The 72,089-nt window shown below is 37.9% G+C and overlaps 1 long non-coding RNA gene and 1 pseudogene across 2 annotated transcripts; one reads left to right on the top strand and one right to left on the bottom strand.

The window, feature by feature from the left end:
• The first annotated feature begins 5,081 nt into the window (after positions 1–5,081).
• Nlrp4a-ps2 (NLR family, pyrin domain containing 4A, pseudogene 2) lies at positions 5,082–6,798 on the top strand (annotated as a pseudogene).
• An 11,097-nt stretch (positions 6,799–17,895) lies between these two features.
• LOC108351768 (uncharacterized) lies at positions 17,896–50,704 on the bottom strand. Of its 2 annotated transcripts, XR_005488378.2 has the most exons (7): positions 50,547–50,704; positions 36,191–36,323; positions 28,734–28,858; positions 26,152–26,215; positions 25,715–25,875; positions 24,977–25,155; positions 17,896–18,068 (listed from the first exon to the last, which is right to left on the bottom strand). It is a non-coding gene; the product is annotated as an uncharacterized LOC108351768 (long non-coding RNA). The 2 variants fall into 2 exon arrangements; XR_001839501.3 differs by lacking the exon at positions 28,734–28,858 and having other exon boundaries at positions 17,902–18,068; positions 50,547–50,702.
• Positions 50,705–72,089: the final 21,385 nt, after the last annotated feature.

Genomic DNA, 72,089 nt, shown 5'->3' with positions numbered 1-72,089 from the left:
AGGCCTATTTAGCTACCTAATGGACTTTTATCATGGCAATGATATTGAACACATTCTGTTATTGTTTTTATCTTTTGTATGTGTATATATAAGCTGTGGCACATATGTGATGGTCAAAGGGCAATTAGAATGTCAGTCCTTACCTTCTACCTTGCGTGAGTCAAGGTACATTTGTTACTGGTACTACATATGCAAGAATTCACTATCTACTTCCAATGTTCCCAATGCTGGGATTATAGTCAAATACACTATAATTGATTTTATGTGCATTATAGGGATTCAAATTTAGGACCTGTCGTTATACAGCAAGTTGCTAAACAATTAAGCCATTTCTTCACCCTGAAGGAAAGGTCACCCAGAGACTGCCCCCACCTAGAGATCCATCCCATCTGAGACACTAAACCCAGACACTATTGCTTATTCCAAGAAGTGCTTGCTGACAGGAGCCTGGTATGGCTGTTACCTGAGAGGTTCTACCAGCACCTGACATTCAGATGTTCACAGCCAACCTTTAGACTGAGCTCATAGACCCCCAATGAAAGAGGTAGAAGGACTGAAGGAGCAGAAGGGAATTGAAACCCAATAGAAAGAACAGTATCAACTAACTGAACCACCCAGAGTACCCAGAGATTAATTCCTGTAAAATTTCAAACAATATATTTTGATCATAATAACTTCCCTTCTCCAACACTTCCCAGATTCTACCCAACCAAATTCACTCTGTTCCCCCACCCCTGTGGTGTGTGTGTGTGTGTGTGTGTGTGTGTGTGTGTGTGTGTGTGTGTGTGTGTGCAGATGCTTATGGATTTCTGTTTCTTTCTGTCTTTCCTTTCTTTTGTATCCAGTTTACATTGGACAACTACTCTTGGATATAGGACATGCTCTGTAGTTTTGTTGATATATCAGAGTTCAAAGCATTAAAGAAACTAACTCTGCCTTTCCCAGCAGTTAGCAAATGCCAGTAGCCTCTCAGCTCACTGTAGGACTGCATGCTCCCACCCTATGCCATGCTAGTATTTTAACTTGAGCTTATACAGGGTCTTCTAGATTTGGTCACAATCATTGTGACTTCATATTTATATCTTCTGTCATATCAGAAAAAATGAGTTTCTTGACATCTTCCACTACGTATAACTCTTATTCTTTTCATCCCCTCTTCCAAGAAATTCAAGAACTTTAAGGGAAGAGATATGATATAGATGTCTACTCTACGGATGAACATTCTGAAGCCTCATATTCTCCATGGACTGACAAGTTGTGAGGTTTTGTATTAAATGGCATCTACTTCCAGAAGAAGCTTCACTGCTGAGGGTTGAGAGATGTTTTGATTAATGTGTATATTGATAAGTCATTAGAGTCCATTCAGTCCTATGTTACCTTAGCAGAATAATAACAGTAGGCCTCAATCTTAAGGTCCGGGTAAGTTCAGATGGCAGAGGGTGAAGAGGGCAGAATGGGGTTCTGGAGCCTGTGTCTGGAGGATATGATAGCAAATGTTTAAAGTTGATGATCAGTGCAATTGAACACTAAAACTAATTTAGTCTTGAAAAGGTATTGATGTTGCTTGTCTCTCTAAATTTTAATTTTTTAAATATTTTATATGGGGTAAATCTAATATTAAGTAAAGCCATTTTGTTATTCTACAACTGATGTTATGAATATAAAAATAGTAATTATTTATAGCTCAATCATAAACTGAAATATGCAAAATGGTATTTCTTTCAAAAAACTGTGGATGGATCTGTTAATTCAGCTGTTACATAGCTTTAAAAACAAAATAATAAAAAGGATGTATTAAGAATAAAATAAAATACTTAGTCTTTGAGACACTCATATTTATAAAGGACACTATTTTGTCTTCCTTAATAAGCCAACATTATAACCTCATGGCAGCATTTGTTCTAAGACAGAATCATTTCTGAGAGAAAGGAAGCTCTCAGTCTAGAATCATAGAAATTCTATCGGGCAATTATGGCATTATATAACAAATGCCATGATGAATTATGCACAGTGAACTCATTGTTACGCTGAATGCTATTTGCTTCAAGAATAGTGAACACACTTTGTTTGATTCAAATACTGAGTGTAGGACATGGCTGGTGAAGGTTAGGTGGTATCCTGGGACCCACAGGGGAAAAGTCAACCTTAACAACCTCTAAAGCATTCTTTTCTTTTTTTTTCTTCTGTGTTTTATAAGCCATAAATTATTATCCTCTCAAGTTGAAATTTTGCAAATTGAAGCCAACACCTAGATCTAGCTTCTATCCTAAACATGGATGCATTTCTCTTCCTAATGCTTTAAACCAGAACCAGAGCTGAAAGCAGATCAATCCAGAAGTATGTTAAAGAGTTTATGTTTCATTAATATTTAACATCATGTAAGTATTCTGAAAAGACACCACACATTAATAATTTGACAAAGGGCAGAAAATAGAATCTTATAAATGAACTTTTTCAATCCATTCTGATGTATTTTTACTAATTACTATTTTACTTCTTTTTTCTTTATTTAACTTCCAATTATTTCCATAAATAATATCGTATAAAGATACTTACTGCATACCTAAGATATTTTGAAATTCTCTTTAATTTTCTCTATTTCCAAATGTAGAAAGCTCATCTTCTTGTGTTCAGCTGACCATTTACTAAACAATAAAGCACAGTTTAAGAAATGCTGTGTAATTGTGAATCTGGATCTGAAGAAATCTATATGTTCTTTCTACAGATTTTTAGAGTTTTATTCTTTTGGACTGTTATTCTCTGGGAAACCTTATGAAGTGGAGGAAAAAATCTTATAAAAGGAATAAACCCAAGCTTCCAGGTCCGGTCTCAACTCTCATCACAGTCAACAGCCACTGCTAGCCTTGGTAGCCTTCTAGAGTATCTTAGCCCCAGGAGAGCCTCCAGTTCAACACATCCCAGACAATATCACATGAAAGTAAAGATTATGCAGCTGAGCCAAAATCTCAAATAATTCATAAATAATATGAAACAATGCCTTGTTTTTATACCTGTAAGCTTTGGACTAATTTGTTGAACAAGAGAACAGAACAAAGAAGTGTTTGCTTTCCGAGTTTGAGCTACCCATGCGTAAGTCATCTGTCTACTGATGCTTTGCACATGTGCCCTCAGATTCATCTGAAATTTGCATAAATTATCTTTGGAAACTACATATTTTTAGGGCACATTGTCTCATTGGTTGGTCTGCTGTCCATGATTTCACCATACTACTTTTTAACTCATAATACCTAATACAATTTAAGTGCTGTATTAAGGAAGTAATGACAAGAAAACGTCTACATTCAGTATAAATAACACACCCATACCTCCTTCTTCTAGTCCTCCTTTTCCTGTTGGTATCTCTCTTTCTTGTCACCTCCCACCCCTACTCTTTTTATATCACATGTGTTCAGCTGCCTTCCCTGTACCTCTTCCCTTAAATCCTCTTTTTTTCTGTCTTATGGTCCTCTTGGCTTTGCTAAGCATTTATTCCCATTTCACTACACACATTTAACATTCACACCTATTTACTCTTGAATTCTACCAGATTTTCAGGGAAAGTCTAACCTCCATCCCCCTCAAATTGTATTGAAATACAGAAAAAAAAATAAACCCGCCAAACTGATTCTTCAAAACAAATTCAACCCTGATACCAAACAGGTAAAACACACAACAAGACCCAGAATAACTAGAGAACTATATATCTTATGAACATAGATGCAAAAATCCCCAGCTAAATGCATGCCAATCAAAAGAGAAAACACATTAAGAAGATCACTAGATCAGGAACAAGTTACTTTCCTGTCAGGAGAAAAGGTTGGTTCAACATAAACCTATTAACAAATGTGATGCACCATTTAAAAATCTTAAAGGTAGAAATCACAATATAATTTCTGTAGAAAATACATTTGACAAAGGTCAACATGTCTTTGTGAAAAATAGTATCAAGAATTCAGGAATTGATGGGACATACCTGAGTAATATAAAGGCTACACTTATCAAACTTAAAACTAGCATCATCCTAAGTGAGGGATAACTGCGACCATTTCTTTTAAAATCTAGAATAAGACAAAGGTTCACACTCTCCATGCATATTTAGTCTATTGTTCAAAGTCTTAGAGTCTTAAGATAAAAACACTATAAATGTAATAAAATTATAAACTAAGAAAAAATAACATCCCTGTTTACAAATGGCCTTCCAGGCTTTATAATCATAAAGACACAAATTACTTTGGAATCTGATAAGCAGTTTTGGTCAGAAAATAAGATTCAAAATCAACATACACAGGTTAATGATTTTCTTTAGAAACATAAAGATGAGTACATCTATACATTTCACATACTGACTAGGGTGGTCTTCATGGCTCTTTAGCAAATAAAAGATTGCAGCACAGACTTCTTGGGCAGATGGGTGGAGGAATATGTAAGAATTTTCAGATTCCCTGATCTTTCCAAGCATTCCAGTGTCCAGCAGTGTGGGGATGTCAGAGTCCATGATCCCATTCTGTCTGAGATCCTCCTCACTAAATACAAATGTGTTAGTCCACACGCCCTCTGCAGCTAGAAAACACAACCCCTGCAGCTGGTCTTGGCTTTTCTTACTTGGATATTGGGCATTTTGGGGAATGAACAGATTGAAGATATAGGTAGTATACAGGGAGGTGATATGTCGACAGAGAGAGATTGGGTCTTTTCCCTTCTCTATCTCATTTTTAAGACAATTAGCTACCATGCAGCACACCATAGGGGCCGAACATACATTGAACAGCTGCTCATTTTCTCTCACCAAACTGAAGACTTTCTGGGCTCTGTTCATATCTTGGAACAAGTTGTGGAAACATGACTTAATATTGCTCTCATTGAATCCTGCTACTGTTCTCACACTTGTATACTTAATCCTGTTCTCCATTTTCTCAAATGTCTCTGGAGTAATGGAGATAATGAGAGAGAATTCAGGAAGCATCTTTCTCATGAGCAAACGGCTCAGTACTACAGTCACGGGCTGCATCTCTATGCAATTTCCACACAGCTTTGATTCACATTAACACAAATCCCATTCCGTACCTTCTAAACTGTCAATGATGATCAAAACACAGTGGACCTTTCTAGGCTGTTTCATCTTCAGCCTTTTACATGAATTGGAACAGAAAAAACTAGATGCATTCTTTGGCCACCAGTTGTCCCGGGAAATAAAACATCAGTTCTATCAGTGCTTGGAAACCATAAGAGGCAATGAAGAGCTTCAAGAACAGATAGATGGCATGAAGCTGTTTTATTGTCTGAGATGGAGGATGAAGCCTTCTTAGTACAAGCAATGAACTGTATGGAACAGATTAACTTTGTGGCTAAAGATTATTCTGATATTATTGTTGCTGCCTACTGCTTAAAACACTGTTCTACCCTGAAGAAAGTATCCTTTTCAACCCAAAATATCCTGAATGAAGAACAGGAATACAGCTATATGGAAAAGCTTCTCACCTACTGGAATCAAATGTGTTCCATATTCATAAGCAATAAGGACATCCAGGAACTCTAAATTAAACAAACTTGTCTCAGTGAGCCAGCCTTTTCCATCTTTTATAATCATGGGAAGCACCGCAGCGGCACCATTAAAATACTTAAGGCAAATGTGGTGCCCTTTTTATGGGAAAAGCACCTATTCTTTCAGTTTATTCAGAACCACAATTTACAATGTTTGGACTTCAGATTCACTTGCCTCTCCCCCACTAATGTAAAACTGTTGTGTGATTTCTTGAACCAGGCAGAATGCAACGTAGAAAAACTGGTGGTAAAACAGTGTAACTTTCAGGTAAATGACTGTCAGAACTTTGCCTTTGTCCTGATGAACAGCAAGACCTTGAAAATTCTTGGCATGCAACAACTTGGACAAAGGGATGTACTCACTCTAAGGCTTTGGGCCATCCAAACTATATTCTGGAGAACTTAGTGTTGGACAACTGTTCCCTCAGTGAGCAATGTTGGGACTACCTTGCTGATGCTCTTCGGCAGAACAAAATTCTGGGCCATCTAGATAGCAGCAATAATGACCTGAAGGATAAAGGATTGAAGATTCCCTGTAAGGCTCTGACTCTACCAAACTGTTCTGAAGTCACTACGTATGACACATTGTCTCATCACCTCTAGTGGCTGCCAGGACCTGGCTGAAGTCTTAAGGAATAACCAGGATCAGAAGGGCCTACAAATTTCAAATAATAAGCTAGAAGATGCTTGTGTGAAGCTGCTGTATGATGCTATAAAACATCCCAACTGCCACTTAGTGGATCTTGGGTTGGCAGCCTGTGAGATAACTGGTGCCAGTAGTGAGGACCTTTCTTCTGTTTTTCTCCAGTCTAATACCCTGTGTAGTGTCAACCTGTGTGGGAATGCCTTCAAAATTAGTAGCTTGGCTCTCTTTCCACAGCTCTGTAACAGCAAAAGTTTTCCCTTCATGCATTTGGACTGCATATTAATGACTTTAATAATCTCAGGCATTTCTGGTTTGTGAGAAAAAGAAAAATCACTTCTTATGCACCAGAAGCAGTGTGTAAGCAGAAGCCGAAAACAAGGGTGGAAATTCTGAGGAAGAACATAAACCATGGGTCTATTCTGTCTGCAAATATCTTCCAAAAGAAGAGGAAAATCTTTATTTTGTTCTGTTGTATAAAAAAATTACAGGTCGCTAATGTTCCAATGAGATATGATTTCTTTTTACCCCATTCTGATGTGTTTTGCAAGATAGATGTGACTTTTGCTTTGCACTATAGTTTCAGACAGACCATTCAAAGACAATCATGCTAAAAATGACTACCTTGTAATGACATTTTTCCCACATTGGTTTCTTAAGCACCCAACAATATGTTAAGTATTCTTAAGTAGTGCTTTGGAATCTCTTAACAGGAGTTTTGCTTTTTGTTGGATTAGTGGAACCTTATAGTAGGTCCAGGGAGTAATGTTACTCTAGAAGATTGTTGGGGAAATTTTAATTGGCTATGCATGAAAATCCCTTACTTAAGGGATAACAAAAATTGTTGATGTTTTGTTTTGTATTAAAGAGTAACTTAGCATTAAAACAAACAAACAAAGGTTAATGATTTTATATGCACCAATAACAAATTTGCAAGAAAAGAAATTGGGAAATATAATCCATCTGTGATGTTTGAAAGATAAAAATAAAACTTGTGAGAACAAATAACCATTGTTAAGCAATGAAGTAAACAATCTCTATTAAGAATGTATTAAAATTATGCAAAAAGTAGAATTTTTAGGTGCTAGGAAACTTCTGAAATTGTACATGTACTTCGTGAAGATGGTCATACAACCAGAAGTAATAAACAAAGTTGGTACAACCCAAATAAAAGTTCTAATGTGCTTCTTCACAAAACTATAAAAAACAACCCAACAATAACATTGCATCTAAAAGAGGATGACTAGTCAAAGCATCTGCAAGCTGCAAAAATGCAGCAGCCAGAAGAAACATAGTATCTGACCTTAAATTATACCTAAAAGTCACCATGATAAAGAGCATGAACCTGGAACAAAAAAAAAAAAAGATATGCAGATTAATAGCAGAGGACACAGAGGGATACTGGCAAAACAGAAAAGCCACCTGCAGAAGAATGAGTTAGATGTGTGTCTCTCACCTTTCGTGTATTAACACACACAGACACAGACACACACACACAAACAAACTGGACCGAAGACTCTAACTTAAAAGTATAAACAATAAAAATGTTGAAAGAAAATACAGGGAAACACATCATGATACATATTATACACAAAATTTTCTGAGAAAAATCTCCACTATTTCTAATGCTTGAAATTAATTTGTGTCTTTATGATGTTGCTGTATGAAGCAATTTTTTAAAGGAGATTTTAAAATTTTGTCACAATTGCATACGGTTTCATGAACATAAAGACAGAGATTCTGTTCTTATATGTATTTTGGTGATAATTTTATAATACTGAGTATTTTAAAGGGTTAGAAACTTACAATAACATTTTATAAATGCAGTCATTAACTGTCAAAGACAATTCCCCTTCACTATATAAGAATTATTTTATATTCCAAGAAGCCCACGTCTCCATTTGGAGAGGAGCTACTGGTGTTCATTCAGTGCTAATGCTGATGCCAATACACTTTAAGCAGAACTAATAGAAATGTCAATATTCTCTTCACTGAATTCATATAGAAGCATAAAAATAAAATAATTTGAGGCAACATTAATGAAATGTAGTTAGGCGACCTTTTAGAACCATAAAAAAATAGTAGTCAATGCAGACATGTGTCAAACAAGTCTTAATGCTGCTCTGTTTGAGTAAAGGTTAATGAGCTTCATGATTTGAATATTATGCAGCCCTCTTCAGAATCTGAAGACGGAGTGCATGTACTTTAGTTAAATAATTCTTATATTGATTTTTCAAGCAAATATATATTACTTGTATGCATGCTTATGAATATAGATATAATAAGCATATAAGAGACAAATATATCACATGAAAATTTTTTTATAAATTTCACTATTGAAAAAAGATGTGGTACAGCTACTGTCTTTCTAATGATAAAATTATTTTCAAAATACTCTATTCTTTGTAATACATTACAGCAGAAATTACAAAATTATAGATTATTTTCATCTAATGATTTTACCAGACATGTTCTTACTCAAAAATTTTTTTTAGTAGTCAACTCTAAATCTTCTCTAACTTAAACCTCTTTTAGCAGTTTTTAGTGAACTAATTTAGCATTGAAGTGAACCGTATTCGAAGCGTGAGAAAAGATATTCCAGAGAACCAATACAAAGCCAACTGATCCTGTAAGGGTTGTTTCTACACTTGTTCCTACACCTCAAGGAAAAGGTGCTGCTTCTCTCTTCCTAGTGTGTGAAAGAATTGCTGCATGGCCATTGGGTAATGAGTCTATGCATGACAGTTTGCTCTATTCAGTCTCCACTTCCTGTTCTGCATATTCACTTTCCTGTGGGTACCATATCAATTAGAGTTTTCTTGTTAGGGGCTTCATAATGCCCAGTTCAGTGTCTCTATAATAGTTTGTTGTAACTCTAGTATAGGGGGTCATTAAGAGGCTTAACTCATTAAGTAGGGAAAAATAATCTCAGCAGTTACACCCTCAACAGACATAGTCAAGGCTAATCCAAGTGTTTTCACAATTTAGTAATTGCTTTCATTCCTAATTCCTAATATAAATTTCCCTAGACCTTCTCACACCATTTACCTTCATCTTCTTGTGTAAATAAATCTATGTTTATATATGAATCATGATTTGTAGGTACCCAATTAAAAACATATTACAAACATATTTTACAAAGTTGTATTTCACTATTTTATCATAATATTTACTCAGTATAAACATATATTTAAATTACACCATAGTGCCCATTTAACCAAAATGCAGTAAGTAAAAGTCCATTGATATTTACTCGAACAATGATGGCAGTCTCTCTCAGCAGTTATAATGAATAATTTGACCTCAATTGATAACATTTTGCCTTTAATGGCCTTTCTAGTCCTTGTCGAGAAAAGGGATCGCAAACCTAAAGAGTGTCACCTGCTTAATGGATTTATTCTTCACTCTACATATTTTTACCTTGGAACACTGGATATGTTATGCTGCTTTGTAAATAATGTGCTGTGTCTTTGCATAATAATCTCACATGGATAGCTCACAACTGGTTTGCTCAGTCTGATGTAAGTAGAATATTGTTGATACAGGATTTTGTTTGTTTTATGTTTTTATTATCTCCTGAAGGCAGCTAATTCTTATTTTTATTCATCAACAAATACCTTTAAATATTTTTATATTAAGAATTGTATTGCTTCCTATTTATAACAGGTTTGATTAATAGGCAATTATTTCAAACAATCACCATAGCAATGGAGCTATTAGTAATTGAGTCAGAAAGGGATTAGTGTCTGCCTTCGTTTTATAAATTCAGTTATAATTCCTAAATTTTATAGAATTTATTTTGATTTTATTCCTTCTCCTCTCCTATCTCCTCCAAGATTAACCCATTACTTGCCTAATTCTGTTCTTTCCCCTTTAAGAAAAACAGAAGCGTGACAAATAAAAAGCATTTGTAAACAACAACAAAAACATAAAGTCTATTTGGATTGTCTAACTACCCGTGGGCATTGGACCTATGCTGGGGTGTAGCTGATGTACCCGAGGGTCACTCCACTGAAGAAAATTGGTTCTCCATTTCCCAGGTATCGATTGTGTTGTGGTTTGAATGAGAATGTCCACCAACTGTTTGAGAAGGGTTAGAAAGATTACTAGCGTGGCCTGGTTGGAGTAGATATGGTCTTGTCACTAGGTGAGGGCTTAGAGGTTTCAAAATCCCACTGTCTCTTGCTGCCTGCTCCCCATGGTCTCAGCCATTCCTCCAGCACCATGCCTGTCAGCTTTCTGCCATAATCATGACAGACTAACTCTCTCACACTGTAAGCAGGCCAGCCCCCAATCCAATGCTTTGTCTTATAAGAGTTGCTACTTATGGTGTCTCTTCACAGCAATAGAACAGTAAATGAGGCAGATTGAAAACAGTTCTTTGATAAGACATTCCCTTCCCCACAACTGAGATTTCCTGTGATTTGAACTTGTGCAAATCTTGTGTGTGCTGTCATAGCCTCTGTGAATTTATATGTATCTCAGTCCTGTGGTTTGTAGATAACACTGTTTCCTCAGAGTCATCCACCACCTCTTGCTCTTACAATTTTTCCACCTCCAAATTCTATATAAATCCCTGAGACTTGAAGGGAGAAGTGAGATAAAGACTTTCCATTTAGGACTGCGTACACTAAAGTCTCCCACACTCTGCACATGTGATCCTATTGTGGGTTTTGGGTTCATTACTCTGTACTGCAAGAACCAGCATCCCAGAGGGACTTTTTAAAAGAAAAGATATCTTTCTAATTTTTTAATAAGACATTTCATATCTTTTCTTCAATTTTATTTCTATAAACAAGAGTTGAATTTAAGATATATGCATGACATACTGTAGCATATTAAGATAACCAGACCCACTGTTAACTATCAATCAGTTTGTTGTAAATTTTGAGTAATTTTTTCAATTAGAATATTAAAGTTTTTTTTAACTGTACCCCTGCCCCTTGCCCTCCACTGGTCTTAAAGCTCGTGAGATGAAGAAAGCATACATTCCAGCAAGAATGTTAAAGATACACCTGACTTTGGTTTTTTGGTTTTGGTTTTTGGATGTTTTATATATTTACATTTCAAATGCTGTACCCTTTCCTGGTTTTTCCTGAAATACCCTATCCCATTCTCCCATCCCTTGCTTCTGTAAGGGTACTCAGCCACTCACCTACCTACTCCTGCCTCCCTACCCTGTCATTCCCCTACACTGGGGCATTGAGCCTTCCTAGGACCAAGGGCCCTCCTCCCATTCATGCCCAACAAGGCCATCCTCTGCTACATATGGAGCCATGGGCCTCTATGTGTACTCTTTGGTTGGTGCTTTAGTACCTGGAAGCTCTGGGGAGTCTGAGTGGTTGATATTGTTGTTCTTCCTATGAGTTGCAAACTCTTTCAGCTGTGTCAGTCCTTTCTCTGACTCCTCCATTGGAGACCCAATTCTCAGTCCAATGGTTGGCTGCAAGCATCTGCCTGTGTATTTGCTAGGTTCTGGCAGAGCCTCTTAGGAGACAGCTATATCAGGTTCCTGTCAGCAAGTACTTCTTGGCATCTTCAATAGTGTTTGGGTTTGGTGACTGTATATGGGATGGATCACCAGGTGGGGCAGTCTCTGAAAGGACTTTCCTTCAGTCTCTACTCCACACATTGTCTCCATATTTCCTCCCTTGAATATTTTGTTCCCCCTCCTAAAAAGGAGTAAAGCATCCACTCATGCTTTGGTCTTCCTTCTTCTTGAGCTTCACGTGATCTGTGAATTGTATCTTGGGTATTCAGAGCTTTTGGGCTAATATCCACTTGTCGGTGAGTACATATGCCTAGCAGTGCATAAAGATACTCCTTCTAAGATTCTAAGTTCAGCTAAGAGTCTGAGCACATAACGATAAGACAACTTTCTTTGCAAGTTAAATGAGTACAGCCTGCTGTAAAACTTCACTTTTACTTCATTGTGGATTATTTAAAAAGTTTGTAAGTGTAAATTAGGTTTGGGATAACTTCACCTCAATCATGCTTGTTAAACACCAAAGGAACATTAGCAGTAAGTAGGTTTCTTTTGTTTCTCAGGTATAAATAGAAACAATATAAAAATATAACACCATTGGTGTTTCTATTAACCAACAAAATAGCCTTTCCTTTCAAAAATTAATTATCTGGATGTTTCATATATTTTTATTTTTTTTTATTTTTTTTTAATTTCTATATATATTTTTTTTATTAACTTGAGTATTTCTTAAATACATTTCAAGTGGTATTCCCTTTCCCGGTATCCGGGCAAACATCCCCCTCCCCCCTCCCCTTCCTTATGGGTGTTCCCCTCCCAACCCTCCCCCCATTGCCGCCCTCCCCCCACCAGTCTAGTTCACTGGGGGTTCAGTCTTAGCAGGACCCAGGGCTTCCCCTTCCACTGGTGCTCTTACTAGGATATTCATTGCTACCTATGAGGTCAGAGTCCAGGGTCAGTCCATGTATAGTCTTTGGGTAGGGGCTTAGTCCCTGGAAGCTCTGGTTGCTTGGCATTGTTGTACATATGGGGTCTCGAACCCCTTCAAGCTCTTCCAGTTCTTTCTCTGATTCCTTCAACGGGGGTCCTATTCTCAGTTCAGTGGTTTGCTGCTGGCATTCGCCTCTGTATTTGCTGTATTCTGGCTGTGTCTCTTAGGAGCGATCTACATCCGGCTCCTGTCGGTCTGCACTTCTTTGCTTCATCCATCTTGTCTAATTGGGTGGCTATATATGTATGGGCCACATGTGGGGCAGACTCTGAATGGGTGTTCCTTCAGTCTCTGTTTTAATCTTTGCCTCTCTCTTCCCTGCCAAGGGTATTCTTGTTCCCCTTTTAAAGAAGGAGTGAATAGTCAAACTTCTTAGAAAGTCTTTTTGCCTCCATTTATGGAGAGCCCCATGCCATCAGGGTATCAGTCATATTGCCATAATTTCTTGTAATTGTAGAGTATAAAACTTAAAATACTTTCTTATATAGCATGCATGTACAAAAAGTAATCTCTTGCATTTATGCAAGAGAACAAATAGAACAAAGTAATGAACAAATACAGTAATCTGTGTTTTGTTGCCCAACTTACAGGTCTACTGTAGTTGAGAAGCTAACACTGAATCGTTTAGTGATAAAAGTAGAAACGAATGGAGTATTAGTTACTTCTCTCACTACTGTAACTGAATACAAGTCAAAAACAGATTGAAGTAAAAAAGTATTTATGTAGCTCATAGGCTCATCGAGCTCTACACATAGTCTCTAAGTCTCATATACCTGGAGAGTACATCACAGTGTGTGGCTGAGGTCCTGTTGGTAGAGAATCATGAAGACAAAGAGCAAGAACACTTCTAGAGATAAGATACCACCAACAACACGACAAAGGTTCAAACTCCACGACAACTAAATTTATAATGCAAATCAAGTATCACATCTCGTTGAATTTATCTGATAAGTCACTTTTTCCTCTTTATTTTATGTGTATGGTATGTGATGCATGTGTGTATTTTGGAGTGAGTGTACATGCACTTGATACAACATGCACAAAGACAAGCAAAGTTTTCTTTCCCAATGTGGACACTGTCATTCTGTCTTATTAATAGTGTCCTTTGCCTTGAAGAAGCTTTTCAGTTTCATGAGGTCCCATTTATCAATTGTTGATTTTAGAACCTGAGTCACTGATATTCTATTCATGAGGTTGTCTCATATACCAATGAGTTCAAGGCTATTCCCCAATTTTTGTCCTATTATATTTACTGTATATGGTTTAATGTTGAGGTCTTTGATCTATTTGAACTTGAGTTTTGTGCAGAGTGATAGATATAGATCTATTTACATTATTCTATATGCAGACATCCAATTAGCAAGCACCATTTACTGAAGATGCTTTCTTTCTGATATTGTAGGATTTCAGCTTGTCAAAAATCAAGTGTATAAAGGTGTATGGGTTAATTTCAAGGTCTTTGATCCAATTCCATTGATCAAACAAGAGCCTACAGATTGGGAAACAAGCTTCACCATCCCTACATCTGATCGAGGGATAATATCCAAAATAAATGAACAACTCAAGAAATTAGACACCAACAACTCAAATAATCCAATTAAAAATTGGGTACAGAAGCAAAAAGAATTCTCAGCCGAAGAATCTCTAATGGCCTGAGACAGTTGGATAATGTAACAGAACCCCATTATGGCACCGCTGCTGTCTTTCTTTTTTGAATTATTGACTATTTTATTTATTTACATTTCAAATGTTATCTCATTTCCCAGTTTCCCCTCCACAGTCTTCAGAGTTTAGAAGAAATAGGCTTCATTTCAGTACTGCAGACAGATCAACAACAAAATAATGCCTAAACTGCCCAAATTCTCAATAAAGAAAAAGTATAAGAAAACATAATACAAATAGTGAGAGAGCAGAAACCCTCCATAAACACTCCTTAAATAACCAAAGGAAGTTATTGAGTCAATTTCACTTAAAAATAATGTAAAATCGAAACTATGAATATTAATTAATTAGAAAATTCAGAAACTAAGTAGAAATGCTGAAATTCTCCCGAGGGGTTGGAGTGTAGATTTAACATTGTAGATGAAAGAGTCCATGAACTTGAAAAATGCATTGACAGATTGTGCATAGAAGAATTGAAGAAAAACAATAATAGCCTAAAGACTTGTGGAAATGTGGAACAGTATTAAACATAAACATGTATGCAGAATATCAGAATTAGTGGAGATGAGAAAGGATTTTGTAACATTATAACGATTTGAAAGTAAAACGGTTTTTCTTTGGAGTAGGAAGAACAACATCAAATGCTGATGGGGATTCTTCCATAGGCAAGGAGATGCTTTACTTGATTATTGAGATTCTTCCATAAGTAAACCCACTTTATTATATTCTTAAGATAGAAGATTTTTATCTCTAATTTATATATCAACAAATCTATATTTAAAAGAAGATAAACGTAGAAGAATAATTAATCAAGACTCAACAAATTAGGTTATAAAGGTATTAATTTATCTTCAGGTAGAATTTTCCCTACTAGAATAAGTATTTTCCTTAGTTAAAAATCTTGCAAAATACCAGAAAGTCCCAGATGCCAGGAAAGCAAGAGCCTTCCAGGACCCCATGGGGGTGACATTAGCTGAAATACCCTACAAATGGGAGGGAGAACCTGTTGAGACCATATCCAGAGGTTAGGCATAGCCACCTGGTTGAGAGATATGGGCCACCCACCCATTTGAAAAATTTTAACCCAGAATTGCCCTTGTCTAAAGGAAATAAACAAAGAGTAGAGCAGAGACTGAAGGAAAGGCCATCCAGAGACTGCCCCACCCTGGGATCCATCCCACATGGATTCACCAAACCCAGACACTATTGCTGATGCCAAGAAGTGTTTGCTGACAGGAGCCTGATATAATGGTTTCCTGAGAGGCTATCCCAGATCCTTACAAATACCAAAGCAGATTCTCAACACCAACCATTGGACTGATCATAATGGAGGAGTTAGGGGAAGAACTGAAAGAGCGGACAGAGCCTTATATGGCATCAGTGGGAGGGGAGGCCCTTGGTCCTGTGAAAGCTTGTTGCACCAGTGTAGAGGAATGCTTGGGTGGTGAGGCAGAAGTGGGTGGATGGGTGGGAGAGTACCCTTATAGAAGCAGGGTAAGGAGGAATGGGATAGAGAATTTGCAGAGAAGAAACGGAAATGAAATGTAAATAAAATATCCAATTAAAAAAATTAAAAGTCTTGCAAAATACACAGATTGTTAAATAATGGGAAACAACTTTTTCAGGTAGTTGATTATTAGATTACCATACAATATAATATAATATCCTTTTCCTATGCATAAGAAATTAAATTTCATTTCAATAAGTGTTCTAGATAACAACTTATATAAAATAATACTTTGAATGGATTGACATTGGTCTTCCATATAGTAACAGGATAATTTCTTCCCTTCAAAAGATATGTTGGCTGCATTTCTTATATAAGTGAGATCAGAGCAAGAGAGTATGTATTCATTGCATGGCCTCACTGATACATATGCTTAGACTATTATTTAATTGCACATTTTATATATTTCCCTTACTTCTGCCTGTTCTATTAAAATTTTCTTTTAATTTCTTTTAATTTTTCTCCGTTACTGAACTATACAGTTGTTGTGGTCTTAGATCCTTAAATGAAGTTGTTTAACTATTCTGATTAATATTATATCCCTTTCTCTACTGCTCTTCCTGTTGTCTACTTTAGCTAACCACTTTTGACCCTCTTAGAGCTCCTGCCTATCTATATCTATTATCTAAAAACTAACTCACATGCCTCCTACTACAAAGAACAAATGTCTTCCTATTTAAAAATAAGCATAATAGGGCAAGACATTTGGCAAAGAGCTGAGGTGTTAGCCCTTCGACTCCTGTAATATAGCCTCTAGAACTACAAGAGAACAAACTTCCTCTAAGAATGTTTAGGGAAAAGACAGGGGAAAGAAACTGATTAGAGAATAAAGAGTTCTAGGAAAGAAGGAAAAAAATAAGGAAGCAAGATGGCACACAAGGAGGAAAGAAAGGAGAGAATAGCTTTGGGGTCTTATCATTACATAATTAACAAACAGTATTCTAATTTACTTTCTGATTAATACACAACTTAAAAATTATGTCTATATACTAAATACTAATATTTCTAACATTTCTATTTGTGTTAATGTTCATTTTAATTATTTTTAATTATGCCTATGTATGTGGGGGGGGGGGGTTGGTGTTATCTGACTATGCGTGTAGATATTGGCAAAGCATAAGGCACTGGATTCCCCTGGAGTTAGAACCAATAGGCTCTTGTCAACCACCAGCCCCCAGAGTGAGTGCTGTGAGTCAAAAATCAGTCTTCTACAAGAGCATTCTATGTTCTTAACTACTGAAACATCTCTCAACCCCAACTTCTTCACCATTGTTTCTATTTCTAAGACCACAATATTGGTCTAATTAAGTGTCCTTCATACATGACTGTTGAGTGAAAAAAGAAAATAGCAGCATTCCACACTACACCTGCAGGGCACCACTGGGCCTGGCCTGTTCTTATCTCAGCAGACTCTGACTAGGAGCTCTTCTGATATCTCTCCACTGAACTGGCTAAGTTCCCATGGCTATTAGCTGCCACTCCAGCCCCATGCATCCAAATTCACAGGGCTAGCTGGGGTGAACTTTTCACAAAACCAAGCTTTGCTGTGGTACCCTTCTTTCTGGAACCCAGCTGAGTGGCACTGTGAGGGAAAACACCACACAAACTTAGTTTAGAATAAACCAGTAACAATCACACAACCATTGGGCTCAGCAACTCACAACCTCATTTGTAAACCATTCTAAATTAAATCCTCAGCGGATCTGCCCAGTGAACCAGGACTTACCCTACCTACATTTTTGGCCTCCACCTGTGCCTGTACAAAAGCCAGTCATTTTTTTTCTGTCTCCCCTCTTCTGCTCTCCAACCCGGAAGCACCGCCTACTCCTCACCCAGTGATTGGCCCCCTGAAATCTTTATTCATTAGGGGAAGGTTCTGCCACACATGACGTATTCAGTAAAACACAATTTTACTGCTAACTCCAGTTAAGTTTTAAAAATCATTAACCTTTTCTAACTATGTTTAAGATTTATTTGAATTTTTTTGACAGGAAGAATTTAGTCAAGAGATTTATTTAGTTTAAGAAGTTAAAAAAAATAAATTGTAGTCCTTAGAAATAGTAAAGCAGACTAACCTTGGAATAGGCTATAACAACCACTTCCACATTGTGAGTTTTAAACACACTTACATAAATATTTATGGGGTAGATTAATAACCGTAAGGGCCAAATTACCTCCTTTTCCTTCCTAAATCGTGGATGGCTGCATCTTCCTTTTAGGGTACTTTTTTCATGGACACCTAGAAAAGGCCACAACAGAGATCAATTCCACAATGCAAATGATATTATAATGAATGCAGGACTTTAAGGATAGAGAACCTTGGGTATTTTAAATTTTGGGAAAATGAGGAAGTTGCTAGCACCTCAGATCCCTCAGAGTGGGAAAGACCTAGCTGCAATTTCAGGGCAAAAGCACAAAGTGCTTAGCTGTCAGGATACGTAGCTCCCATGATTCAACTGCATTTTCTTGGTCCCTCACATACAACTCCCTGACTACCCGCATGGGAATCTACCAAGCTCTGTTCATAATTTTTCTTGATTACCTCTTATCTGAGTCCTTGCCTACCCCTCACAAAACCAGAGAATGCACCAAATTGTCAGGAAGTTTCCATCTCATTTATGATCCTTAAAGATTTTTCTCTATGCAAAGCAATTTTCTAAATACTTTATCAAAAGTAATTCTTTGGCAGACCAAAAAAAATGTATCTTTATAACCCAGAAAATTTATGCATAAAATTGGTGATTTTCAAGATAAAACCATGGAGATTTGACACCTTTGGAAGTCTCAGTTTCTTCTTAGTATTGTTGACATATTTGCTGGAAACTTTTGGCTCAGAGGAATTTTGTTTGTCCAAAGCTCTAGAGCTCATATTTCAAGAGTTTGAGCCTCAGCCACAGGAGACCCAGCAGAATTGGCTTAGTAATTTAACTTAATCTGTTCAAAACTCAGGACAGTTTTTGAAGGCAAAGATAGCCATTTTAACTAATATGCAGCACTGGGAAGAATGTATAAGGGGAGCCAATGACTCTAAGTGTGCTTTAGGGCGCTAGCATTGCAACCATCCTGAGAAAAATAAGATAGCCTAAAGAGAAATGCTTGCACCCTTCCCTTGGACCATAAGAACCTTTGAATAATGGTCTCCAAGGAATTGGAACTTTCCCAAGTACCCCATGTTAAGGGAAGGGAAGCTCTGTTTTATCAGAGGAAGAACTTGCCTCCGAGGTATTTGCTTTATCAAACTACCTTGCACAGAAATTGGAGCCTACCCAAGGAGATATTGGATTACACCTTGCCCAGTAATGGTTAATTATACACACCTCATCCCTTCTACTTAAATCTAAAGTTTATATTATTATCTCAAAGACAGACTTAATGATCACTGTATCCTCCGTGTACCCACACTGAATGAACGTTTCTCTACTTCGTAGTTTTATTTGACCCTTTAATGGTGGATTGGGCAGGAGTGACAGAGTCTTCTTTTTCAGGATACTAAGTCCCATGCTCATACCCTAAATCTATGATAACAATTCTAGGTTTACTAAAGGAAGAAATAGAACAAAACAAAATATGGTACACATAAGTAAGCATACTTGAGCAATATATGGCCTTGGCAGATCATTTTCTCAGCTCTTATTCTGAAAGGCAACTTGAAAGAGTTCTCACAGGCATGCCCAGAAGTTTATAGACAGAATGATTCTAAATCCAATCAAGGTGACAATCAACAGAACGATTACCAATTTAACCTCCTAAGAACTTGACTCTCAAAAAGATTTATACTAAGACATACTTCCTCATAGATTCATGATCATCTAATAATATAAAATATAACACATTAAACCCAAGTTCTAATATTCCCTCAATCTAGAAATTCTCTTACAGAAATACTCAAATTTATTTCTACGGTGTTTTAAAATCCCATCAAGTATACAATCAATATTGGGTGTCAAAAATGAGTAATATATTCCTCAATGCAAGACAGGGAGCCAAATAAAATCCTTTGCCCTAAGTTGCTGCTGTCAGATATTTTATTGCAACAACAGCAAACGTGACTAGTACAAAGCATAGGTCCCAGGCCATGGGGCTATTTCTGTGGTCAAACTGGTGGTGTGCATTTAGGATTTTAGAATTATTTCATGTGAGGAAGAAATTGGAATTGTGAGCTGGAAAGACCCTAGCATGCTAAACAGAGAATGTGACGTACCTTCCTGGTGGAAACTTATAACTCAGAATGCATAGGGATACATACAGAATGCATACATTAAGGAACCAATTAGAGAAATATTCAAAGAGGAACAAGGCTGTATAAAGACTGGACTAGTAATGTTTGTTAAGACATCTGGCAAAGAATTTAGCTGCATTCTGTTCATGTCCAAAGAACATGAATGAGGCAATAAACTAATTTGTTTGGGAAATTTCAAAATAGGGTAGCACTCAAGCTATGGCGTGGTAACTGCATATTGCTCTCATCCAGTTCTGTAATGAGAAATGCAGAGGGAATTGTGGAGCGGTACGCTATGATTATACAGTTAGGAAAGGAAATGGATGAGATCGAATTTGACCTCACAAACATGGTGGGATTGAAATCAGCTAAGATTGTAAAAGTGCTTAGGACCATTAAAGAGAAACTTCATGTTCTGGATGAGAGAATGGAAAAGAGGTCCTGCAGACAAGACCCCACCCACCAGAAATTCCATCTCATGAAAATGTAGAGTCATTTGAAAGGAAGGAACTTAAACTGAGGCAGATGGTAAAAGGGTTCCATACTAAAGAAGCATCTCAGAGCATAATGGTTCCTCTAGGGTCCACACACAAAAACAGGTATATCTGTGATACAATTGGGTAGGCTCTGTCACAAGTTGTCATTTAACTTAGCAGTGTCACCCACAGGGTTCTTATTTTTCAGGCATGAAAGGTATGATTAAGAGGGTCACTGGGTCTTGAACCATGGTTCCAGACTGGTGCCCAGGCCAGGGCGTGGCAGAATGAGAATCCATGCAAAGAGGCACTGAGAAACTATAGGTTGAAGCTGGGAAGTTAAAGCCCACATTGCAGTAGAGACCCCAGGACACTGAAGAATCACAAGATATCTGCCTAGGAAAACTGAACTCAGCAAAGTTGTGCTGGTCTTAGAAAGAAGCTATGTGTGACACAGATGGCAGATCTGGAGTAGCAGAGCCATCAAAGCGTTTAGTGTCCCAGATAATTCAATCCAGATTTCCAGATACTGAACATGGATCTGAAGTATTTAGTGTGTTTTTCCTGACATAAAAATATACAAAATGAGTTTGAGTATAGGAGGGCTCATTTGGGTTGAAAGTTCAAAGGTATGGTCTGGAATGGTGGAGAAGGCACAGCATTAGTGTAAGTGTGAGACGGCTTGTCACAGTGTATCTGCCATCAGGAAGCAAAGTGTAGTAAGCAGTGGTGCTTAGCTCACTTTTACATTTTTTATTTAGTCGTGAGACTGACTCCAACAGGTTCATTTTCATTCCAAACTCTCCTGCTGTGTTCACATCCTTCCCTTTTTGAATGGAAGTGTTCACTCCATTCCAACTGTATATTTGAAAGTGTTGTTTCTTTAATGTCATAGAAACTCATAGTTAAATCATTGTCTCAATTCCCCCCCCCAAAAAAATTGAACTTTGGGACTTTCAATATTAGCAAAGTTTTTAGATTAGTTTAATTGGGATTAGAATATCCACCCAAATTAGAGTCAGCACAAATCCCAAAGAGGCTGGCTCAAAACTAAATAAAAATGAAAGAGTGACCCAGGTAGCATTATTCATCACTCTTTGTTTCGTGGTGGCAGGTACACTGTGACAAGCACCTAAAATTAAAGCTAACATGGCTTCTCTGTGAACTCTAAACCCAAATAAGCCCTTCTATACTTACACTCATTTTGAACATTGTATGTTACATTCACTGCCAAGCAGACATACTCAACATCAAAAAAAGTGCACAACCACAGAGGACTAGACAGTAAAAATTCAAAACAAACCACAAAGCCATAAGAAAAAAATCCCAGTACTAACCCCTTTTCTCATGGCAATAACTGCTGGTAATAGAGAAAAATTCTAGTTTTCACACAATTTCTGGTGGAATACAGAAGAAACTACCATTTATGGGGGAAATAATCTTTGTTTTGTTAAAACCTTATATGATAATTTAATTCTATTCTGAATTAGGCTTCTAACAGAAATGAAACTTAACCATCAGACAAATCCTCTCTGCTTGATAAAATCGGACATAGCTACTATAAGATTCTACCTTTAAAAGTCATGGAAAATATAAATTGTATGTGGAATAAACACTAACTACAAATATATGATATCAGAAAATCAGTTGATATAATTCTTTTGATGCTTTTCGACACATGACTATAGTAACAGATAAGACTCCAGATTTGAAAATAATATATAATCAAAATTTTTTTCAAAATAAAATCTTTTGAAATGCAAACAGATGATTTGAAGTCTCAGGTCTGGGATAATACAATAAAAAACAAAAACATCTGTGTGTTCTTCCCTAAGGAGAAATATGGTAAATAAATTTTAAAAATGAGACTCTTTACAAGGTCTCAAATTGAAAAGAATGACCATGCCAATAAGTAGTAAAAACACAAAAAACATGAACTCAGAAAACAGTTTTTATGTTCCCATGTTAGGTTACCACTTTCTGATCTGACAGAGTTTAGTCAGTCCTCCAGGATGTTTACTCAGGAGAAATGGAAGCTGATGTTAAAAAGCAAATCTAAAATTATCAAAAGTCCAAGTACAGGTAATAGGTGGACAATTTATGACTTGTAGATTTTGCCAAAAAGCAAGAATTAAAAAAAATACAGCCAATGAGCTAGATGGATTTCAAAACAAGTATTTTGAGTAAATACAGCTAATAATAAAGTCCACACTGCATAATTTTATTCATATAAAATTTTCAGGAAGTAAAAATCATTGAAGAGTGACAGAAACCAGATCATGGAAAATACAGGGAAGAATCAGACCCAGGAATAACGCAGTCAAGGCATTTCACTTTCTCAAAGAAGAGGAAGTGAGCACTGATTGGGTTCCTGTGTGGTTTATCAGTTTGAAAAGGCAGGAATTGTGCCAAGCAGATGCTGGTATCAGTTTCTAATGGCTGTCATGGCCACATTATTGTCTGATCCATTAGACTTTATTCATCAAATATGAACTACCAGCAAGTCACAATGAACTCCATGGTACTGAAATAACAATTCTTGGACCAAATAAATGACTGCACAGCCAGAGGAGGGGGTGGGGGGTGGAGTTTAAATAAGGACTGTGTGGAGAATGCACCCCTGCCGAGACAAAGGGCGCTTCATCTTGTAGAAATCAAGGCTTGAAAAGATGGATAGCTGACCTCATCTTGTAGATAAGGGAGAAATGATTGTTGCATAAAATTATAAAGATAAATATTCTGTATTTGTATAAAGGCAGAAATGATAAACAGTACTTATATCTGTTAATTAAACAGTGCAAAAATTTTTATGTTCCAGTTCAGGGTCATTTCCAGTAAGTCAAATTAAAAACGATAAAGTTGCGGGTCACTACAACTAAATTGACCTTAAAGGGTTATCATCCTTCCTTTGTTATAAAGGTCTCTTCACCTACAAGGTTGCTACATAGGATGCTGGATAGCCATGGAAGTCCCACACGTGGGCTGCCCTCCAGTATGCTGTTCATTGAGCTTTCCCATCTTCTCACTGAATAAAACTCCAGTGTGCTATTGCTAACAGTGCTCTGTGGGGTTCCTTCCTGCCCCTCAGTGTGCACTTGGTCAGACCTTTCCAATTCCTGTGCTCATGCACAGGGAAGTCAGTGACTCACGCTGTTAAGAATATTTTTGCTGTGGGAAGAATTCAGTTTCTCCTGTGCAACTACAATACTGAGGAGCTGTTGAGTGACACACACTGTGTAGTATTAACCATTGCCTCCTTTCCTCCACAACTCTGTGGTTTTAACGAGAGAAGGTTGACTCTCTTTGCAATTTACTTTACCCTTTAAAAATCATTTTATTCAATAACGTCTTCATTTTCCATCATGCCAGGCAGAAAATAGTTGGATTAATATGATAAATAAATACTACAGGTTTCGATATTTTGGTTTTGATATTTATAATAAAAACATGACATTGCATGTTGTTTAAAATGAACACAAACCAAGTTATTTGAAAATTATAAAATAGCTATTTCAACATGGCATAGGAAATATGTTTTAATAAATTCTCTAAAGCTTATAATAATTAGTAAAATTTCAAGGACATATTAATTAGTTGAATAAGACAGACTGAGATTTGTATGAATTTTATTGTCATCTATACTATTTTATTCATATATAATTAATAATAATGACTAGCATAATATATAACAATATAATAAATTATATATACCATAATATACTAAATAATATTTAAAGTAAATTCAGATAAAATAGCATATGTTGTGACTATGAATATTGTTATCCTTACAATGGCATAAAATGCAAGCTGAAATGACATAGTATATTGCCTTCTTTAAGAGTAGTTTAATTCTGTTTCCCCAGTATAAACATGGACTAAAGAGTGAAAGTCCTCCTTTTCTATGTGCTATATACAGATATGTAGAGTCTCCCAGGGAAATCATTTTCCATTAAATACTTACTGTACAGTGGCGCTATTCTAATATCTAATGTATGTAGCAATTATCTCTGTGTATCATAGGTTCTTCTACTTTCATTTTGACGTGTTTTATTTCAACTTTATTGACTTTTATTTCATATGCTTTTGCTGTTTTGTGATTTAGAGAGGTGTTTTGATTCTACATACTTATTAGGGAACAAACTGTTAACAGAAGTGATCAGTAGCGTCTGTGACAGACGGACACTCAATTGGAGAGCACTGTACTTTGCAAGTATAACTTCAAAATAAATCATATCTGAAGTCTTTGTATGTGGATTTGAAAAATCATTTTGAACCAGTAATATTCATAGTATTCCTTTTAATACATGGCCATGTCTGTGAGCTTCATCATCAGGGTACCTTACTGTTGCTGTAAAATTAGAAAAGGTTTCTTTTATCCCACACTAGTTCCAGCACCGTAGTACCACATGGCATATGTGGGATCCTTTCATCTCAGTCAATGAAGCATCTCACCTGCTAAGCTCCATCCCATATCACACTGCCAATGGCCACTCTCTGAGTCCGGCAACAATCTCTCTACTTGTCCAGTTCTCAAGGCAGGTTGCTACCATGCCAGACATACACATCCCAATTCCATGGTGGGCCCAGTGTCCTGCCACCACACACTCTCTTGAACTCAATTAAATCACCACCTGAAAGAACACACAAAACAGTAACCTCTGATCAAATTGATAAGATATAATTGCCCATCTAGATAATATGTAGTTTGTTTGCTCATCTAGACACACAAAATCCTATACACATCCATTCCTTATGAATAGTCATAGCAACCTGTAAATGTGCAGAGAGAAATCTTAACATCCGTTTCCATGTTCACCTCTACTGTTCTTCCCCTCCTGGTCTATAAAATGGTTACTTAGTCTATAAAATGTTGCTTGCATGTGTGTTTGCATGGCTGATAATGAGTTATTCAATAAGAAATCAGTGTGACTTTCTTCCCCTGAGAAAACTTTCCCCTACTCTCAGCATTTCCTAGCTGACTCTGGTACTTTGAATAGGTTAGAGACATCCGGGTTTTTTCCCTGTCTGCGTTAGTGTGCTTACTGTTGTTGTCTTTGTTTATCTCATATGTTTAGAGAGTCATGGTGACTGGTGAGACTTTATTGATTGATGCATCTTCTGATACTGCTAAGAAACACAGTCTCACAGAAAAATTCTTAGTTCTCTTTTTATAATTTTCTACACCGTTACCTCATTAATCCCTGAGCTTCATATGCAGAAGTTGTATGTTGATGTATCCACTATGACTGCGTTCCACATCTCTGCATTTTCATGTCTAGACTGAAATGGTTACTGCAAGGGCTGTCTGCTTTGGAGGGGAATAGCGTCCAATGGTTACAGCCATATCCACACTATGTCAATGACACAAATTTTAAATGAGAAAAAAATCAATTATGTTAATTCAAACTGTTTGTTTTCAGTATAGAGAGTTTGAAAGGTTATTCACTGAGATGGAAAATCCTGTATGAAATGCATTACTGTGGTCTCTTTTCATTATGAGGAGAGTTCAGAGTTTATCAGAATGTGGATCCATCAGGCACTTTTTTCCCTAGCTGACAGACAGCAGGACCTGTTTGTCACAGGAGACCCCTTAAAGGAAAAGGGGGGAGGGAAGTCTCAAGACTCACATGTATTGGAAGAGGTCTCGTGTCCAACCCCAATGAAACAGGAGTCAGGGGTCCAGGTTCTAGCCTGAAGAAGAGGACAGAAAATTCTCTGGACCTGAAAATTTTAAAAGTCACTGACTTCTTCCAAATCTGTGCATTAAATGGCTATTTTGGGGATGTAGTCTATGCAGGCAACTATTTTGCAAAACTGTTTATTAAAGAAGACCTTTTCATCAGTCTAATTTGTTATTATTTTTTCCAACAATCAGACTTTGTAAATACTGCTGATCATACAATAGAAATAGTTTTGAACTAAAATAAACACTCTTCCAGATGGCCTTACTGTCTTAATAAATTACACACAGCAGCAAGGAGGAACACACCTTAAATTGCCTATGATACACACACACAATTTACAATCGGAATCAAGCATGCTGTATTATTCTGCAAGCAGGAATGAAATGTATGTTTTTAAATTTTTTTAAAATTTAGACTGAAATTAAACTGCAAGCTTTTTACCAGCATATTACTTAATAAAAATAATTCCAGTTATCAGCATGAGCTCTTTCTTGTGTGTGTTCTTCATCAGAATTTTGAAGTATTTAAAATTTCATCAACTTCTTAACACAGCTTTTTGAAGCAATCCCTGATTATAAACCATTTTAAGGGAGTTTTTCATATTTATACTGTTATGTTCTTAAGACCCGGTAGAATTCTCTAATGACTATATTGTGCATGTTGATTACAGACACATTTCAATTTCTGAAGTTCCCAGAAAATTGCAGTTCCTGAAAGCAGCCAGCATTGGAACCCATTAGTGTTATCTATTCAACAGTGAGGAGGATACTTGAAAATCATCCACATCTTGCTCTTGTCAGTATGTCTTTATTTTTTGGCATTGTGAGATTGCCCCAACTCATATGCCATTCTTTCACTCTCAGAGTCACAATGAACCATTTAGAAAGGAATCTTGGTCCCTTTCTTTGGAGTGTAGTTTTAGGTACCAAGATAAACAGGAAGTGAGTGCTGGGTGTACTATTTTGTTACTGTCAATGAGTAGTCCTGGAAAGAAACTGTATACAAAGACTGACTAGAAATGTTGTGCTGCCCAGGCTGGCCTTGAACTCCTGATCCTCCTGCCTCTGCCTCCTTCAGCAAATCCTACCAGAGAAGGACCCATGGTTCCAGCCAAACATGTAGCAGAGGATGGCACTGTCTGGCATCAATAGAAGAACACCATGGTCTGTGAATGTTTGTTTTGCCCAATGTAGGAAAATGCCAGGGTGTTGAGGTGGAGTAGGTGAGCAGGAAGGGGAGCATTCTTATAGGAGCAGGGAGAGGGGAATGGAGAGGGGATGGGAGAGGGGATAACATATGAAATGTAAATAAATAAAATATCCAATAAAAAGGAAGAGGGGAATAAATGACTTTAGCTTTGAAAAAAGAAAGGAAGGAAGGAAGGAAGGAAGGAAAGGAGGAAGAAAGAAAGAAAGAGAGAAAGAAAGAAAATGCTGTGCTGTAGAGAGGTTGGACTATTGCTGATCCAGAGGATAAATTCTGACCTCTAAGTAGTTTTGACCTCCTGAATAACCATTCCTTGCTTACCTCTGTGTCAGAACTAACACTCTGTGACCAAGAGTTAAAAAATATTTTGGAATCTATTTGCAATCCCTAGATTTCCCCAACCCAAACTAACAGTCTCACAGGATTGTGACTGAGGGCTATACAAAAGTTTCCCCTGACTTCCCCTCTATTGTGTTTACAAATGCTCTGTAGACATCATGACTTCTCTGTGACATTTTTGCTTGGTAAATGTATAAAATTTCCTAAGATTGCTGGCTCTTTGGAACATGACATTTAGGCTAACCCAAATCTTTGTTCCTAGGCCATGGTCACTAGAATATGGCTCCAGAATAAATAACTTTTATTTCCTTTAAGGTGAGAACTATATTCTTTTTTGTATCAATGCCATCATGATTTCCTTTTTCTGAAAGGTCTCAAATAACAGATATATGAATATATGCCAATCCGTGTGTCTGCATATATTGAAATGCATCCATTTGTGTTTACATTAAGATCAGCATGGGTCCCTACTGATGTCTCCAATCTAATGTATTATCACATGGTTCATTTAAGGCTTCCCCATGCTTGGCCTTACCTCCCTACTTTAACAGTGAGAAACCTAGTTTTTGCCATCTGCCAGCTATTTACTTAATTGCTCAGTTTCAGTTCTCTAATAGATTCAAGGAAAGTGAATTTTTCTTTTGTCTTTTTCAGTTTTCAAGTGGCTTCTTATAAAGAAGAAAGGCTAACTTGTACAAACTTACATGCTGCCATCAGAATTACTGTAAAAATATTTCATATTTTAGGCCCATAAGTCCATAAAAGACTTCCAGAAGCAGGCCACTTGGATTACTAAGGTCTCCAGCTCTTCTATTCTGATATCCTAAACCATGTCCTTTGTTTTGTCTTTGTTGTACTTTCCAGAGCATTTCCTCTCCCATCCTGTTCACCTAGTAACACACACAGCAGAGTTACCGAGTCAGCAATAGTCTAGAAACATGGCAGCCTAGTAGACAGCTACCTCACAAGAATTATCTTACAGGAGGATTGCAGGAAATGATGTGAAATGTCAGTGACCTCAGAGGCCCAGGAGAGCTGAGAAAAATCATCACAGGAAGGCTGACTTGCTCATAACATCTGCAGGCAGGCAGGATCCAGGAGGCTCCTGACAAGAAGGTCAACATACCAACCTCAGTCAGTCTTCAAACCTCGGAGACTGCAGTGGAGCAGATCACCAGATGGTACTTTCTACCCTAAAAGTTCCCTTGTCTGCCCTACAACATACTTAAGCCCCCTGAGCCTGACAGTCTCTACTCCCACAGAGAGATCTTTGCTGTTCATTGTTCAAATAAAAGACAATGTGCTTGTGCCAGTGTCCTCTCTTAAAGCACCCACCCATACATATGCAGGCACACACACTGTTACACACACATTCATACATACAAGAAACCTATTGAACTAGTGAAAAATTCAAGGAAACAAGAAGATAGGAAGACAATAATGTACAATAGTGTACAATAATCAGTTATGTTTCCTTTAACTAAGATGCAATAATTTAGAGAGGAAATCAAGAAAATAATTATAAAAGCATGAAAAGATCAAATTGAGAATTAAGCAAGTGGGAAAATATCAGACAGGGGAAAAAACCACCAAACATTCCTAACAGTGAAGAGGTAAAATCACATCAGCATCCTACTGCATTGGGTTAGAAACTGACAGATAGAACAGAAATGCAAACCCTCTACAACCTCAGTGCATTTTTTCCAAAAGCAATCCTCTCATATAGCACTTTACTCTGAATTGAAACATTTGCTTCCGGAGGGAGAGAGAGGCTCGGGAAGCAAATAAAAAGCCACATGTCTAGGGAACAAACTTGGAAGATCCTTGATGGCCTCTCCCCAGGAGTATAAAAAGGCATAAAGGAGGAGAGGCTGCTCAGAAGCACTGTGAAAAGATGAGCAGTTCCAACTCACTTACATGCAGGCTGTTATATATCTCCAGTTCCCAATTTTGTGAGTCATCATTCGTGTGAGTTTAAGCTTCTGCAGCTATCGTTCAATCATCCCTACTCCTTGTATCCTTTGATATGCCTTCGAATGGCCCCAATAACAACTCAACAGCTCACCAAGTTGGCCTTTCATATAATCATTGTATTGTTCTGTCGTGGTTTTCTTTCTTGAGGACAATAGACATTTGTGTGTGTGTATGTTGTGTCTCCCTCGGAAAATTTCTGATGCTTAAATATAAAACCATGATAATAAATTATGTATACTTGATAAAAATCAATGCCTAGATATGGTGGGATTCCTGAAGACTCAACAATGAAAATTGAACAACCCACTTTTAAAAAATAGTCAAATTACTTAAACTGAAACATCTCCACAGAAGATATATGAATGGCCAAAAAAAACTCCACACAAAAAAGTAAAGATGACTCAGCTTACTAATTGTCCTAATCAGGGTTTTTATTCCTCCACAAAATATCATGACCAAGAAACAAGAGCCAAGGCCTACCAGCCCAGGGGTGGCACCACCCACAGTGGGCCCTCCCACCCTTGATCACTAATTGAGAAAATGCCTTACAGCTGAATCTCAAGGGAGGCTTGTTTCTCTATGTTAACTCCAGCTTATGTCAGGTTGACACACAAAACCAGCCAGTACACTGGGAAAATCCCAAAATTGAGAGCACTAGACATGAGGACAGCTCCCTGCCAAGCTACCTGATCTAGAACATGTAACCATCACACCCTACTGAGAGGACCATTACAATCAGCCATGTAGCATAAACACCTGTAGTTCTCCATGCTGAGGTATCTAGCTAGGCCTTGGGTGTTTAGCCAATGAGCTTTATTTCCTGGGCATCCCTTTCTACAAAAGATATTTAATCCCTGTTTCACCGTGAGTAAGATGTCTACATTCACATTCACCATTAAATAAAGCACTTTGAGCAAGCAAGAAGCTCCTTTTTTCATCAAAAATGACATGAGTGGCAGGGGGTAGGGGGTGGGGGGATGAGGGATTCATTGTAAAGAGCCATGCTTAGAGCCTAAATATCCGTGGGAAGGCTTTCTCTGTTCCAGCCTCTCTGTACTTTTGCATTCATTTGGAACCAAACTGGATTCCAGGCCTGGGACCCCTATCGTGGACTGTGTTCTGTCTCCCCTGAGTGGATTGCCTGTGTGCTTAGGCACACACCAGTGAGGCAGCAAGCAGCCTAACACCATGAGTGTATAGTCAAGGCGCCCTCAACCTCCATCTTGAAGTGCCATTTGACCAGCTTCTCTAAATGCGTGTGAAAGGCAAAATGCTTCCAGAATGTAAACATTTCTTTTACAGCACTGCCTGGTCAGTGTATAAATCTTTATGACCTTTCAATAATCCCCCTGCCCAACCCTGATAAAAACTCTAGTTTGCTCTCACTCCTTGTCTATTGAGAGTGTTTAGGAAATCTATTCCTAAACAACCTGTCCCACAGTCAAGCAACCTCCTCATCTTTCTTTTATTTTGGTCCCTGTGTGAGGACTGGTGCTCAGAGTAGGGAGCGTCTTTTAACCCAGGAAGCAATGGGTACTAGCTACTCATTCATGCTAAGACCTGGATACTGGGGACTTTTACCCTTCCGCCTACAAGGTTTAGCCTTCTCTGCAACAACCCTGCTGGTCATTTTCTCTCTTTCTACACCCTCTTCTTCCCTATCTCACTCACACCTCTCTTTCTCAGAAGGTTTCTTGCTAGTTACTGTATTCTTCAACACTGGACCACTCCTCATAGTCAGTGAGCTTCCAGTCTCCCCCAAAGCGCCATGGTGATCTCCCCTGGAGAACTGCCCAGACTCAGAGCTTGGTAGAGCCTGTCTCTGATCTCTCAGGAGCAGTGTATCTGAAATCGTGAAAGACATGACTATATGGGACCTTTAAACCTCTCTGGGCTTTCCTTAGCACTATAGTATGGAGAAAGTGGAAAATACCACCAGACAGAACTGGTAAGGTTGAGCTAACATAAACCCTGGGTGACTTAGTCACGGTTTCTATTCCTGCACAAACATCATGACCAAGAAAGCAAATTGGGAAGGAAGGGATTTACTCAACGTACATTTCCACACTGCTGTTCATCACCAAAGGAAGTCAGGGCTGGAACTCAAGCAGGTCAGGAAGAAGGAGCTGATGCGGAGGTCATGGAGGGATGTTACTGGCTTGCTTCCCAGGCTTGCTCAGCTTGCTTTCTTATGGAACCCAAGATTACCAGCCCAGGAATGGTACCACCCACTATGGGCCCTCCCCACCCTTGATCACTAATTGAGAAAATGCCTCCAGGAGATCCAGGTGCAAGGCACTTTCTCACCTGGTTCTCATGGAGGCATTTTCTCAAGGAAGTTTTCCTTTCTCTGTGATAACTCCAGCTTGTGTCAAGTTGACACACAAAACCAGCCAGCACACTTTTCATTAGATAAATGAACCTTAAAGCCATAATGAGCTATCTTTCATACCTGTGGATGATTGCTATCAGCAAAAATCATAAAAGCCTAGGCATTGGCTTGGATATGGAATAATTAGAACTTCTGGGTCCTACCAGTGGAAATATGAAATGCTACAGCCATTCAGGTAATGAAACCTCCTCCAAACACAAACAATATTATTGTATGAGCCAGTAATTACATGTTTTGTATCTACATGTATGTATCTAAGATAGCTAAAGGAATGCCTGAAGAAAATATCTGCCCATCCATTTTAAGAGTGGCATTGTTTACAATAGCCAACATGCAGAAGAGAAGCAAGCTACATATCAACTAAGAGGTGTCTGCTTACACTAAATGTGAATTACACATATAATGAAATATTGTCCACCTCTGAAATCAAGAGCATTTTATAATACTCAGTAGCATATGTGTGATGAAAGCATGATGCTAAGTGAATGTCAGGCACAGAAAGACACATCCTGTGTGATTCCATTTTAATAAAAGTATCATTGTCAGGTACTTAGGACACACTAATAGAGACATGATGCAAAAGCAAATGGTTTTAGGGAAATGGAAAAAGAATGCATGTGATTTCAAATCTAAACCACAAATAAACTAGGGAGGGGTGTTTAAAAAAGACAAAGATTATATATGTGTTTAGAACTACAGATCAATAAACCTAAAATTAAATTTTGTTAGATGTAGCTTACTATAATAGGAATCTTTAGAAAATATTTTATGTGCCAAAAGAAATAAAATGTTGAAAATAAACATAATGCCATTGAAATTAAAACAAACAAGAAAATATTACAGTAGCTCTGGTGGAAAAAGCACACAGGGTCTCTTTTATTAATTTTATGAATATTTTATAATTCATGTTCCTTACCTAGAATTTAAAATAAAAATATTTTTAAAAACATATTTGAATTTACAAATTAAAAAATTAAGCCAAAAGAACTATCTCACAGCTTCTTTTTAATCTTCAAATTTGTTTCCATCTAATTTTATCTTCTTTTCTCCACTCAGGTTCAAACCAACAGCAACATTCTTGCTTCTAGCCTACGGGACACTCTATCTTCTTCACAGCGGTATTCTCATCGAGAAGCATAGACACATTTTCACCCCGTTTTACCATCTGCTTCTTAGAGGACCCTATCTACCAATATAGTTTTTGAGGTCTGCTCACAGTACACATACCGAGAATCACTACTTATTAAAAGAATATATTAAGCTACCACAGAAACAGTCCAAATTTGTCAGATATAATGCCAATTGGAAGCATAATTGGAAGCATAAAGGCTTAAGTGTGTTTGGAAAGCATGAAGTTTGTTCTATGGCTGTCACATCCTCAGCCCCATTGGCTGGTACAAGGATTTGAAGCCAGTTCTTTTTGACACCAAAAATTCACTTCCTCTTCCTTACAGTTTTTTACCTAATTAGTTACAGCAGAATTTTAATGTAGCAATATGGCTGCTATGGCAAGTTTTCATGTCCAAAGACCTTCTATGTCTGTGATCCTTCTAGATTGAAGGCATACCAAACACCTTTTAATCCCTTTGGCTGAAATACAAATATACCCTAGTATCCATCTTTATCCCCCCCCCCAAAATGAAGATAATTTTGTATGTAGAAGGAAGCATCCATGTTTGAAAGTCATGTCTATTGAGGGGCAGATAAAGTGATGAAAAAAGCAAAAAATTTGACAGATTAAATCAGATATAGGATATTCCTAACTCTCACCACAAGAAAGAGAGATAATTTAAGAGAGCAGTACAGAAAGGGAGAGTGAGAGAGAGGGAGAAAGAGAGGGGGTGGGACAATTTTATTAAGATAGTTTTAAAGAGATAGGTTGCAGGTAAAGACAGAACAAGCTGGAGAGTGAGAAGAAAGCAGACGACTAAAACAGATTTCGAGAGTTAATCTGAAGCCAAACAGAGCAAGTCAGTCAGGAGCCAAGAGAAGGCAGTCTGAATTAGTCAACTTGGAGAGGAATTTGTGCCAGAACAGCTAAATTCAATCAGCCAACCTGAGTTCAGAAAGTTCTAGAAAGGGTGAGATTATTCAGCAATATACCACTGAGACCACAATTACTGATGGGTAATAAAAGTTACATTTGACAATTAGTCATTTTAAAAAGAAAGAAAATATGATACGACCTGAATTCTACTTATAAAAACTACATGCATGATGTGATTTCACAAATCCATTTGCCTAGTCAGGGGAGAAAGTTCAGCCCAGTATTGGCAAAACACTTTGGAAGTTAAATTAAATCACTTAGCTATTGTATAGTTGCATTTTATTTTACAGTAAACTAGACAGGCTCTCTTTGAACACTTTAAAATATTTTTTACTAATTATTTTGAATCTAGGGGCTGGGGAAATTACTCAATGGTTAAGCCAAACTATAGAACATTATTTTCATGGATAAAAATACGGACATAAAAAGGTTAGATTATGATGTAGAAAAGTATTAATTGAATTAATTAGAGGAGACTTTGATCTACCCACAATGTTGCCTAAAATGCCTCTAAAACCTGCATGGCTTTTCATTTGGAGAAGAGCATGAGCTCTTCAATTTTAAGAATAAAATTTATCATTAGGCATTAATGTATTTTTCTGATTCTGGAGTTAAAATACTGTATAATAATATGTGTGGTGTAGTTGTATATTTATCAACTTATTAATGTTTGACTGAATTACTCTAACTTTTTGATATGGTGGTTGGCTCTCTACAAACATCTGATTTGCCAGATATGACATACTAACCAACTTGGACAGTAGAGTATGTTGAACTTAAAAAAAAAGGAAAGGTGACTTCCTTCCTGGAAGGAAGAAATACCTTCTTAATTAGACTCTGCCCCTCAATTAAACATGACTTTCATATATGGTTGCTTCCTTCTACAAACAAAATTCCCTTTATTGTTTGGGATTAAAGATTTGTACCAATGGCATTGCTTCAAGCAATAGCTTTATACACACTATATTGCTTGCATGTTATGGGTTTTTTGAGCTAAAATCTCAGACTGTGCTTACTGTAAAAGAAACTTTTATTCACTTGAAAGAATTGTCATCTCCAAGGCATATTGCTGAATAATCTTACCCTTCCTAGCTCTTTCTGAACTCCGGCTGGCTGATTCAACTCACTTGTTCTGACTCAAACTCCTCTGATTTAAACCTGCTTCTCTCACCTTTGACTGAATTTGATCAGCTTGGCCTAGAATTCTGTCAATCTGTTTTAGTCTTCTGGCTCCATCTCATTCTCTAGCTTGTTCTGTTTTCATTCATATCTAGCATGTTCTCTCTGCAACTTATCTCTGGAAAGCTGTCTCAGTAAAGACTTCCTCTGCAGTCTCTCTGCCCACTGTATTAAGTGACCTCTTTTTTTCTGTGTCTTCTCATAAGACTTGAGTGTATCCTATCTCTGACTCATCCTGTCAAATCGTACTTTGATTTGTCACTTTGTATGCCTTGCAATTAGACATGCAATATCCAGCATGGCTTCCTTCTACAAATTAACTTTATCTACATTAAGAGATTAAAAGTCTGTACTAAAGGCATAACTCTATTCCAGCCAGGGGGATTAAAGGTGTGTGGGCCCTTGACAAAGCAGTCCTGTTGCTCAATTAAAATTCCTTTTGAACCTACATTATCTGGACAGTAATTTATCACTTGTGTAGCACATAGAGACTGCTGTAGTGCGTGTTGCTGTGTATGACTTTTCTGTTGGAGACTATTTATATTTACTTCAGATAGACAGCAGTGGAAGACCAAATAAAGCATTCCAACCAAGACTACTCTGGTAATTTCTCAAACACACACACACACACACACACACACACACACACGCACACACACACACACACACACACACATATATATATATATATACACATACATATATATATATATATATACACATATATATGGTGACTGCATTACCACAAGCCTAAATCTCACACTGGTGAGTAGTCAGAGAAGCTGTTTTACTGCAGTATCTGCATAACTTGTAGGCAGCTACAATGCCAGATAGTCTACTTTTACCTCAGCAGTTGTTCACCACTGTGTAACCTGAGGCATGGGGGAGGTGTGTAAATTTCTTGTGAGGTTCCTGAGCCTCCATGAAGAAACAATGCCCAGCATCCAACAGCTTCCACAGACATCTCCTCTTGTATTCCTGCAGTTGAATGATGAAATACGGATTTCCTTGTTAACAAACATATCACCCAGTAACCTCGTGAGGAATATTTTTACAGTGAATTTTCCTGTGTGGTTCTTTCGTGTGAATGGCTTCTTTCAAAGTGCCAGATTCCCAGCAAGTCCAACCTGAGAGGAACCTCAATGGTTCTTCTTTCATCTGATGGATTGATTCCTCTGAAGTGGAGGTGGGAATAAACAGAGTGGGTAGTTTTGGCATGCTGGCGTGTTCGATCTTGGGGAGAGAGCATCTGTTCTCAATAGTATTTTATCTACATGCCATTTAAATCTCATCAGTCAACTTCCCCACACTTATGCCAATCACCTGGTAAAGAACTAAGCTTGTGAATTTCTTTGCAGGTTTTTGTCATGCCAAGACTGTTTTTAACTTTTATGTTCAAGTCATTTTAATAAAAATGAAAATGAAAATAATGTGGTTAGTTTTACATCTTTGTACTTTTTCATGTTTTATTTTGCTTGCACCACTGTATACTTTGCAAAATGAATCAAATAGTCATAAGTACAAATATTCTACCTCATGCTGCTATTTAAAGAACATAGAAAGGCTAGGAATATAACTTAGTGGTAAAGCCTGCCTGCCATATTCAAAGGTTTAGGCTCAATATCAGTACTAAACATACAACTTTCATATGATTCGCTACATAAAATGGAATGTTGTAATTCTCCCAAAAACCTAATTGCATTACCTAGCCTCTAACTGGTTAATATTACAATGCCATATCAATTAACTGGGATCAAAATCACATGCAACCTAAAAACATAGAAACTTTTTAACATTACATTTGGCAGGGGAAGGGGAACAGACAGTATTTAAAAAAAAAAAAAGGGATCAAGTCATCCCTAATCAGATAGCTCTAGAAAACTAGACTCTCAGATCTTTACTCAATAATTATGTTTGGAGAAATAGGTGGATGGTAATTAAGATATATCACAAAAATGTATTCAAAACTTGAAGAGAGAAACAGGTCAAGAAAATATCCAGTGTTTGAAATGTTGACGGACCATCAAAGATGTTTGAAATGCTTCACAGTCGCTTACCTGTTTGCTAAATGGCTACCTAGCTAGTTCGTATTTTTCAGAGACTATTGAACCAAAAACATGATAGCACCGTAGTGATCTGATTGATATGGCAGCACCTATCTTGTGTCCTAACCACCATGACTGTCCCTGGGTAACTGTGATGCGTATTTCCTACAAAACTTCCCATCCTATTACAAATAATCAAAACCAAGGCCAGTTTTACAGACTGATCCTTTTTTTTTTTTCTGAAACAGTAGAAAAGGCAATGAGAAGGCCAAAGAAACAAACAGGGTGAAAGAAGTTTCCACAGATGCCTTCTAAGTTGGTCATATAACTATCTAGGCAGTATGGCCCATATGTCTACTTTAACAGTAGACTGGTGCTGAATGACACTATACTAGGGAAGGGTAGCTTTGGCCAGTTCAATGGGATGGCTATTTCTGTGTGGTCATGACCATCTGCTAAAGGCTATTTTGCTATAGAAATGCTAAATTATCAACAACAACAACACAAGGCTTAGGACTTGAAAAGTATGTTTGTTTATCTACTTCTCCCTAAACCTCTAATAAAGTAATCCAAGACGCCAAATAACAAATTCTAGCTAGCCAGCCTGTGTATCTTGAGCAGTTTAGGATTGGTGATGGAAGAAAAATTAGAATCAAGTTACAATCGTGCATTAGAAAGCAAGGACAATTACTGAAATTTGGTAAAGGACTGAGAAAGATCCACCTTAATGTCAGGAGAACCCCCATTATTGAGCCTGGCTTGGCTGCTAATACAATGAGGAAAATCAAGCATGTGCAGATGTTGGAGAGGGGCATCCTAGTCTGTGTAGTTTGATTGGGATTCTACTGCAGCAAAACATAGAATACTGTACAATCTGCTAGCCTGTGGAATCTGAATGCCCGGGAGGTGAGACCTTGGCAAAAGAAAAGGTGATATTTCTCTGACAGGGAAATATAGTTCTGGAAAAGAGCAATATCACCTATTGTTGTGAGATTCCAGGGGAAATGTGACCAAGTGTCCACTCATAATAGATAGGGACTGAGGACAGAGCCATGTCCAGACACTACCCAAATTCAACTTGGCAACCAATGCATTTTTATTGTGGTTACTTTCAAGATTATCGGTGAAGGGTTACTTAGAGGAGAAAAATAATTAAAATAATTAAAAACATAGCCTTATCTCCAAAGCCCCACCTAGCATGGGTAATAATTTATGAAACCTAGAAATGAGCAGCACACTGCGCAGCCGACAGAAAGTTTAAAAGTTCTGAGGGTGGCTCAATGTCTCTGAGATTCTTCCAAGAGCTAGGTGGTCTCTCTGTTTCTTCTAAGCAGTTTGGCTGGCTTCTGCAATTTTCAGGGAGCTGGGCTTGTCTGAGAGTGATGTTGAGCAATCTTTATTGTTTGTATTGCTTTTTAAGGAAAGGGAACAAATAAATGTTGTCAGTTCCAGGGACTTCTTGACGTTATTAGTTTGAATTATTTACTGCTTGCCTTAATGAAGATTTTCAACAATGTTTCACCTCCTTATAAACATCTTTGCCTAAAATGCACTGCTGTTTCACTTTCCTTTTCTATACTACTATATCTTAAGAGGATTGGTTCCCTCAAAGATGGATGGGTTCTACCTCAGAGGAAAATGCTACACAACACCCATCTAGCTCGTCCACCATTTATAATGCTTGCCAATGTCTGAGAACTTCACTTCATTTACTCATTTGTGTCATGAAAGATATATAGCCAAAAGCTTTAGGATTGCCCAGGTATCCTAATGCAAATACCTCAGGGAAGCCAACACATTCTGTGGAAATCAGAAATATGATCCCTCATGTGTTTCACGGACCCAATAAAAATATTTTGTTTTGCCAGTATCATTAACCATCTTGATCAGATTTGTTTTATCTACCAACTAAAGAACAAAAAAACAGGAAAGACTCGGACATAGCCGGAATAAAATAAATGATTGAAAACGAAGAAGGCAATCTAAATCTAAAATCCATCCTGTTCCACCTCAGGAGAACAAGAGTTGGTAAGTGATTTTGGTAGCTAGGATTATGGTCCCTCAGTTGAGATTGGTTTAGCTCAGACTCAGAAAGGGAAGTGGACAGACTTTCTCCTTTGTCCAAAGTCCTGGCAAAGATTATGTTTCAATTGTGTGTTTTCCCATCTCAACCTTGAAGGGACCCTAGTCAGGCTAAGAATGGTAAATGGGACTCTGGGAGGCCTTGCCCTTCTCCTCATTCCCTCTGTCTTGCTTTTTAAAAAAAGCATGAGATTACATTCCTAAAGCTAGCCACCAAGGTCTGTTCCCATATTTGGCCAATTCCTAATCATGAAGCTGACCACCAAGGTCTAGTTAGCAAATGGTTGAAGTCCAGCAATCAAAAGCTCCCTTTTGGTTCACCTAATAAATATGTCCAGCTGAAATTATACACCTTGTCCTGACACAGGGTTTACCCTTTTACCTTTTTGAGACACCATTTTGCATATCAGCCACATCTTTCTCTTCTCTCTCTGGAGGCAATCCTTTGTCCCTCTGGGACAAATATTCCTTCCTCTTCTCACTGGTTCCCATCCCCTTCTCCCTAATCTTCTGGCTCTTGTCTTTGTTTCTTATTCCCTGCCTTCTGTCTCTCTGGGACAAATACAGCTCCTTTGTTCTGAGAACTTGTTGGGGTTTCTGAGCCAATACTGATCTCTTACAAATGTGTTTAAAATAATCCCTACAGGCATGCTCAGGGGCCTTCCAGGTGAGCCTTAATCTTATCCAGTAGATAACAGAGATTGACCACTGAGGTTTCAAGTTTCATAGAAATATGGGAAATCCATCAACAGAGTATGAATGAGAGGAATGGGGGGAAGTTATATGCTAATGTACCAGAATGCCATGAATCTCCAGAAAAAAAGGCAACTGAGTTGCTTGAAACATTTGTTAAAAAATGGAGTACATCATTTCCTTCATCAGGAATGACATTTTCAAAGGGAAGGATGAACTTTCATTACCCAGAGCTATATACCATAGGGCCTTTGCAATTAGGAAAGAGTCTACTAGAATCAGGTCACAAACTACTTCCCCATGTCAATTACTTAGAAACACTAGGTAATAGCAAAATTCCTCCAGACAAAAACTCTTGATGAAGAATTTTGTGCTACAAATACTTTCTCAGACTAGGCTGGTACACGTGCAGACAAGACAGCTCATGGGTCATTTTAGCACAGAAAGACACACAACTTCCCACAAGCTCTTGAAGCACTTTTGCCTTGAAATGACCAGTGCTGCTTCTCTGTGTCACCTGTGATCACCTTTGTCACCTTCTCTTTAACCACAACTGTAGAAAAGCACAAGGAAAGTCAATGAGGAATGAATATTTATTGCTTTGATTCTAATATTTAGCATATTTTTTCACAAAAGTACAATTTAGGGACTTTAAGAGAATTTCTATAAATATTCAGCACACACACACACACACATCAGTAAATGAAGCAGTAAGATCAAACTCTCAACAAAATATAAATTAGTCTTCAAGGAATGAGTGGAAAATGTTTGAGACATTCTAAAAATACATTATTCATATATTCAGTTAAATGTCATTCTTCATTTCCCAGAGCACAAGTTCTCAAGAACTGGTCAGGATATCAACTCTATGAGATAACTTTACTATCAACTCTATAAGATAATTTCAGTAAGTAATGGTCCTGTGAAGTGTTATGTGGTGGCAAACATTTTGAAACTAGAGGTGGAGAATGATCACTACATAGCCTAGCACTTTTGTCAGGAGAGACAGACATATCAAAAACAAAAGAGAATCCTTGAAAGAACAAGTATCTGCATTTGAGAAGATGGCGGGAATAAATGTTTCACACAGAGTAATCAAAGCTATATTAAAGAAGTGCAGGCTCCTAATCTACGGTTTTGTTAATGAACCTCTTCTTATTAATGTAGCTCTTTATTTTGAGATGATAAACTAGGCAGCCAAGAACCAAGCAGTTCACAGAAGATTGCAGAAACTAGGCTTACTTTACGCTAGGGCTGGCACTGAATTAACCTCCCACTCTGCAAAGATCAGCCACTCTCTGTACTTTCTTCCAGATTTTAGAGCTGAGCAGCGATGATGAATCTTTCCCCCGTGTAACCACCTGCAGATGGTCTCTGTGTTTCATGACCACCAAGGGGACATTCTGTCCTGGTTAGGCATGTCTACAGAAGCAGAATTGATAAGGGCAGTTTCTGCAGTGCATCTGTTTAAGGAGGCAGCTTTACCAAGTGCTAGACCTCCCAAGACAGAGCGTTTCAGCTGAAGCAAGCAAGAATACAAGATTGGAATTTGGTATACTTTATCTTACCCATGTTAGATGTAAAATTTTAACTCATTTTTAGCATTCATAGTGTAAGACAATAGTTTGACTCTTTTTAGGTGCATTTTACAGTAACAAATGGCCACATATGCCTCTTTCAAGGCTTCTGTGTTGAAAACATCATTGTAAAAATGTGTTGGTGTTTTCAAGAACAACACAAATAATTTCATGAGACTCTCACATTAAAACTTAACTGTAGTAATAATATTATAAAGTGTGCCTCAAAAATCTTGATATACCTGGAATTTACATGTGAAATTTATGAAATGTACACAGACAACAACTTTTCCATATTAAGCCATCATTGTGTTGTGCTCATAACCAAGAAATAGAAAAAAAAGTACTGCAAAGGTAAACTGTTTTTCTGTATTTCCAACTCAATTGCTATTTTGCAAAAGAAATAAGGCTTTAGTGTACAAGCAGTAAACAAATGCCATGTGTCTTAAATTCTGCCACATTTCAATAGAACCTTTTTATAACCACAGTTTTAGCAGGCTTTAAGATAGTAATTTATTGACAAGGTCAGCAACTTCCTTTGGGAAATCAGCCTCTCTGAGTGCTTCCGTGTAGTACTTTCTGAGTAACTATTCATGGTGCTGTGAGAGGAGCTCAGAACGCCCGACATGGGATTCGAGAACTACAAATTATGAGGAAACTGTGTTGTTAAGAATTTACTTCTCCGGTGAGAGAGAGACCCAACCGCCTGGTCAGGTGGGCACTCCTGAGACTGCAGAGAGGAAGAGACCACCAACACTGCTCACCCCTGCCCACATCCCTGGCCCAAGAAGAAACTGTATAAGGCCTCTGGGCTCCCGTGGGGGAGGGCCCAGGAGCGGCAGGACCCCTGCCAGAGACACTGCCAGACCCTGAAGGAAACAGACCAGATAAACAGTTCTCTGCACCCAAATCCCGTGGGAGGGAGAGCTAAACCTTCAGAGAGGCAGACAAGCCTGGGAAACCAGAAGAGACTGCTCCCTGCACACACATCTCGGACAACAGAGGAAAAAGCCAAAGACCATCTGGAACCCTGGTGCACTGAAGCTCCCGGAAGGGGCGGCACAGGTCTTCCTGGTTGCTGCCGCTGCAGAGAGCCCCTGGGTAGCACCCCACGAGCGAACCTGAGCCTCGGGACCACAGGTAAGACCAAATTTTCTGCTGCAAGAAAGCTGCCTGGTGAACTCAAGACACAGGCCCACAGGAACAGCTGAAGACCTGTAGAGAGGAAAAACTACACGCCCGAAAGCAGAACACTCTGTCCCCAGAACTGACTGAAAGAGAGGAAAACAGGTCTACAGCACTCCTGACACACAGGCTTATAGGACAGTCTAGCCACTGTCAGAAATAGCAGAACAAAGTAACACTAGAGATAATCTGATGGCGAGAGGCAAGCGCAGGAACCCAAGCAACAGAAACCAAGACTACATGCCATCATCGGAGCCCAATTCTCCCACCAAAACAAACATGGAATATCCAAACGAACCAGAAAAGCAAGATCTAGTTTCAAAATCATATTTGATCATGATGCTGGAGGACTTCAAGAAAGACATGAACACACTTAGAGAAACACAGGAAAACATTAATAAACAAGTAGAAGCCTACAGAGAGGAATCGCAAAAATCCCTGAAAGAATTCCAGGAAAACACAATCAAACAGTTGAAGGAATTAAAAATGGAAATAGAAGCAATCAAGAAAGAACACATGGAAACAACCCTGGATATAGAAAACCAAAAGAAGAGACAAGGAGCTGTAGATACAAGCTTCACCAACAGAATACAAGAGATGGAAGAGAGACTCTCAGGAGCAGAAGATTCCATAGAAATCATTGACTCAACTGTCAAAGATAATGTAAAGCAGAAAAAGCTACTGGTCCAAAACATACAGGAAATCCAGGACTCAATGAGAAGATCAAACCTAAGGATAATAGGTATAGAAGAGAGTGAAGACTCCCAGCTCAAAGGACCAGTAAATATCTTCAACAAAATCATAGAAGAAAACTTCCCTAACCTAAAAAAAGAGATACCCATAGACATACAAGAAGCCTACAGAACTCCAAATAGATTGGACCAGAAAAGAAACACCTCCCGTCACATAATTGTCAAAACACCAAACGCACAAAATAAAGAAAGAATATTAAAAGCAGTAAGGGAAAAAGGTCAAGTAACATATAAAGGGAGACCTAAGAGAATCACACCAGACTTCTCGCCAGAAACTATGAAGGCCAGAAGATCCTGGACTGATGTCATACAGACTCTAAGAGAACACAAATGCCAGCCCAGGTTACTGTATCCAGCAAAACTCTCAATTAACATTGATGGAGAAACCAAGATATTCCATGACAAAACCAAATTTACACAATATCTTTCTACAAATCCAGCACTACAAAGGATAATAAATGGTAAAGCCCAACATAAGGAGGCAAGCTATACCCTAGAAGAAGCAAGAAACTAATCGTCTTGGCAACAAAACAAAGAGAATGAAAGCACACAAACATAACCTCACATCCAAATATGAATATAACGGGAAGCAATAATCACTATTCCTTAATATCTCTCAATATCAATGGCCTCAACTCCCCAATAAAAATACATAGATTAACAAACTGGATACGCAACGAGGACCCTGCATTCTGCTGCCTACAGGAAACACACCTCAGAGACAAAGACAGACACTACCTCAGAGTGAAAGGCTGGAAAACAACTTTCCAAGCAAATGGTCAGAAGAAGCAAGCTGGAGTAGCCATTCTAATATCAAATAAAATCAATTTTCAATTAAAATCATCAAAAAGATAAGGAAGGACACTTCATATTCATCAAAGGAAAAATCAACCAAGATAAACTCTCAATCCTAAATATCTATGCCCCAAATACAAGGGCACCTACATACATAAAAGAAACTTTACTAAAGCTCAAAACACACATTGCACCTCACACAATAATAGTGGGAGATTTCAACACCCCACTCTCATCAATGGACAGATCATGGAAACAGAAATTAAACAGTGATGTCGACAGACTAAGAGAAGTCATGAGCCAAATGGACTTAACGGATATTTATAGAACATTCTATCCTAAAGCAAAAGCATATACCTTCTTCTCAGCTCCTCATGGTACTTTCTCCAAAATTGACCATATAATTGGTCAAAAAACGGGCCTCAACAGGTACAGAAAGATAGAAATAATCCCATGCGTGCTATCGGACCACCACGGCCTAAAACTGGTCTTCAATAACAATAAGGGAAGAATGCCCACATATACGTGGAAATTGAACAATGCTCTACTCAATGATAACCTGGTCAAGGAAGAAATAAAGAAAGAAATTAAAAACTTTTTAGAATTTAATGAAAATGAAGATACAACATACTCAAACTTATGGGACACAATGAAAGCTGTGCTAAGAGGAAAACTCATAGCGCTGAGTGCCTGCAGAAGGAAACAGGAAAGAGCATATGTCAGCAGCTTGACAGCACACCTAAAAGCTCTAGAACAAAAAGAAGCAAATACACCCAGGAGGAGTAGAAGGCAGGAAATAATCAAACTCAGAGCTGAAATCAACCAAGTAGAAACAAAAAGGACCATAGAAAGAATCAACAGAACCAAAAGTTGGTTCTTTGAGAAAATCAACAAGATAGATAAACCCTTAGCCAGACTAACGAGAGGACACAGAGAGTGTGTCCAAATTAACAAAATCAGAAATGAAAAGGGAGACATAACTACAGATTCAGAGGAAATTCAAAAAATCATCAGATCTTACTATAAAAACCTATATTCAACAAAATTTGAAAATATTCAGGAAATGGACAATTTCCTAGACAGATACCAGGTATCGAAGTTAAATCAGGAACAGATAAACCAGTTAAACAACCCCATAACTCCTAAGGAAATAGAAGCAGTCATTAAAGGTCTCCCAACCAAAAAGAGCCCAGGTCCAGACGGGTTTAGTGCAGAATTCTATCAAACCTTCATAGAAGACCTCATACCAATATTATCCAAACTATTCCACAAAATTGAAACAGATGGAGCCCTACCGAATTCCTTCTACGAAGCCACAATTACTCTTATACCTAAACCACAAAAAGACACAACAAAGAAAGAGAACTTCAGACCAATTTCCCTTATGAATATCGACGCAAAAATACTCAATAAAATTCTGGCAAACCGAATTCAAGAGCACATCAAAACCATCATCCACCATGATCAAGTAGGCTTCATCCCAGGCATGCAGGGATGGTTTAATATACGGAAAACCATCAATGTGATCCATTATATAAACAAACTGAAAGAACAGAACCACATGATCATTTCATTAGATGCTGAGAAAGCATTTGACAAAATTCAACACCCCTTCATGATAAAAGTCCTGGAAAGAATAGGAATTCAAGGCCCATACCTAAACATAGTAAAAGCCATATACAGCAAACCAGTTGCTAACATTAAACTAAATGGAGAGAAACTTGAAGCAATCCCACTAAAATCAGGGACTAGACAAGGCTGCCCACTCTCTCCCTACTTATTCAATATAGTTCTTGAAGTTCTAGCCAGAGCAATCAGACAACAAAAGGAGATCAAAGGGATACAGATCGGAAAAGAAGAGGTCAAAATATCACTATTTGCAGATGACATGATAGTATATTTAAGTGATCCCAAAAGTTGCACCAGAGAACTACTAAAGCTGATAAACAACTTCAGCAAAGTGGCTGGGTATAAAATTAACTCAAATAAATCAGTTGCCTTCCTCTATACAAAAGAGAAACAAGCTGAGAAAGAAATTAGGGAAACGACACCCTGCATAATAGACCCAAATAATATAAAGTACCTCGGTGTGACTTTAACCAAGCAGGTAAAAGATCTGTACAATAAGAACTTCAAGACACTGAGGAAAGAAATTGAAGAAGACCTCAGAAGATGGAAAGATCTCCCATGCTCATGGATTGGCAGGATTAATATAGTAAAAATGGCCATTTTACCAAAAGCAATCTACAGATTCAATGCAATCCCCATCAAAATACCAATCCAATTCTTCAAAGAGTTAGACAGAACAATTTGCAAATTCATCTGGAATAACAAAAAACCCAGGATAGCTAAAGCTATCCTCAACAATAAAAGGACTTCAGGGGGAATCACTATCCCTGAACTCAAGCAGTATTACAGAGCAATAGTGATAAAAACTGCATGGTATTGGTACAGAGACAGACAGATAGACCAATGGAATAGAATTGAAGACCCAGAAATGAACCCACACACCTATGGTCACTTGATTTTTGACAAAGGAGCCAAAACCATCCAATGGAAAAAAGATAGCATTTTCAGCAAATGGTGCTGGTTCAACTGGAGGGCAACATGTAGAAGAATGCAGATCGATCCATGCTTATCACCCTGTACAAAGCTTAAGTCCAAGTGGATCAAGGACCTCCACATCAAACCAGACACACTCAAACTAATAGAAGAAAAACTAGGGAAGCATCTGGAACACATGGGCACTGGAAAAAATTTCCTGAACAAAACACCAATGGCTTATGCTCTAAGATCAAGAATCGACAAATGGGATCTCATAAAACTGCAAAGCTTCTGTAAGGCAAAGGACACTGTGGTTAGGACAAAACGGCAACCAACAGATTGGGAAAAGATCTTTACCAATCCTACAACAGATAGAGGCCTTATATCCAAAATATACAAAGAACTCAAGAAGTTAGACCGCAGGGAAACAAATAACCCTATTAAAAAATGGGGTTCAGAGCTAAACAAAGAATTCACAGCTGAGGAATGCCGAATGGCTGAGAAACACCTAAAGAAATGTTCAACATCTTTAGTCATAAGGGAAATGCAAATCAAAATAACCCTGAGATTTCACCTCACACCAGTGCGATTGGCTAAGATCAAAAACTCAGGTGACAGCAGATGCTGGCGAGGATGTGGAGAAAGAGGAACACTCCTCCATTGTTGGTGGGGTTGCAGACTGGTAAAACCTTTCTGGAAATCACTCTGGAGGTTCCTCAGAAAATTGGACATTGAACTGCCTGAGTATCCAGCTATACCTCTCTTGGGCATATACCCAAAAGATGCCTCAACATATAAAAGAGACACGTGCTCCACTATGTTCATCGCAGCCTTATTTATAATAGCCAGAAAATGGAAAGAACCCAGATGCCCTTCAACAGAGGAATGGATACAGAAAATGTGGTACATCTACACAATGGAATATTACTCAGCTATCAAAAACAACGAGTTTATGAAATTCGTAGGCAAATGGTTGGAACTGGAAAATATCATCCTGAGTGAGCTAACCCAATCACAGAAAGACATACATGGTATGCACTCATTGATAAGTGGCTATTAGCCCAAATGCTTGAATTACCCTAGATGCCTAGAACAAACGAAACTCAAGACGGATGATCAAAATGTGAATGCTTCACTCCTTCTTTAAATGAGGAAAAAGAATACCCTTGGCAGGGAAGGGAGAGGCAAAGATTAAAACAGAGACTGAAGGAACACCCATTCAGAGCCTGCCCCACATGTGGCCCATACATATAGAGCCACCCAATTAGACAAGATGGATGAAGCAAAGAAGTGCAGACCGACAGGAGCCGGATGTAGATCGCTCCTGAGAGACACAGCCAGAATACAGCAAATACAGAGGCGAATGCCAGCAGCAAACCACTAAACTGAGAATAGGTCCCCTATTGAAGGAATCAGAGAAAGAACTGGAAGAGCTTGAAGGGGCTCGAGACCCCAAAAGTACAACAATGCCAAGCAACCAGAGCTTCCAGAGACTAAGCCACTACCTAAAGACTATACATGGACTGACCCTGGACTCTGACCCCATAGGTAGCAGTGAATATCCTAGTAAGAGCACCAGTGGAAGGGGAAGCCCTGGGTCCTGCTAAGACTGAACCCCCAGTGAACTAGTCTATGGGGGGAGGGCGGCAATGGGGGGAGGATTGGGAGGGGAACACCCATAAGGAAGGGGAGGGGGGAGGGTATGTTTGCCTGGAAACCGGGAAAGGGAATAACACTCGAAATGTATATAAGAAATACTCAAGTTAATAAAAAAAAATAAATAAATTAAAAAAAAAGATAGTAAATTATTATTCAGAGTAACACTGTCAGACTCAAAAGAGAAAAAAAAGTTCTACTAAGTCTTTCTAAGAACTGGTTTCTGAGAACGTGTTCTATCCCGGGTGCTAAAGATTGTGAGTGGCCCATGATAAACTCCAAAGCAAGCAGTTAGATTTATTTATTTATTTATTTATTTATTTATTTATTTATTCATTTATAAGTAGAGAACTAATAAGGAGACAAAAGAGAAACAAGACAAACATCATGCATGACAAGCCTGGAAAGATCTACTCCACTGGCTTGAAGGTACTATGCGTGCACATGTTCAAGTCATACGTGAGGCCACTTAGACAATGAAGGGCTGATTCTTAGACTGCTTCCCATCACTTTAACTGTCTTTATTAAAGTTGGACTCCTCAGGATTCATAACCAGATGTGTGATAGACTTCTCCTGGAGAGATGACCCCACAGCAAGTCTCCTCACCTCAGACAGGCAGCACACGGCAATGAGAGGAACTATCTGTCCAAGTTGGGGAACAAACGGATTTTTATTGGGAAAATAGGTTGTCTGTGGATAGTGTTACTTACAAGGAGTACGAATAACTGAAAAGCAGCTGTATCTCCAGAAAGCTCACCCTAACATGGGCGGTGACTCCCTGAAACTACAGCCTGGAAACTCTCCATGAAGCAGCTAGCTTGCCAGCAATTCCTCTCCCCACCCAGCTTTCTCTATCCCTCTCTCTATTTCTCACTTTCTACCTCACTCCCTCTCTCTCTCTCCCTCTCTCTGAAGTTTAGACCAATCAACATCTCCACCTTCAGTAACTGTTTACCTCCTCTTATGGCTTCATAGGGGCCCTAAGAATCTTTCAGATTTCTGCTTTCCAAGACATGTGACCTTCGTTTACCTCCCGAGACTCATCAGGCCCCCTCTCTTTCCTGCAGCAAATGTAAAAATTCAAAGGAACTTACCCTACAACAGCACTCCTAGGGGGGTCATTGCTAAATGTGGTACTCTTGAATAAGAGGCCATTAAGAAAGCCTGCAGTTTACTTACAAAAATTTTAGAAAGAAAATTACTTAAGTAACGATTCATAAAATAAAGTAATTGTTTCCTCTACAAACTCTACTTATCCTGACACACCCCCCTTCTGTGAAGACCACCCAATAACCTGGCAAGCATATCCTCTGTGACTTCTGTCACTCACCTTGAGCAGCCTGAGTTCTAGTCCCTTAACCTGCTCACGCTACAGCACAATACATTAAGCAGTGTTAGCCTTGACAGGGAGGGGGGAACGGGGGCTCAGAATGTAAACATTATTTTACAGAACACATAAAAGTACCCGTTTAAACCATGACAGCAGGCGATCAACTGTGCTGAATACTTTTGATAGTACTAGGCTACTATCACTGCAAATTGTAGAGCTTCACTTCACTGCAAGAGGGAACCTCATTTCCATTTTGCAATGATTTCCCTGGCTTACCTGACTCCCTGGCTCACTGAATGTTTGGCTTTTATGGGTTCCTATGTCCAGGTTATTTTATATATTTAAGAGGCTCATCCAGTGATTTCCGTAGTATACAGGTCTCTATCTGTGAGGTGTCACACCTTTTCAGAGTAGGCAGCTACTGTGTACAGTAAGAAAACCCCATGTAGGTTAAGAAAGACCTAGGGCAGGGCTGTCCCAAAGACATTACTTTCAGTTTCTATGCGCTCTAGTATCATGTTTTCTCTTCTAATGCACCAACCTCTATGATTGCCCTCTTCATTTCCATCACTGAAATCAAGGTGAAGGTGCAACTCTTCAGATAGTTATGAGAATAACTCCTCCTTTCGTATTGGTCACCAGAATAGAACATAGAATGGACAAGAGGTTAATTATAAACACACTGCAAACTTTGTTTAAGCAAATATGATACCAAAGAGAACTGCTAATAAGCAAAAAATAAATAAATATTAATATTAGCAATATTCTCCATAAATTTTATGTTAAACACAATTGCATATACTTCCTGAAAGTGAATTTATACCAGATTTCTTTTCATTTACGCTTGAGAATCTGAGTTTCCAAAACACATAACTCCAATAGAATTATAAATGATGTAGCACGTGATCAAATCATGTATGTGTGAAATTTACTCATAACTGCTTTTAGATGCTGGCTACTCCATATGCATCTCTAGCTATATGAGTTTTCCTGCTTGCCTTTATGGTTAGTTTTACTCCCCGCCTCCCCGGTACTAGAGAAGGAGCCTTCTGCATGCCAGGCAAGTGCTGTATCCTCAGACCCTTTTTCTTTCAATACAGTTTTAAAGCATCTCACTAAGATACCCAAGCAAGCTTTGAACTTACCATCTTCCTGCCTTAGTCTCTGGAGTAGCTGCATCACATTCTCTCTCTCTCTCTCTCTCTCTCTCTCTCTCTCTCTCTCTCTCTCTCTCTCTCGTGTATACCTGTATCTTCACACATCACATAGAATGCGTTTCTTATTCTAAAGACCAATGCTTCACAAATTTATTTCCCACGGTCAGGGTATTTTCCTGTTAGTGAACTTTCACCTTTTCCACCATGTCACATACGAGAGCCAAAGCAAATACCTTCTTAGACCATCTATATATACTGAAAGTTTCCTAGTGTCCTTTTGTGTTTAGTAATTTGTTTCATTTTTTTATTTTTTAAAAAAATATGAATATCATTTTAAGCGAATAATTTTAGTAAAAGCATTTAAAAACAAAAATAAACTAATTAAAACTAAATGTTAAAAATAATTTTAAGGTCTTCCTGGTTGCTGCCGCTGCAGAGAGCCCGTGGGCAGCACCCCACGAGCGAACTTGAGCCTCGGGACCACAGGTAAGACCAACTTTTCTGCTGCAAGAAAGCTGCCTGGTGAGCTTGGGACACAGGGAAGCAGAATTCCTCTAGGACTGGGCACGTTCTGTGTTTACCGGAAGTCCCACACCCGCGGATCCCGGCCCGCAGCAGCTCTCTACCCCCAGACCCTGTGAGAGAGAGACCCAACCGCCTGGTCAGGTGGGCACTCCTGAGGCTGCAGAGCGGAAGAGACCACCAACACTGCTCACCCCTGCCCACATCCCTGGCCCAAGAGGAAACTGTATAAGGCCTCTGGGCTCCCGTGGGGGAGGGCCCAGGAGCGGCAGGACCCCTGTGCCTGAGACACCGCCTGAACCTGAAAGAAACAGACAGGATAAACAGTTCTCTGCACCCAAATCCCGTGGAAGGGAGAGCTAAACCTTCAGAGAGGCAGACAAGCCTGGGAAACCAGAAGAGACTGCTCCCTGCACACGCATCTCGGACAACAGAGGAAAAAGCCAAAGACCATCTGGAACCCTGGTGCACTGAAGCTCCCAGAAGGGGCGGCACAGGTCTTCCTGGTTGATGCCTCTGCAGAGAGCCCCTGGGCAGCACCCCACGAGCGAACCTGAGCCTCGGGACCACAGGTAAGACCAACTTTTCTGCTGCAAGAAAGCTGCCTAGTGAACTCAAGACACAGGCCCACAGGAATAGCTGAAGGCCTGTAGAGAGGAAAAACTACACACCGGAAAGCAGAACACTCTGTCCCCATAACTGACTGAAAGAGAGGAAAACAGGTCTACAGCACACCTGACACACAGGCTTATAGGACAGTCTAGCCGCTGTCAGAAATAGCAGAACAAAGTAACACTAGAGATAATCTGATGGCGAGAGGCAAGCGCAGGAACCCAATCAACAGAAACCAGACTACATGGCACCATCGGAGCCCAATTCTCCCATCAAAACAAACATGGAATATCCAAACACACCAGAAAAGCAAGATCTAGTTTCAAAATCATTTTTGATCATGATGCTAGAGGACTTCAAGAAAGACGTGAAGAACTCCCTTAGAGAACAAGTAGAAGCCTACAGAGAGGAATCGCAAAAATGCCTGAAAGAATCGCAAAAATCCCTGAAAGAATTCCAGGAAAACATAAATAAACAAGTAGAAGCCCATAGATAGGAGACACAAAAATCCCTGAAAGAATTCCAGGAAAACATAATTAACAAGTAGAAGCCCATAGAGAGGAAACACAAAAATCCGTGAAAGAATTCCAGGAAAACACAATCAAACAGTTGAAGGAATTAAAAATGGAAATAGAAGCAATCAAGAAAGAACACATGGAAACAACCCTGGATATAGAAAACCAAAAGAAGAGACAAGGAGCTGTAGATACGAGCTTCACCAACAGAATACAAGAGATGGAAGAGAGAATCTCAGGAGCAGAAGATTCCATAGAAAACATTGACTCAACTGTCAAAGATAATGTAAAGCTGAAAAAGCTACTGGTCCAAAACATACAGGAAATCCAGGACTCAATGAGAAGATAAAACCTAAGGATAATAGGTATAGAAGAGAGTGAAGACTCCCAGCTCAAAGGACCAGTAAATATCTTCAACAAAATCATAGAAGAAAACTTCCCTAACCTAAAAAAAGAGATACCCATAGACATACAAGAAGCCTACAGAACTCCAAATAGATTGGACCAGAAAAGAAACACCTCCCGTCACATAATTGTCAAAACACCAAATGCACAAAATAAATAAAGAATATTAAAAGCAGTAAGGGAAAAAGGTCAAGTAACATATAAAGGGAGACCTATCAGAATCACACCAGACTTCTCGCCAGAAACTATGAAGGCCAGAAGATCCTGGACTGATGTCATACAGACCCTAAGAGAACACAAATGCCAGCCCAGGTTACTGTATCCTGCAAAACTCTCAATTAACATTGATGGAGAAACCAAGATATTCCATGACAAAACCAAATTTACACAATATCTTTCTACAAATCCAGCACTACAAAGGATAATAAATGGTAAAGCCCAACATAAGGAGGCAAGCTATACCCTAGAAGAAGCAAGAAACTAATCATCTTGGCAACAAAACAAAGAGAATGAAAGCACACAAACATAACCTCACATCCAAATATGAATATAACGGGAAGCAATAATCACTATTCCTTAATATCTCTCAATATCAATGGCCTCAACTCCCCAATAAAAAGACATAGATTAACAAACTGGATACGCAACGAGGACCCTGCATTCTGCTGCCTACAGGAAACACACCTCAGAGACAAAGACAGACACTACCTCAGAGTGAAAGGCTGGAAAACAACTTTCAAGCAAATGGTCAGAAGAAGCAAGCTGGAGTAGCCATTCTAATATCAAATAAAATCAATTTCCAACTAAAAGTCATCAAAAAAGATAAGGAAGGACACTTCATATTCATCAAAGGAAAAATCCACCAAGATGAACTCTCAATCCTAAATATCTATGCCCCAAATACAAGGGCACCTACATACGTAAAAGAAACCTTACTAAAGCTCAAAACACACATTGCACCTCACACAATAATAGTGGGAGATTTCAACACCCCACTCTCATCAATGGACAGATCATGGAAACAGAAATTAAACAGTGATGTCGACAGACTAAGAGAAGTCATGAGCCAAATGGACTTAACGGATATTTATAGAACATTCTATCCTAAAGCAAAAGGATATACCTTCTTCTCAGCTCCTCATGGTACTTTCTCCAAAATTGACCATATAATTGGTCAAAAAACGGGCCTCAACAGGTACAGAAAGATAGAAATAATCCCATGCGTGCTATCGGACCACCACGGCCTAAAATTGGTCTTCAATAACAATAAGGGAAGAATGCCCACATATACGTGGAAATTGAACAATGCTCTACTCAATGATAACCTGGTCAAGGAAGAAATAAAGAAAGAAATTAAAAACTTTTTAGAATTTAATGAAAATGAAGATACAACATACCCAAACTTATAGGACACAATGAAAGCTGTGCTAAGAGGAAAACTCATAGCGCTGAGTGCCTGCAGAAAGAAACAGGAAAGAGCATATGTCAGCAGCTTGACAGCACACCTAAAAGCTCTAGAACAAAAAGAAGCAAATACACCCAGGAGGAGTAGAAGGCAGGAAATAATCAAACTCAGAGCTGAAATCAACCAAGTAGAAACAAAAAGGACCATAGAAAGAATCAACAGAACCAAAAGTTGGTTCTTTGAGAAAATCAAAGAGATAGATAAACCCTTAGCCAGACTAACGAGAGGACACAGAGAGTGCGTCCAAATTAACAAAATCAGAAATGAAAAGGGAGACATAACAACAGATTCAGAGGAAATTCAAAAAATCATCAGATCGTACTATAAAAACCTATATTCAACAAAACTTGAAAATCTTTAGGAAATGGACAATATCCTAGATAGATACCAGGTATCAAAGTTAAATCAGGAACAGATAAACCAGTTAAACAACCCCATAACTCCTAAGGAAATAGAAGCAGTCATTAAAGGTCTCCCAACCAAAAAGAGCCCAGGTCCAGACGGGTTTAGTGCAGAATTCTATCAAACCTTCATAGAAGACCTCATACCAATATTATCCAAACTATTCCACAAAATTGAAACAGATGGAGCACTACCGAATTTCTTCTACGAAGCCACAATTACTCTTATACCTAAACCACACAAAGACACAACAAAGAAAGAGAACTTCAGACCAATTTCCCTTATGAATATCGACGCAAAAATACTCAATAAAATTCTGGCAAACCGAATCCAAGAGCACATCAAAACAATCATCCACCATGATCAAGTAGGCTTCATCCCAGGCATGCAGGGATGGTTTAATATAAGGAAAACCGTCAACGTGATCCTTTATATAAACAAACTGAAAGAACAGAACCACATGATCATTTCATTAGATGCTGAGAAAGCATTTGACAAAATTCAACACCCCTTCATGATAAAAGTCCTGGAAAGAATAGGAATTCAAGGCCCATACCTAAACATAGTAAAAGCCATATACAGCAAACCAGTTGCTAACATTAAACTAAATGGAGAGAAACTTGAAGCAATCCCACTAAAATCAGGGACTAGACAAGGCTGCCCACTCTCTCCCTACTTATTCAATATAGTTCTTGAAGTTCTAGCCAGAGCAATCAGACAACAAAAGGAGATCAAGGGGATACAGATCGGAAAAGAAGAAGTCAAAATATCACTATTTGCAGATGACATGATAGTATATTTAAGTGATCCCAAAAGTTCCACCAGAGAACCACTAAAGCTGATAAACAACTTCAGCAAAGTGGCTGGGTATAAAATTAACTCAAATAAATCAGTTGCCTTCCTCTATACAAAAGAGAAACAAGCTGAGAAAGAAATTAGGGAAACGACACCCTTCATAATAGACCCAAATAATATAAAGTTCCTCGGTGTGACTTTAACGAAGCAAGTAAAAGATCTGTACAATAAGAACTTCAAGACACTGAGGAAAGAAATTGAAGAAGACCTCAGAAGATGGAAAGATCTCCCATGCTCATGGATTGGCAGGATTAATATAGTAAAAATGGCCATTTTACCAAAAGCAATCTACAGATTCAATGCAATCCCCATCAAAATTCCAATCCAATTCTTCAAAGAGTTAGACAGAACAATTTGCAAATTCATCTGGAATAACAAAAAACCCAGGATAGCTAAAGCTATCCTCAACAATGAAAGGACTCAGGGGGAATCACTATCCCTGAACTCAAGCAGTATTACAGAGCAATAGTGATAAAAACTGCATGGTATTGGTACAGAGACAGACAGATAGACCAATGGAATAGAATTGAAGACCCAGAAATGAACCCACACACCTATGGTCACTTAATTTTTGACAAAGGAGCCAAAACCATCCAATGGAAAAAAGATAGCATTTTCAGCAAATGGTGCTGGTTCAACTGGAGGGCAACATGTAGAAGAATGCAGATCGATCCATGCTTATCACCCTGTACAAAGCTTAAGTCCAAGTGGATCAAGGACCTCCACATCAAACCAGACACACTCAAACTAATAGAAGAAAAACTAGGGAAGCATCTGGAACACATGGGTACTGGAAAAAATTTCCTGAACAAAACACCAATGGCTTATGCTCTAAGATCAAGAATCGACAAATGGGATCTCATAAAACTGCAAAGCTTCGGTAAGGCAAAGGACACTGTGGTTAGGACAAAATGGCAACCAACAGATTGGGAAAAGATCTTTACCAATCCTACAACAGATAGAGGCCTTATATCCAAAATATACAAAGAACTCAAGAAGTTAGACCGCAGGGAAACAAATAACCCTATTAAAAAATGGGGTTCAGAGCTAAACAAAGAATTCACAGCTGAGGAATGCCGAATGGCTGAGAAACACCTAAAGAAATGTTCAACATCTTTAGTCATAAGGGAAATGCAAATCAAAACAACCCTGAGATTTCACCTCACACCAGTGAGAATGGCTAAGATCAAAAACTCAGGTGACAGCAGATGCTGGCGAGGATGTGGAGAAAGAGGAACACTCCTCCATTGTTGGTGGGATTGCAGACTGGTAAAACCATTCTGGAAATCAGTCTGGAGGTTCCTCAGAAAATTGGACATTGAACTGCCTGAGGATCCAGCTATACCTCTCTTGGGCATATACCCAAAAGATGCCTCAACATATAAAAGAGACACGTGCTCCACTATGTTCATCGCAGCCTTATTTATAATAGCCAGAAAATGGAAAGAACCCAGATGCCCTTCAACAGAGGAATGGATACAGAAAATGTGGTACATCTACACAATGGAATATTACTCAGCTATCAAAAACAACGAGTTTATGAAATTCGTAGGCAAATGTTTGGAACTGGAAAATATCATCCTGAGTGAGCTAACCCAATCACAGAAAGACATACATAGTATGCACTCATTGATAAGTGGCTATTAGCCCAAATGCTTGAATTACCCTAGATGCCTAGAACAAACGAAACTCAAGACGGATGATCAAAATGTGAATGCTTCACTCCTTCTTTAAATGAGGAAAAAGAATACCCTTGGCTGGGAAGGGAGAGGCAAAGATTAAAACAGAGACTGAAGGAACACCCATTCAGAGCCTGCCCCACATGTGGCCCATACATATACAGCCACCCAATTGGACAAGATGGATGAAGCAAAGAAGTGCAGACCGACAGGAGCCGGATGTAGATCGCTCCTGAGAGACACAGCCAGAATACAGCAAATACAGAGGCGAATGCCAGCAGCAAACCACTGAACTGAGAATAGGTCCCCGGTTGAAAGAATCAGAGAAAGAACTGGAAGAGCTTGAAGGGGCTCGAGACCCCAAAAGTTCAACAATGTCAAGCAACCAGAGCTTCCAGGGACTAAGCCACTACCTAAAGACTATACATGGACTGACCCTGGACTCTGACCCCATAGGTAGCAATGAATATCCTAGTAAGAGCACCAGTGGAAGGGGAAGCCCTGGGTCCTGCTAAGACTGAACCCCCAGTGAACTAGACTATGGGGGGAGGGCGGCAATGGGGGGAGGGTTGGAAGGGGAACACCCATAAGGAAGGGGAGGGGGGAGGCGGATGTTTGCCCGGAAACCGGGAAAGGGAATAACACTTGAAATGTATATAAGAAATACTCAAGTTAATAAAAAAAATAATTTTAAAAGGAATAACTCTAAGTTTTTTCTTTAACTTTCTTTTAACTTGGTGAAAATATTTCTTTTTGAGATTACACATGTTCTCATCTCTTTGAAACTTGGAAACTGTGTCAAAGATTTCAAAGTAACATTGTATTTTCTTTGGTTGGTCAGATCGTTGGTGAGATTGGCCACTGTTAGAAGCCTCAGAGTTTTTTTTTCCATAACTGGACATTTAAAATTAAAATTATAGAAACAAGTCTATATACGTTGTGGTTTTATAATGCTTTGAATAATAAGCCAGGTCATGTTACATTAAGAAATCAATTTAAGAAAATTCTTGTTGATTATGTACTCTTTAATCTCATACTATTGAAGCAGCCCCTCGCTCTCTCCTCAAGCTGACTCTTTCTCAATGACTAATTGTCACTCTGGGAGTTTTCTGGGTGTCTGCACAGTGATATGGCTCTGCAGGAATCCCTAAACAGAACATTAAATTGAACAGCAATGTGGGAAGATCGAAGATTAAAAGCTGCATTCAATTTTCTCATCACTGGGAGGGCAGCTTTTCCTGGGATGCTGCCTTTAGCAAGATGGAACCCTAGCAGCTGTGTGTTTTAGGCCTTCTTTGATTTGACTCGAAACTGAATTTTTGACTTAAGATGGCAGATTTTAATGAGCAAAGGGAGGCTGAATTATATTGATCTCGTTTGGAATTTCATGCATTAAATTGGAGAACTATTAAAGAAATAGATTAGATAGTGTTCATATATATAGTTCTAAAATACTTTGGAGAGAACCTGTTGTCTTCTTGGTTTTGTCTGCTATGAACATGCTCATTATCCAAAGTCCCTTCACCCTCCCCTTTTCTGTAGGACGTTGCTGTATTCTGTGGGGGAGGTGGGTGCACATTTACTGATTCCATTCTCAGTCCTCCGGTGCCATGTTGAGACCTATTTGCAGTGTACATTTTACTATATTTCAATGACCACTCTGTTTCTTTCTGAACATCTCAGGTCTTCAAAAAGATAACTTCTGTGTAAACAACCACAGTGAAAACAGTTGAAATAATATTTTCGAGACTTTCACATGATTGGAAGTGTGTGGGTATATTTCTAAGGTCATGGCAACATTTAGAACTTTGGAAATTTTAAGGTATTTTCCGAAATATTAAATTATTCCTCATAATGACTCAAGAAAGGAACGAAATAAATACGTATCACATGGAGAGACTGATTTCCTCCAGTATAGCACGGCATACCCTTAACTGACAATACAGGAGTAATCTTTTTAAAAACAGCAAAGGTATGTAACAGTACAAACGCATTAGTCTGTTTTACACTGTCTAAACGGCTGGAATAAAGAAATATGAACAAATCAAAAATGGTGGATCTGTGATCTGGTTCTTGTAATAAACAACTTCCAAATTTTATGGGCTTAGTAACAGGCATTACTTCTCATGCACATAAATACCTTGAATAGTCTGATATACTTCAATGATTAGCAGGCAGATAACTAGTCTAATGTTCCTCAGAATTTCTAACTGGTGGGGCGCGGGCCACTTTCAGTTTTGTACGACTTTTTGGGTTTTTCTACAAACCGACTCTCTAGCTTGCAGAACAAGGTGGAAACTGGTGTGTGTATCCACAGAAACAGCTCATGTATGAGATCAAGAAGCAAAAACATCATGGCCCTTCATAGGAACTCTTGAATAAACATAGCTAACTTTATGGGCGGCTGCAAAGTATAGTTTGTTTTCCAGAGACACAAAAATGTCACACTGATGAAAATCTAGGCACACTCCTCATGCAATATCCTGCTGATCTGTTCCCAATACCCTCTTCTATGGTCTCTCCACAGGAGTACCCTGCATGCGTCTTATCCCTGCATTTTCCCATTCACAGGTCTACCCTGGTTTATAGCCAGCACCTTCTTTTTGCTCACTTCTAACCTCAGATGCCTAAATTACCAATGAACAAAACCATGTCAACAAATTCATGCTAATAACTCTTGAAATTAGCTTTTCCTATTCATGAATGGGAAGTATGGTTTCTGCTAACATTTGCTTCACATGTCTTTCTAATAAACTTAATCACTAGTTTCTGATTCCTCTCTAATGTTGATTGGAATAAACACTATACTTGGTTGAAGAAAATAACTGTCATAGGTAGAAGTAACCAAGTAAAAAGAGAAATCTTTGGAAAATAAATAAATGTACAAGATATAAGAAAAAATCCAGAAAAACAAAAAATTAAATAAAACAAACAAACACAACAACAACAACAAAAGTCCTTGAAATTGTTATATTCGGCTCTTCTATCCTTGGGGTACAGATGTAAAAGACAGAGATATTGTCTCAATTTAACACATGGATGATGGAAACACACGGTTTGAATTAAAATGAAGACACTTTACAAAAATAGCATAATTTACTTTTTCCGTTCAGCAATGCATGTACGAACTGTCATCATGATTCTAGTTTGGAAGCATCCAGTCGCTGAGCGCACCGTTTTATAGTTTTGAAGTATGTGTATCAGATGCATAAGATTACAGAGCACCTGAAAGTTTATGAGTGTTATTTGTTAAGCCACACGACAGCTTATACATGACATACTTAAAGACCAGCAGAACACTATGTAAACATGACAGAGAACATGTTTGTAAGACAATTTACAACTGACAAGAGGGTAATGCCAACAGAAAGCTAGCTTTGAGAATGCAAAGATTCTCAGGCCCAAGATAAAGTGTCATTGGGGAATATTGTGAACAAAGACCTCTTTGAAGAAGACGTTAATGGTACAACCCTTTAATGTAAAGGTCTAAAAAAATATTATTCTTTTAATTTCTCAAGCTAGATGGCTTGAGAAATTTCATTTAATTTATCATGCATGATCTTTGAACAGGATTGTCCAACTGATGAATAATAGAGTACTTGAAAATGACAATGCTATTGTTAATTAAGTGGTTTGTGTGTGTGTGTGTGTGTGTGTGTGTGTTATGTGTGTGTGTGTGTTCTATGCTGTGGTTATAACATATCTTCCATGTAATCCTCGAAATGAACAAAACATAACATTTAATGACTTAATTTAATGTTTCAACTAAAATTGATTGTATAAAATTTGAATGGCCATACATTTTGTAATTACTTTTTAGTGTGCTTCTGGAAGTATTCCATGAATGCAAGAAGCTTTGAAGCTGACACTCCAAGAGCCAGTGGGAAATATCTCTTTATGACAGAGTTGAGAAAGTCTTTGAGGACTTAAGTGACTGTCTGACACTCTTAGCAAGGCTAACATCCAGTGTTGTTTTACTAAGTCTTCAGCCTATAATCATTCATTAGAGTGCGGAGATTAAAATAATGACAAAAAATAGTGGGTCAATCAGGGACAGAGCCCATTTTCCTATCCCTTTAATAGACTCAAGAAACCATCTAGGCTACACCAGAGACATGCCTTCTCTATGCTTAGAGAAATCAGTGCATACATTGCCAAGTCATATAGTAATCCTTTCTGTACCATAGTGTCATCTCACCTGAACTAAGAGCTTACCTACAAAGACACTACATCTTAAAATCATTCTTGAGATGAAACCAGTGGTTGAATATGTAACTGTGGGCTTTTTCTACCAGTTCCCCAGGTACTGAATTATGACTCAGAGGTTTATTATTTATTTTAAAAATATGACTAGGTCATAAATTAGGCCTCTTTCCCTCTTATCATAACTTATATTTGACTGTTTAAACTGTTCTTCATCTGGCATATGGCTAGTTTCCTCTTCTCAATGTCATAAACCTGACTTCCTCAGTGTCTGAGTGGAAAATCTATCCCAGAGTTCCTCTATCTCTGTAGGATGTCCCACTTTCTAATCCTGCCTCAGCTTATTGGCCATTAGATTTTTATTGACAAGTAATGATTACAACAGTAGACAAAGATTATCCTGTCATGAATCAGTAGCTTCCTACTACCTGTAAAGTGATTGACTAAATAAATTCTTTATTAGACTCAAAAAATGAGTATTTTTGGTGAGTTAAGCTCTGTAAAAAAGTATGTAGTTCTGAGCCTAGAGATATAGTAATAGTATATTTGTCTGCTATCTATATGACTGTTTCCAATACCATAAATGGAGTGAATAATCACAAAGAATTTCCTCAGACATCTCATATCAAGTCTGAGGGTTCCCCTGTCTCAAGACATCAAGGACATGGACACCAGTTTCAGGCGATGTCTTAATAGTCCAGCATGAACTGCTCTGCTTCTTGGGGTGTGGTGTCTCATCACTAAGTATGTAGATGTCATAAGATATCATAATATTCATAACTACAACAACATGTTAACAGTACCATAAAAGAGTAAAAGGCAAACGCATGGTGATACTTGCCATGGAATTAAATACCTATTTCCATCTCTTTTAGCTACTACTCTTTGTAGTCTTCCTTTAACTAATATTAGAACTTCATGTCAAAAATATTTAAGTTAAAGAAAATAGTGCAAACCAATTATACCTGAAGATAAAGAGTTCAAACTTTATCTTCCTCTCCCAGCCCATCCTTGATTTTCCAACTTTATTTTCACTTCTTCATGCCACAACTGTGTTATAATACATAAGGTTGCATTTCCAGGATGAAATTTGAAATATAGGCAAATGAAGCTACCCTCTCCTGCATTCTATATACAGGCATTTTCCAGTTATAGGCACCATCTATCTACTTGGCCATAGCCCTGAGACCAATATCCAGAAATGTGGTTTTGTACAGTCCAGAAAAACCATATGTATCTGTTATGACGACAGGTTTCTATTGAAGTACTGCTGAATGTCTTGGAGCAAAATTTCTCAGATAGCAAACTCTACCACAGATTTTCATCTTCTAGGTCTATATTGCTTACCAATTGTTCTAGTTTGCTTTCTGTTGTGATAAAACACGCTGACACAAAGCAATTTGGGAAAGGGAGGGCTTATTTGGTGTATTCTTCCAGGTCAGAGTACGCCATATAGGAAAGCCAAGGCAGAGATTCAAGTAGGACCTTGGAGAAGAAACTGTGAAGGAACAACCATAAGTTGGGTGGTTGTTCAAGGCGATCATTACAAAAATGCCCACAGACAAAGTGAGCTAGGCAGGTCCTCAGTGGAGAGTGCTCCTTTCATATGACTCTAACTTGAGTTAAATTAAGAGGGCTAAAATGGATAGCATTAGAATGAGTCATTATTTTGTAACAGCCATCCCACTTTTATTATATAATTAAAGTTACAATGCAGATAATAAAACTCTTGCAAACTTTCATCAACCAAATCAAATACTTAGAACACCTTCAGGCATTTGTTTGAGTATGCTTTTTTTTTTGCATTCTTCTTGTTTTACATTAGTATTCAACTAATTAAAATAATTAACTAATTAAAATCCATGAATTTTAAAATTCTTTTAATTTCAAAGAGTCAAATCTCCAAGGCACCATTTTACAAATTGAGAAATATTTTTAGCAGATAGAAATACGTGATATAGTTTTTTTCTTAAGGTTTCTCTGTCTATAAATGTGAAGATTTCTACTTGATCAAACTTATGGAACACCAGAATTTATTACATATCCATATAAATGCAATCATTTTTGTCATTTGTAAGCAGCAGTTTTTGGGCTTGAATACACTTAGGCTTAAGTATAAACACATATTATGCGTAGATTTTGATAATATTAACAATATTCAATGTTTTATAGATAAATTAATTAAGCAATTTATAGGACAAAGATGGATTGACTGTAACTCATCTGTAACGTTTCTATTACTTAGCTCCATACTTCTGTTTTGAAACACCTCCTTCTACTCTGGAGACAGTGCCTTCTGAAACAGAAGGTTTTTAGGCTTTATCTCATGAAAGCCATTGTTTCTCCTTCAATTATAACAGATAGGGTTGCTGAGTATACTATGCCAGACTGCCCTTAGTTTTTATTTTATTTCTTCCATTTTTATTAAATTAGGTATTTCTTATTTACATTTCAAATGTTATTCCCTTTCCCGGTTTCCAGGTCAACATTCCCCTAGCCCCTTCTCCTCCCCCTCCCCTTAGTTTTGGGTGTTCCCCTCCCCATCCTTCCCCCATTACCGCCCTCCCCAACAATCCCATACACTGGTGGTCCAGCCTTGGCAGGACCAAGGGCTTCCCCTTCCACTGGTGCTCTTACTAGGCTATTCATTGCTACCTATGAGGTTGGAGCCCAGGGTCAGTCCATGTACAGTCTTTGGGTAGTGGCTTAGTCCCTGGAAGCTCTGGTTGGTTGGCATTGTTGTTCTTATGGAGTCTCAAGCACCTTCAGCTCTTTCAGTCCTTTCTCTGATTCTTCCAACAGGGGTCCCATTCTTGGTTCAGTGGTTTGCTGCTGGCATTCGCCTATGTATTTGCTATATTCTGGCTGTGTATCTCAGAAGAGATCTACATCCGGTTCCTGTCAGCCTGCACTTCTTTGCTTCATCCATCTTATCTAGTTTGGTGGCTGTATATGTATGGGCCACATGTGGGGCAGACTCTGAATGGCCGTTCCTTCAGTCTCTGTTCTAAACTTTGCCTCCATATCCCCTCCTATGGTATTTTTGTTCCCCTTTTAAAGGAGTGAAGCATCTGCATTTTGGTCGCATTTCTCCAGGATCTTCTCTTTTCCAAAGCTTTCATTGAGAATTGACTGTTATTCTAGTGAACTTTTCTTTACATAGCATACATTTTTTTCTCTTGCAGCTTTGATTACAACTCTCTTTGTTATGTGTACTTAGTGTTTTAAGGATGATATGCTGAGGGAATTTTTTTTCCTTTTCTTCTGTTATTTGTTTGCTTGCTTGTTTGTTTTGTTTGTTAACTCATTTATTTTGACAGGGATTTTTCTCTGTGTAGCCCTGGCTGTCCGGGAAGTGTCGGCCTCTGCTTCCTACATGCTGGGATTAAAATTGCACTACCATATCTGGCTTATTGTGTAGATTTTCTTTTCTGGTCTTGTTATTTTTGTATTCTGTATGCTTGTTTTATGTGCATGGGTGTGTTGTTCCTTAGTGTAGGCAAGTTTTCTTCTATTATATTGTTCAAGACTTAGTTTCATGCCCTAGTTTTTAAGTGGATTATTTTCTTGATGCTCATTTCTCTAAAACAAAAAATTTTGAGTTCTTTATGCTGTCTACTATTCTAGCAGATATGTAGCTCCTAAAGAATTTTCCCCATTCTGTGGGCAACCTCTTCACCTGAACAATAGGAACATTTGTTTATTAAAAATATTTCAGTTTCATGAGGCTCTGTTGTTAAAGGCATTCTGTATGTCTATGAGCTCAAGTATATTCCCTACTTTCTCTTCTGTCAAGTTCAGGGTATCAGGTCTTATGTTCTATTTAAAGTTGAATTTTATGCAGCTGAGGAGTTATTAGTAGCTCATAGCTACTTGGGAAAGGAGTCTTATTTTGTTTTGTTTTTTTAAAGGTATGGCCCCTGGTTGGTTTACCCTACTCTGGTAGATGACCACACACCCAAGAGTACATAGGCACCACAAACTTGACTTGATGGGGTTTAAAAAATGAATGAAGACACAAAATTGGACAAACATGAAATCAGATATATAGTCAGAAGGAATGAGAAGAAAGGGTTGAATATTATCAAACTATGATGCATGAAATTCTCAAAGATTAAATAAAACATTAAGTGATTTATTTGCTCTTATTTTTAATGTGTATTTGTGTTTTGCCTACACATATGTCTGTATTCCAAATGCATATCTGGTATCCACAGAGATCAAAAGATAGCATCATCAAGTCCCCTGGAACTGGAGTTCCAGAGCTGTGAGCAGCTATGTGGGTTCTGGAAAATAAGTCTAGGCCTCTAAAAGAATCATAAGGACTTTCAACAATTGAGCCGTCACTCCAGACTTTCAATAACAACATTTTTCAAAAGTTCCTAATGCTATTGTCTTGCTTATGTAAGAAACACAACAGTAGTCATTATCACAGAGGATGAAAGTAGAGGTGTAAGCATTTTTAACATTCATGGAAACCAAAACTTGAGCTATAGTATTTAAATTGCCTTTATAATGGTATCAAACGACTATGGACACTGTCATAGATCTAATGAAATGTTGTCAAGGTTATCTCAAATAGATCTAGACAATGTCACTGGCAGAGATATTAAATAAACTAATAAAGAAGCATAATATACAACAGCATTTGAGATTCCACATGCAAATAAGTTTGCATTTTCAAATATATTATACAGTCCAATTGATATTCTACCCAGAAATATAATAGCCAGATTCTGTGGAAACTGTCCATTGCCTTTTAAAATTCACACAAAACTATGGTAAGTCAGAATAATTAAGCAATAAGTAGGATGATAATAAACTAAGAATTTTCAAGACAAAAATACTAGTCAAAAGAAAATTAATTCTGGTATAAAGTAACATATCAATGGCACAGCACACAGTTGTAAAACAGATTTCTGTGTTCAGCAATATGTTTTAGAAAAAATCATTGCAAAAATCAAATAAACATGAAAAATATGAACTAGAACTATAGTTTCTAACATATTATTCAAGTAAACAGAATTTAAAATATATCTTATTATAGCAAATGAAAAGACTTCTAGAAGGAATATGAAATTATATTATTGAAATTGAGGGGAATAAACATTATTTTTAGAACCACTAAGCATATAAGATTGGTTCTATAGATTTAATTAATATTGAGGTCTTCTATCTTTTGAAAAATAACTTGTAAAGTTCAAAAAATTCACAGATGGGGAAAAGATATCTACAATATATTTATCTTACTATATATTCATAATTAAAATGTCTTATAAATTAATGAGATTATAAAAATTCTTTTTAAAACGAGGCAGAATGCTTGAACAGGCACTAAGAGGACTGATAAATGGACAACGTGGCAGCACAGAAAAAAATTAACATCATTCGTCAGAAAAATAAAAAGCATGTCTACACTGACATAGCCATAAATATCTATAAAAATTAGCAGCAAGAAAAAACTAAGAATTGAAGATATTGAAAAATGAAACTTATATGCATTGCTAGTCCAAGTATATAAATCATGGGATCTTTGCGGAAAAAAAATTGGTATTACAACAGCTGAACATACTGTTCTAGTTTGGTTCCATTGCTGTGTTAAACACCAATGAGCAAAGGAACTTGGGAAGGAAAGGAATTATTTACCTAACACATCCTGATCACAATCTATCCATGGAGGAAGCCAAGGCAAAAGCAAGGCAGGAGTCTAGAGGCAAAAACTAACAGATGGAGCAAGGAGGCTGTTACTGGATCTGTTGTCTGCCTCTGTATTCTGCTCCCCTAATTGGACCACCTTGTCTGGCCTCAGTAGGAGAGGATGTGTCAGTCCTGCAGTGACCAGATATTCCAGGGTGCAGTGATACCCAGGGGGCATCCCCTTTACCAGAGTAGAAGGTGAGAGAGAAATGGAGGGAGGAACTGTGTGAGGGCATGATTTGGAGGAGGAGAGTTGTCATTGGGATGTACAGTGAATAACAAAAAGAATTTAAGCCTAACAGATCTAATGAGACATAGGAGGAATGCTGCTTACTGGCTTGCTCTCCTATGGCTGTCTCAACTGGGATTCCTATACAACTCAGGAACACCTGTTGGGGAGGTACCACTTCAGTCCAGTGGGGGCCTTCCCCACAGACTGGTATTAGGCCCTTCTGATGGAGACATTTTTCTAATTTAGTTCTCCTATTTCCTGGTGACTGGAGCATGTTCCAAAATGATAAGAAATTAACCAGCATACATACCAACCCGATGTACTAGCAATTATGCCCCTAGACATGTAAGAAAGAAATGATTAGTATAACTCATATCCCTCAGAAAATAAAGAAATACTTGGGTTTTTTTTCTTTTTTCTTTTTTTTTGGAGCTGGGGACCGAACCCAGGGCCTTGCGCTTGCTAGGCAAGCACTCTACCACTGAGCTAAATCCCCAACCCCAGAAATACTTGTTTTAAGCTGATTAAACACCAATAAGCAAAATCAAATATAATAAAAACCTGAACTAGAATAGATTTATAAACTATCATATATTTATGTATTTAATATTTTAAAGATTAAAAACGTCATTAAAATTAAAGTGTGAATTCAAGCCCAAATATTAACACACTGAAATATCGTGTATAACGTATAGGATGTTCAGAAAGACAATGCTGATCTAAGATGATAAGTTTGCTTTATAGCTATTATCACAAGAAGAATAAATGTTTATAAGATTAAGATGAGAATATCTGAGGTGGTAAAAATGTAAATTTTGTGGGAAGGATGATTATGAATGCTTTGAACACATTATTTGTAACTAACACATTTAGGGCCTAGTCCAGGTTATAATTTTTTAAAAAAATTTGGCAACTGTATATATGGTGGTGTGAACATCTACACAGTGGTTCTCAATTTGTGGGTCAAGACCCCTTTTAGTGGTTGCATAGCAGATATTTACATTAAAAATCAGATCAGTAGCAAAATTACATTCATGAAATAGCAATGAAAATAATTTATGGTTGAGGGTCACCACAGCATGAGGAACTGTGGTAAAGAGTAACAGCATTAGGCAGGTTGAGAACAGTAATTTGACAAGAATAAAGTTCTCAAAAGATAAACAGAGTCACAACTTACATAAGAATTTATGTGTCTATCAAATACTATTCTAAAACTAGTAAGTACACACAGAAAAAAAGGTCTTGAGGAAAAAATGAAATAAAAATACTGGTTAAAGCGAATGATGGTGGTTAACAAATGAAGATTTGTCAAATGAATCTTTTCCACATTTCCATGCTTTGATTTTAAAGGGGACTGTATTAATAAATTTAAAACTTTAACCAGTTTCTTAAAGGGTCATAACAATTTAGAATATGGTTGTTTAAATAAGTCATGACAGGGGCTGGAGATATGGCTCAGCAATATTGAGTGCCAGCTGCTCTTACAGATGACTTGACTTTAGTCCCCAGCACCGTATAGCAGCTCACAACTGAACTCTCTGTAACTACAGTTCCAGGGAATCCCACATCCTCTCCTGACCTCCACTGCACACATGAAGTGTACATACGTTCGCACAAGACACTCATATACATAAAATAGAAAATAAATAAATAAATATTTATTTATTGAACATGGAAAAAGGATGAGAGTCACACACACACACACATAATGTGTGGAAAATTTTTCTCTTTTATACTGCTGGACAAAATAAATGAGAAAAAGAATTTGAGTCCGAATATAAGAGAGATGATGTTGATCAAAGATCAGTATAAGCCTTGTAGTCACTTCTATATTGTACTTACAATCACAATCCACTTCATTCAGATAGAAGAATCCACTTGAGTTTCTGATATTACTTGCATTATAATACTTGATATTGTTTACTGGGATTGATAGACAGGCACTCGATTCATGCTTAATTTAAATGTCTCCCCATATTTTGACATAATGCAATAAGTTAAAAAGAAAACTTCCTGTCTTCATACACCCTGATGGAATGTATAAGTCTTTGAGTGACTAAGTCAGACATAGAGGAAGAAAATCCATCCCCTTCAATACTGTACACAGAAGAATATTTATCAAATGTGTATTTTTCAAATTTATCAAAGTGTATCAAATGTGACAACAAAGGTACTCATTTTGTTTTTCAGATATGCATGGTCAGAACATTCCCCATAAGCCGATTATTTGTTATTTACTTAGTAATCTCCAAAAATAAGTCTAGATTGCTACTCCCATATAAAAACTATACACTGTGAATTTAAACTTTTCTAAAGTTTCTTAATATTTCAGCTTGAACGAATTATCAATTGTTCATAGCCACATAAAATACTTACGTGACAACGAGCTTCAAGGGGGAGGGTAGTGAGGATAAAACAAAGACTGAATAAAGAAGTTAGATGTAGTAAAACTTGAAGATTGATGAATTACTTAGACCCAGAGGAAGACAAACTAAATCAAAATAAAACAGGAAAGATACTACTATAAGCAGGAAACAAATCAGCACTCCTGTGATGCTCTGTAGCCTAGGCTAGCCCTGACATCAATTTCAGGTGCTAGCAATCGGGTGAGCACGAACACTTGGTTTATCACTATTTTCTTCCATTCCATCAATGGAATATAAAACATGGCACACACTCAAAGCTAATCCCAGAAAATGATCCTTTAAGAAATATGGGCAATTTGTATGTATACAGAATTGAAGCAAAATTCAGTGAGTAATTTGAGGGAAATCACTGAGGGATGCGATTGACAACAAAGGTTTCATTCAACATTGCAAAACATGAACAGAAACAGTAAGAGGAGAGTTGTAGTAAGAAGAACAATAATTTATGCCATTTAAACATGTTAAGAAGAAGAAAAGCATCACATTTATAAATACATGTTCCGGGAAGAATGAGATTTTTCTTTTCATTTTTTGGGGGGGGGGGTGGGATCGCATTTATTTCACTTCATAGTTTACATTTCAGTATGACGGGAACACAGAAGCAGCACCTGGAGCACAGGCCATGGAGGAATGCTGTTTAAGTGCTTGCTCTCCCTCTGCTGCTCAATCAGTTTAACTTTTATTTAAATTGGAAAATTTTATTTATTTACATTTCAAATGTTATCCCCTTTCCTGGTTTCCCATCCATAAACCCCCATCCCCTTTCTTCTAAGCTCATTTCTGGTTGCTTGGCTTGCTTGAGGTGAAGTAAACAATAATTTATGGCTACAGCATGGCAAGCAAGATCTATTCCTTATGGGGAAAATGACCACAAGATCACCTTGGATATAATTTATTTTAAAAATGAGTAAAAGAAGGATGGATGTTGTGGAGAAGATACCCCGGTGGCTTAGAGTAGTGCCTGCTCTTCCAGAGGATGAGGACTTAATTACCAGCACCAACCTGGCAGCTCACAATTAACTGTAACTCCAGTTACATTGGGATCCAATGCCCTCTTCTGGCTTCTGCAGGCACCTGGCCCACACGTTGTGCACAGACATGCATGCAGGCAAAACACAAGTAATAACATTGTTTTAAAAGAATATTTAAGGATAGGGACATGTATCATGTTGATTATATATTATTCCAACAATTTTACAAGTATATTTCCATATTAAAATTGGATTAAAACAGGAAAATATATGGAGAAAGAAAGCACAAATCATTTGCCATATATACAGTTAGATACAATTATATAGTTATACAATTATAAGCTAAATACAATTACATTACTAATTTGAATTGTCAACTATGTTGTAAACTATTTTATTGCATTGAGAATATCCTAGTAACAATGGTTTCAATATTTGCCAACTCACTGTTAATATGAGGGATGGAGACTTCGAACTTCACCAACATTATGAGAATTTTTTGATTGTATATGTGCTTATGTGCACGTATAAGTGTATCCACTTGATGCTGTTTTTACTTACATGCACAAAATATATTCTAATGTATGATAAATTGTAAATAGAACCTCCCAATAGTTCATCTGTTCGTACATAACCATTTGTTATAATATTTTTTCTCTAGGGAATTAAGGAAAATATTTCAGCCTGGCTATTTATGCAGAATCATAGAGAGACCAAAATTTTGGGGATCAGATTCCATTTTAGAAAACCTGAGGGCTGGAGAGATGGTTCAGCCATTAAGAGCTCCAACTGCTCTTACAGAGGACAGAGGTCTTAAGTTCAATCCCCAGCAACCACATGGTGGCTCACAACCATTTGTAATGGGATCTGATGGCCTCTTCTGATGTGTCTGAAGACAGCTACAGTGTATATAAAAAAGCTTTTAAAAAGGAAGAAAGAAAGA

The sequence above is a fragment of the Rattus norvegicus genome, chromosome 8 (genome assembly GCF_036323735.1).
Source record: "Rattus norvegicus strain BN/NHsdMcwi chromosome 8, GRCr8, whole genome shotgun sequence".
Lineage (NCBI taxonomy): Eukaryota > Metazoa > Chordata > Mammalia > Rodentia > Muridae > Rattus > Rattus norvegicus.
The sequence above is the reverse complement of the archived record's forward strand: the minus strand, read 5'-3'. Positions and strand labels throughout refer to the sequence as shown.